General features: G+C 43.5%; 1 pseudogene; it reads right to left on the bottom strand.

The window, feature by feature from the left end:
- Positions 1-15,395: 15,395 nt before the first annotated feature.
- On the bottom strand, positions 15,396-47,104 carry LOC141583581 (metallophosphoesterase 1 pseudogene; annotated as a pseudogene).
- Between the last annotated feature and the right edge of the window lie 24,985 nt (positions 47,105-72,089).

The raw sequence follows: 72,089 nt of genomic DNA, 5'->3' as shown, positions 1-72,089 counted from the left end.
TTTTGAGATGCCTTTTCAGGCTTTTGCATTTCCGATGGACTGAATGACTCCACTCAGACCTGAGACTCAAGACTCAACCTCTCAACCGGCCCTGTGGCTCCACTCAGAAGGGATCTCAGTGCATGAGGACCATTTTCCACCCTACCCTACTATGACTGTGTCCCTAACCAGTCAGCAGCACACATTCCCTAGCCCCATCCCCATGCCCACCAAACGATTCTACTGGAGGTCTGAGAGGATGTCTCAGCCTGGTGCACTGTACAAAGCTGGAGTCAGCTCCAGAACTTCCACAAAAGAACCTTTGAGGATGGACCTGCCATGGGGATTACTAGAGCACCAACCCTGCAAGACACTGTCGCTGTCCCTCAAATCCCATCTCCCTTTCCTAGCTCTGGAGAACCAAGCTAGGGAGAGAGAAGGAGCAGAAGATCAACTGTGAGGAATAATGAGCCAGGCCCTCTTTCCATCCCCACAATATCCTCAAACCACTGGCAAGCCTGAGCTGGGAGAGGAGATTCATGGAGCTGGGTAGAGATTGAGATTTTGGTCTATGCTGGATTGGCCTTTTTACTACTCCTTAAATAAAGCTGTTCTCCTAACTGAAAGTGAGTGAAAATCTGTGGCTCTGCATGAAATGTAGTTAAGCAGTAGGGAAAGGAGAGACCACAGGACATGCTGGAAGGCATTGAGGGGAGAAAGCAAAGTTCTTTCCTCTTGAACCCCATGCAGTTCAATCTGCTGGAGAATCTGGTTCTGCTGCAACCGAACACAGTGAACATCATGACAGATGTATCTTTTTTTTTTTTTTTTTTTTTGTGAGACGGAGTTTCGCTCTTGTTACCCAGGCTGGAGTGCAATGGCGCGATCTCGGCTCACCGCAACCTCTGCCCCCTGGGTTCAGGCAATTCTCCTGCCTCAGCCTCCTGAGTAGCTGGGATTACAGGCACGCGCCACCATGCCCAGCTTATTTTTTGTATTTTTAGTAGAGACGGGGTTTCACCATGTTGACCAGGATGGTCTCGATCTCTTGACCTTGTGATCCGCCCGCCTCGGCCTCCCAAAGTGTTGGGATTACAGGCTTGAGCCACCGCGCCTGGCCCGACAGATGTATCTTGACTTCTGTAGGAGACCGGCTGGGGAGTTACATAGACCTCCCCTCCCCTCCTCCACTTCTTCCCTCCCCTCCCCTCCCCTCCCCTCCCCTCCCCTCCCCTCCCCTCCCTTCCTCTTCTTTAAAAAAATTTTTTTTTAAAGAAAAAAAGCCAGGCATGGTAACTCCCATCTGTAATCCCAGCACTTTGGGAGGCCAAGGTAGGAGGATCATTTGAAGCAAGGATTTCAAGACCAGCCTGGGCAATAAAGTGAAACCCTATCTCTACAAAAAATTTTTTTTAATTAGTTGGGCATGGTGGTGCATACCTGTAAGTCCCAGCTACTCAGGAGGATGAGGCAAAAGGATCACTTGAACCCAGGAGTTTGAGGCTGCAGTGAGCTGTGCACTGCACTCCAGCCTGAGTCCACTGCACTCCAGCCTGGATGACAGAGCAAGACTCCATTGGAAAAAAAAGCCAAAACAATGCCAAGAAAAAGATACAAAAGTTGGGGGATGTTTCAAATATATACATTTAGCAAATTAATGATTATTGGTAAAAAGCACAATCCAATGTGATTGTATCAGTCATCATGGAGTCAGTTTATTACTTTAAAATAACTACAAGTTTATGATGCAGTGTGGCCAGTGTGGGGGAGGAATGAGATATATTCAAAGGCAAGTGACGAATCTTCTTGCTTTTCAGTGCAGTCAGTGTATTATCCTTGTGTGTGTATGTGTACACACACACCATTCTGATAACCTCAGAAGTCCAGATTTGAGAAGATGTGGCCCCAATCAAATGACCCTTCTGTCCCTAACCCCCCACATCTCCGTGACTGGCCATAGGAGGTGTAGGGGAGTTAAGGGAAATGTTCCCAGACGGTGACATTTGAACTAGGCCTTGAGAGATCAGGATGACTCCTCCAGGTAAGAAAGGGCATTCTGAGTCAAAGGGCCCAGACTTCAAAGACACAGATGCTTGAGAGAACCTGGCATGTTGGCAGAGCCGATGGTGTGTTTCAGGGCTACGGAGAACAGAAGGTGATGAGAGAAGCAATGAAGACATAAATGACCCCAGATGCCAAAGGGCCTTGACTGTTAAGCTGGGGCTTCAACTTGATCCTGAGGACCCCAGGGAACCAAGGAGTTTTTGAAGCAGGATGAGATCAGTTTTAGAAGGTGACTCTGAGGGTGGCACAGAGGACAATGGGAGGGAGGCGAGGCCTGACCCAAAAGAATGTGGCCTGGAGAGGAGCAGCCAGAGGGGAGAGAGATTCCTGAGGTGGGATCCGTCAGGGCATGGTGGCCAGATTCTGCTTAGGGACAAAGCAGGGTCAAGTGCGACTGTAAGCCGCTATTTAGGAGCCCAAGAAATGCTATGGACCAAGACCTGGACTAGATCCATATGGGTAGAAGACGAATTTGACTTTAGATGTTTTAGATGTTTACATTCCATGTGAGTTACCTGCCAGAAACATCCACTGAGGAGGACCCCAGACCCCTAGTCCCTTCGTGTGTCTTGAAATTCCACAGCCTCAGGGGCCCATGAAGTCTATTGTTTTCTTCTCTGCTTGGTTCTAGTGAGGGGTGAGCCTGAACTGGAGATGGCTGTGGGGAGCAAAGGGAAACAGGCCAGGGCTGCTTTTCTTCTAAACCATTTGAAGAATAGCCCAATTTCATTTATTCTCAAAGACCACCCTGTCTAATCTATAAGAAAAAAATGATATGTGTGTATATAAATAAATTGTATATGTATGTATGCATGCCTGTAAAATAAGGTATCTATGTATATCTTCTGAAATGATTATACCCCTAGTTCTTTAACAATCAACAATACTCTTGTACCAGGCTCAAGCCACTCTCCTGACTCCCATGGCTCAGAAAGCACAGGGGGTAGATAGTCAAGAGTCCAACTCACCACCGTCATTTATATCATATAAATCTGTATATAACCTGACAGGGAGGTGGGAGTCACCAACATGTTCAGGATGATTACCTGGATGGCAGGATTTCAGGTGGTTTTAATTTTCTCTTTAATATTTTATATACAATTATAATGTTTGTAATAAACATATTTTTCCTTAAAAAAAAAAAGGTGAGCAGCCTGGGCAACATAGTGAGACCCATCGCTACAAAAATTTTAAAAATGAGCTTGGCATATTGGTGCATGCCTGTAGTCCTAGCTCCTCGGGAGGCTTCAGTGGAAGGATCACTTGAGCCCAGGAGTTTGAGGCTGCAGTGATCATGCCACTGTACTCCAGCCTGGGTGACATAGCAAGATTCCAACTCAAAAAAAAAAAAAAAGAAAGAAAGAAAGAAAGAAAGAAAGGGAATCAGCCTTACCTTATGTTACCAGTGGGAATTTCAGCAGGCAACTTAGCTATGCCAGAAGCTGTAGGATAAACCTTTCATTTGAACCGACAAGTTTACTCCCAAGAATGCATCCTCAAGAAATACTCTGCATTCTACTACAACCCAATAATCACATTCCCAAACTTACAAAAATTGCCTAATTAAATGAAGGAGTTGTTTCGATGATTTATATATTTTGAAAAAGGAGGTATGTGGATGCTAAACGTTTCACATACACAGTAAAAAGTGATTTGTTTTCCTTCCAGGAATTTTGATAATAAAGTATATCTTAACTGCATGTGCAATTTTATTGTTGCAAAATAAAGCAATTGCCCTAAATTGACCAAAGAATCTGAAATCACAGATCAAATCTGAAAAGAATACAGGTGATCAGAATAACTCCATTTCTGGGCCAGATGTGCTCCAACATGGCTGCACATTAGAACTGCTGGGAGGCTTTGTAAAAATACTGATGTGGCGCTCCACCCCCAGGGATTCTGATTTAGCTGGTCCGCAGCAGGGCCAGACAGCAGTGTTTTAAAAAAAACACATCTCCAGATGATTCTAATGTGTAGCTGGAGTTGAAAACCACCAGACCATTGAAATAAATTGCTACACAGCACATAATTCATAATGGTTGTAAAAAATACAACACTAACTGAGCAGCCAGTACTCCAAGGCACTGTGTTTCTATGATGCCATTCAATGGGTTCCCTTTCCTTTACTTTTCACTGAAGTATAACATCCATATAGAAGCATGCAAATATTGCCAGACATGGTGGATCACGCCTGTAATCCCAGCACTTTGGGAGGCTGAGGCGGGTGGATCACGACATTAGGAGTTTGAGACCAGCCTGACCAACATGGTGAAACCCCATCTCTACTAAAAATACAAAAATTAGCCAGGTGTGGTGGCACACACCTGTAATTCCACCTACTCAAGAGACTGAGGCAGGAGAATCACTTGAACCTGGGAGACGGAGGTTGCAGTGAGCTGAGACAGCATCATGGCACTCCAGCCTGAGCAACAGAATGAGAATCCATCGCAAAAAAAAGAAAGGAAAAGAAAAGAAACATGCACATATTATAAACAGATAGCTCGACGCATTTTTACCAACTAGACATACCCATATCACCAGCACCCAGATCACAAAGGGGACTCAGCAGCACGCAGTACCCTCTTGGTTCATTCCAAATGTTAAACAGTTCCCCACCACTACCTGTTTGGCATTGATTCTTACTAAGTAATTGAATTGTAACCAATAGCAATCCTTATAATGCAAATAATTCTCCTTAATTCATCGATCACATTACAGCTAATGTGAATTATGAAAACTTACATAGGAGAAATAATTACAAACCTGTATTTAGCCACAAGACGTTTACTAAATATCCAATCGCAGAATCCAGTTAAATAAATTAGCTAACATTCACATAAAACTGTCCGGTTTGTATGCTATGGCATAAATAAGACAGGAAAATCAGAGTCCTTCCACAAAAAAAGACGGTTTGTTCTATCAGAACCCTAGAATAGCACTGTGAATGGGCTAACTTGTGCCTGCTCCTCACCCACCCGCTGCTTGTCAGAGTCATATACTGAAGTCCTAACCCCTAGTACCACAGAGTGTGACTACCTTTGGAGATAGGGTCTTTAAAGAGGTGATTAGGTTAAAATGCAGTCAGTAGTGTGGGCCCTAGTCCAATATGACTGGGATCCTTATAAGAAGAGGACATGAGGCCACGGATACACACAGTGGAAGACCATGTGAAGATACAGAGAGAAGGCGCCATCTGCACGCCAAGGAAAGAAACCACAGAGGAAATTAACTTTTTCAACACTTTGATCTCAGACATCTAATCTTCAGAATTGTGAGAAGCAGATTTCTGTCGTGAAAGCCACCCAGTTGTGAAATACCAAACACCAGCCTGTGGTATTTATTCTGCAGCCCTAGCAAATCAATACAAGCACCAAGACAAGAAGTAGCAAGTGGAGGAGGAACTGGGCCATGGGAGGGTGACCAGACTAGGGCGGGCTTCTGATGAAGGGAGACTCCCAGAGGGGCCTCAATGGTGGGAGGAGCCAGGCAGGGCCCCAGTTGTCTGTGGCCACTAGAGTGGAGAGGAAACCTCATGCTCGCAACGCAAGTCCCTCACATGCACCTTTTCCTAGGCCCACACCAGCAGCACAGCCAGGTTCCTCTACCCAGCACCCACATACCCAGTCAAATGCACGGGGATTCCCACAGGAGCTGAGGAGTCCATTCCAGCCAGAGTAATCTGGACCAGTAGGTGGCCAAGATTCACCAACATTTTTAGAAAAACAAAAAAGGAAAAAGGAAAGCACGAACTTCACCTCCAGAGAAATTTACATCTGGAGAAGCAGAATTCTTACAATGGGGAGGTAGAGGGGGAAACACTTTATAAAACATGTAATTAGTATTGTCAAACACATTTGAAGCAGCAGCATATCCAGAAAGATAGATTATATATATATATATATATATATATATATATATATATATATATATGATAGATAGATAGATATAAATAAATATAGATAGAGCCTCTGCCAAAAGTCATATTCAGAGTTCTTGAAAATTAACATTATGAATAATAAAACTTAAAGCCCTATAGAAGATACAATTTCCATTAATCCAGTTGCCCAAGTGAAGAATACTCCCAAGAATATCTAGAGGTGGTGAAGTTGTGGGAGCCACAGATTTTCAAACACTGTTGGTTTGACATAACAACAGTTTTTGTATGCTCAAATAATATGCACATAATAAATTTATTAGAAAAACATAACGGTTTTTCTAATAAATTTGTTAGTTTTTCTAATAATTTATTAGAAAACTTATGTTTTTCTAATAAATTTATTTGCATATGATTTGAATCAGCAATCCCCCAGCCTTAGAGAAACTCTCACACAAGGTGATAAATTCATTGTACATATCCCTACAAAGGTCTACTATTTACTTAGATTGTGGCATATCTAGAAATGAATTAAGACCATCCATGTTCATTTAAATGTACTAGGTATGCCACAATCTAAGTAAATTTCCCAAAACTCATTGTTGAGTGAAAAAGCTAGCTTAAGAAAAGTAAATTCAATATTTACCTAAAATTTTTTAACCTTAAAATATATTTTTTAAAAAACTATGAAAGATGTAGGGGGCCGGGTGTGGTGGCTCATGCCTGTCTGTAACCCAGTACTTTGGGAGGCCAAGGCAAAAGGGTCATTTGAGGCCAGAAATTTGAGAACAGCCTGGGCAACATAATGAAACATTGTCTCTACTAAAAACTAGCTGAGACTGGGCATGGTGGCTCAAGCTTGTAATCTCAACACTTTGGGAGGCTGAGGCAGGCGGATCACTTGAGGTCGGGAGTTTGAGACCAGCCTGACCAACATGGAGAAACCCTGTCTCTACTGAAAATACAAAATTAGCCAGGTGTGGTGGGGCATGCCTGTAATCCCAGCTACTCGGGAGGCTGAGGCAGGAGGATTACTTAAACATGGGAGGCAGAGGTTCTGGTGAGCCAAGATTGTGCCATTGCACTCCAGCCTGGGCAACAAGAGTGAAACTCCATCTCAAAAAAAAAAAAAATTAGCCTGGCATGGTGGTTCACACCTATAGTCCCAGCTATTCAGGAGGGTGAGGTGGGAGAATCACCTGAGCCTGGCAGACTGAGGCTGTGGTGAGCCATGATAGCACCAGCGTGCATAACAGAGTGAGACACTGTCTCAAAAAAGAAAAGAAAAGAAAAAGACTGGAGGATGGTGGAATATAAATATATATACACACACACACACACACACACATATTTATATGTGCTATAGCCAAAATTAATGGAAAAGTGTGCGTGTTTGTGATAGTAATTCCTTTGGGGACAGTGAGCAAATAGTAGTAGCAAAGTGAACAAAAGGGAAATGTGATTTTTATTGGTAATATTTTATTTATTTTATTAAAAAGGAACCAAAGCAAATGTGACCGAATGTTAATGTTTATTAATTCTGAGTAATGCGTACATGAGTGTTTGCTGTTATTGATATGGTTTGGCTCTGTGTCACCAACCAAATCTCATCTCAAATTGTAATCCTGATGTGTCAGAAGAGGGGCCTGGTGGGAGAGTCCTGGATCATGGGGGTGGATTTCTCTCTCTCTATTCTCATGGAAGTGAGTTCTCACAAGAGCTGACGGTTTTAAAGTGTAGCATTTTCTTCCAGCTTGCTCACTCTCCTGCTGCCATGCGAAGAAGGTCCTTGCTTTCCCTTCTGCCATGATTGTAAGTTTCCTGAGGCCTTCCCAGTCAGGCGGAACTGTGAGTCAATTAAAACCTTCTTCTTCATAAATTACCCAGTCTTAGGTAATTCTTTATAGCAGTGTGAAAATGGACTAATACAGTTATCCTCTGTAATTTTCCATGATTTATAACTTTTTCCAAGTGAAGAAAACCCTATAATAGATGGACTGATTCATAAAATACGTAGAACTGGAGAGTGCTTTAATAAACTGGAATATTGAGGCAAGGGATCCACCTAGAACACAGCGCAAAATTCCAAAAGTTGAAATGTGAAAGATGAGACATGAACACAAAACAAAAGAACACGAAGTTTCAACCTCTATCTCAATGTATATCCAGAAGGTGAATGGATAGAGGAAATAATTATACAAATTATACGAAAAACTTTCAAAGCTAAAAGAAAGTGTGAATTCTTCATATAAAAGGGCCTGTGAAATACTGAAGAGAAATATGGGAGTAGGTGAGGAGGATTTGGGACAAGACGTATTGATGAAATAAAAAATAAAAATAAGGAATAAAGGGGGATTAAAGAAAAAAATTTCAAAAAGGAAAAAAGATCCCTCATTTAACTTCAAAGGAAGAAATAAATGGACATTAAACTTCTCAAATGCCATAAATATAAAATTATATAAAATGACATAAAGTTCTGCAGAAAAAATTAATTTCTAACCTAGAATTTGGTACTCAGACAAAAAGTGATTTAAATACCAAAGACATTATTCCTAGATGGACAAGAACTCAGAAAGTTTCTCTCTATGAAGTCGTTTTGCAAGATTCCCTACAGGATATACTCCAACAGTAGGAAAAATAAGCTGAAGAAAGGGAAATATCAAACAGTGGTGTTCAAAGAAACTAGGAAAATTTGAGCCCAAATGACTACTGAAAATACAGCTCTAAAGCTTAATGGATTGTTAAGAAAGAATTCCATCTGTTAAACTCCAGATTTCAACAAAACCTGGGAGTAGGTAGAGGGAGTTGGTGCGTGGAGAGGGAAGAAAGACATGATAAAGCATCAGGATAGTAGTATGTACTGACTCATTCTCAGCATTGATAGAAACTACATACTTTTAAATGTGTTGAGTAACATGTTTAAAAACATGCTTGAAGAAGGAATAAAAACAGAATGAATATTTTTCACCACTAATGGCTAAAAACGAAAATAGTCAACCAAGCTAAAGAAGAAACAGTAAAGGAAACAAGGAAGTATAATAAAAAACAACAAAACAAGATGGCAAGACTGACCAAATATGTCAGTAACACAGCCATAACAGGGAGAGACATTTTTTGCTTGAACCCAGAAGGCAGAGGTTGCAATGAGCCAAGATCATGCCACTGCACTCCAGCCTGGGTGACACAGTGAGACTAGATCTAAAAAAAACTGGGGAAAGATTTTTTAAAATTTAGTTCTATGGTATTTATAAGAGTCCTACCTAAAATGAAAGGATAAGAACAGCTTGCAAGTAAAGAATAGGAAAATACTTACAAAAAGAAAATAGATGTGGTACTATTATATCAGATACTAATTAAACAGAAAGAGTCACATCAAAAAAAGGTCCAAACACTGAGATGTCACAAAAGTCTCGAGCCTTTTTGCACCTTACTAGCATAGTGTTAATACACAGAAGGGATTAAAACAAACATATAAGGATAAAAGAACTCGTAATATATCCTCTGATTACAGCTAGAATTAATAACAATGACAACCTAAGAAATCTAATCACTTGGATAATTAAAAACACTCTTCTAAATATCTCTCAGGGATTTAAGAAAAAGGACTCAACACTGAATATACCAATTGTGAAATAAATAAAAATCAGACACATAATAAAACCTAAGGCATGTAGTCAAACCAGCATCCAGAGGAAAATTTATAGTTTCAAATTCATTTGCAAATAAATTAGTGTCATTTGATTGCAGAAACGAGCCACAAGGACAATAAAATAAATCTAAAGAAAGTCTAAGGGAGGATTACTAAAAATAAAATTAAAGGTTAAATAACAGAATGTAACAAAAAGTAGACTTGATTAATAAAGGCAAAATCCAGTTCTTCAAATGGAAGCAAACATACGGATATCATGTTCTACCTAGAAAATCCAAGACAATTGACTGGAAAACTCCTAGTTATAGTAGAAATTGATAAGCTAGGATGGGTGCAGTGGCTCATGACTATAATCCCAGCAGTTTGGGAGGCTGAGACGGGTGGATCACCTGAGGTCAGGAGTTTGAGACCAGCCTGTGCAACATGGTGAAATCCTGTCTCTACTAAAAATACAAAAAATTGGCTGGGCATAAGGTGGACACCTGTAATCTCCGCTACTCAAAAGGCTGAGGCAGGAGAATCACTTAAACCTGGGAGAAGGAGGTTGCATTTGAGCTGAGATCCTGCCACCGCACTCTAGCCTATGCAACAAGAGTGAAACTCCATCTCAAAAAAAAAAAAAAAAAAAAAGTCACTAAGTCAGTAAGATACAAGGTAAACATATAAACCTTAAGAGGTAGCTTCCCCTTACTCTAGCAATAACTAATTAGGAAGTATATTGAAAAAAATCCTATTAACAATAATGAAAAATATCATAAAATACCTAGCAATAACTTTAAAAAACCATGCAAAGCCTATATGGGGATAACACTAAAACATTTACTGAGGAAGACTAAATAAATGGAGTGACATCATATTTTTCCATGTTATGGACTCAAAATTATAGAGATATCAGTTCCCTTCATATGAATCAATCAACTTAGCTCAATGTCAATTTTTATGGAATTTAACAAGCTGATTCTAAATTTCATTTAGTGAAGTAAAAGAACAAAACATCCAGATTTGCTAAATGCCCTACTAGACATTAACAAGTATTAAAAGGTGACAGTACTAAATAATGTCGTTACAGAAATGAGAGATATATTAAATAAATCAGAAGCCAGGTGCAGTGGCTCACGCCTGTAATGCCAGCACTTCGAGAGGCTGAGGCAGGCAGATCATCTGAGATCAGGAGTTCAAGACCAGCCTGTCCAACATGGTGAAACTCCATCTCTGCTGAAAAACCAAAAGTTGGCTGGACAAGGTGGCAGGTGCCTGTAATCCCAGCTACTTGGGAGGTTGAGGCAGGAGAATTGCTTGAATCTGGGAGGCAGAGGTCGTAGTGACAATGAGCCAAGATTGTACCACTGCATTCCAGCCTGGGCGACAGAAAGTCTGAGAAAGAAAGAAAGGAAGATAGGAAGAAAGAAAGACAGAAACAAAGAAAGAAAGAAAGAAAGAGAGAAGGGGGGGGAGAGAGAGAGAGACAGAGAGAGAGAAAGGAAAGGAAGGAAGGAATGTAGGAAGGAAGGAACGAGAGAGAAAGAAAGAGAAAGAGAGAGAAAGGAAGGAGAGAGAAAGAGAGAAAGAAATAAAGAGAAATAAATAAATAAATAAGAATTTAGAATTCAGTCTATGACAAAGGTGGTATTGAAACAGGTAGGGAAAATACGGATTGCTTAAAATTTGGGAAATTGGACATCCATTTAGGAAAAAGAAAATCAACTTAGAGCCTAATTTTTTTATCACACATAAAAGTAAATTTCAGCTAGTTTAAGATCTAAGACTTTAAAACTATAAAACAAAAGCAACAACAAATATTACAGGGAAATAGTCATTTGTTTAATGGTTTTCTTATCCAAGATATGAAACTCAGATACCAAAAAGATCAATAGGTTTGACTGCATAAAATTTAACTTTTTTTGTACTGCAAAAATTACTGTAAACAATTTTTTTAAAAGACGCAGATTAGAAAAAAGTATTTTTAATGTTATGTAGTAGTAGGAACTTAAACAAATTTGCAAGAAAAAGCAACTCTATTAAAAAGTGAGCAAAGAACATGAACAGACACTTAACAAAAGAAGCCAACAAACATGAAAAAAAGCTCAACGTCACTGATCATTAGAGAAATGCAAATCAAAATCACAATGGCCATCTCAAGCCAGTCAGAATGGCTACTACTAAAACGTCAAAAACAACAGATGCTGGTGAGGTTGCACAGAAAAAGTAACACTTTTACACTGTTGGTGGGGGTGTAAATTAGTTCAACCATTGTGAAAGACACTGTGGTGCTTCCTCAAAGACCTGGAGGCAGAAATATCATTTGATCCAGCAATCCCATTACTGGGTATATACCCAAAGGAATATAAATCATTCTGTTACAAAGATTCATGCATGCATATGTTCACTGCAGCAGTATTCACAATGGCAAAGACACAGAATTAACCCAAATGCCCATCAATAATAGACTGAATAAAGAAAATGTGTATATATACACCATGGAATACTATGCAGCCATGTCCTTTGCAGGGATATGAATGGAGCTGAAAGCTGTTGTCCTCAGCAAGCTAACGTAGGAACAGAAAATCAAACACCACATGTTCTCACTTACTAGTGGGAGCTAAATTATGAGAACACATGGACACATGGCGGGGGTGGGGGAACAACACACACATACCTGTCTGGGGGGTAGAGGGAGGGAGAGCATCAGGAAGAACAGCCAATGAATGCTGGGCTTAATACCTAGGTGATGGGTTGATCTGTGCAGCAAACCACCATGACACACGTTTACCTAGGAAACAAACCTGCACATCCTGTACATGTACCCCTGAACTTCAAAGTTGAAGAAAATAATTTATTTATGAAAAATATAAATTAGTAAGAAAACCCCATTCTATCAGATAAATGGACAATTCACAGAAAAGGAAGTGATAACGTGGCCAACAAACACTGGGAATGATATTCAGTCTTCCTACAAGTAATCAAGAAAATAGGCCTTAAACAAAAGGATGAAATACTATTTTTCTCTCATCAGGGTGGCAAAACTTGAAAAGATGGGGAAATCCAGTGTTGCTGAGAGTGAGAAGACAGAGAGCAACTCTGTCCCCAGGCAAAGTAGTCCAGCAGCTCAGTCTCCCTGTGCACCAATCCTGAGGATGCCAGGCAAAGAAACGTTCAGGGTCCAGGAAAGACACACACCGGGAATAGGGAGGGAGAAGGAGGTAGGAGGGCTTTTCCCCTCTCTTCCAGAACTGCAATAGAATTTGTACCTTTAGGTGACAGGGGAGGGGGTCCAGGACCCTGAAAAGTGAAGGAACAATAGGGTTTGTTGACTGATTGCCTCACAGGTAAACCCCTACCTCTCTGAAGCTTCCAGAAATCATAGATGGATGAGTGGTCTGGTTCTTGTATAAAAGAAAGCAACCAAAGCCCATTACCAGTTTTGTTCTAAGTTTGACCCCTTCTACCTCTTCTCAAAGTGAGAAAGCACATGTTCAAACCCTGCAAAGTTACCTGGGTAGGTAACAGCAGCTGTGCCTCTAATCACCATGAGAAAGAAGCCCCACCCACTGTGCCAGTGGTTCTCATATTCTGATGAGCGGCAGAATTGGAGGGTTTGTAAAAATCGAGATTGTTGGGACCCACTCTCAGAGTTAGTGACTTGGTGAGATCATTTGCCTTTCCAACAAGTCTCCAGCTGTTGCTGATGCTGTCTAGGGACCACTCGTTGAGAGTCATTGCCCAGAGTGAGTGTGTCTGTCCCATCCACATGTTGATGCCCTGGATTTGCTGGGTTTTCTGTTTGGAGGAAATTATCACAAGCTGCTACCCAGCGCAGGAAGATCTGTTAGAACTTTTCCCAATTATCAAGAAGAATTCATTTTTGATTCAAAAGAACATCTCTCTAGGAAGACTGTTGCTGATGAAGAAACCCCCGAAGTAACTTATTTTCAGTTGAAAAAAAAAAAAATGGAGAGGCGGGAAGGTGTCGAAAGAAGCCAGCCACTTCTGTGGAAATCTGGTTGAACATGCCTGGAAGCAGCATTCTTTTAACCCACTTGGGCATAAAGCAATCATTCTCTGACGTTTGTATGTATACATCACGAAACATTTTTAAGAAATACTCTGGTGTTGCAAACTATATTGGACAGAATCCTTTGTTTTGGTTGAAGAAAAGAAGAAAAAACACCTACATTTAAATAAACTTAAACAAAAGTCAGTTATTGGCACCCATAACTGAAAATCCCTAGGGTAATGGCTTCAGGTATAGCTGGATCCAGGCCACATGGGAAGAAGGGAGACTTGCACGTAGAGAGAGAATGGGGTGGGCAGTGGGTAAGACCAAGCTGCAGAGGTAGGCAGGGGCTGGATCTTAAAGGGCCCGAAGAGCCATTTTAAGGAGTTGAGACTTTTCTTGAGGACAAAAGCTCCATGTAAATAGAGGAGTGACATGAACCGCTTTGCCTTTAAGAAACTCCCTCCTGGCTGTGGTGTGGGAGGCTGGCATGGGCCTGTTTAGAAGCAGGGGTTCAGGCAGGGCAGTGTTTGCCCAGGGAAGAGACGGTGGGTGTGAGCAGCCCCCACAATTCTGTCTGCTGACCTAGAGCTCACAATGCCACCTCCAAGATGATTCATTTGCCGTTAACTAAGTCCGAGGGCCTGCCACAGGACATATTTGCTTAGGGAATCCCACATTTACACTCCACTCCCCTCCTATACTCTTTAATCGAAACCCAGAGTGGAACCCAGGTCTACCTAAATCCGAAGCCCATGATCTTAAGCTTGACACTGCATTGCTCCTAGCTTTTTCAAGTCCTGTTTCCATCTTCTCCCTGAAATGGCAGAGGAGGCAATTGTAGGTGGGGTGGGGTGGGAGGCCCAATGTTCTCTGTTCTTGAATACCTGACGTATTTCATGGGGAAGAACAAACTTCTTCATAAAGCAATTACTCATAAAGCCAAAATTTCTTATGTTCACAGCCTTATTACTTCCATGTACCTTTTTTATCCTTTCATCTACAATTTGATTTTTCTGTCTAGCGACTCTACAGCAAGCTCCCATTACGACCGAAAGCTGTCTACCCACTCGGTTGGGCTTGACTCAGGCACCAGATGTGCTCCAGTTTATCCACGTGGCTCCAGGCACTCACATGTTCCTCCAGGTCCCATCCCCGGGCCTCCGGGACGCCTGCAATGGTATCCTGAATTCCCCTCCTAGAGCACCACCGCTACCACCACCCCCTTCCCAGCTCCAAGCACTCAGCCTGCTATAATTAAACAAACAGGGTTATTTGTGACATCCTGGTTTACACATCAACAAGTTATTTTCTCTGATTTTGCTATGGATGGATTTGCTCTGCTTACATTAAACAAAAACAGCTCACCCAAAAATGCAGAACAAGCAAGGCAGAGGAACACGGCCCGACAGCTGCCTCCTTCCCTGTGAGGCAAGATCAAGTCTTCCCTTCCCAGACTCCTAGCCTCAAAGGAACAGAACCAGGAGGTTTCAAAGCCACGGCCAAAGACCTCAGACCCGTAAGATAGCCGCAGAGGGTCAGAGCTTGGTATGGGAAGGGAGGGGTCCAGAAACACGGAAAGGTCAAATGAGGGTGTGTTTTGGAAGATTCCAGACTAAATAGCATATAGAAGTGTGGGATTCCCTAAGCAAATGTGCCCTGTGCAGGCCTTGTGTTTGGTTAATGACAAACAAATCACCTTGCAGGTGGCGTTGTAAGGTCGAGGTCAGCGGGCAGAATTGTAGGGAGTGTTCACGCCCATCACTTCTTCCCTGATCAAACACTGCCCCTCCTGAGTGCCCATGCTAACCACCCACACCACAGTCAGAAATTGCTTCTTTTTTTTTTTTTTTTTGAGGCGGAGTCTTGCTTCGTTACCCAGGCTGGAGTGTAATGGCACCATCTCGGCTCACTGCAACCTCTGCCTCCCGGGTTTAAGCAATTCTCTGCCTCAGCCTCCCCAGTAGCTGGAATTACAGGCACGTGCCACCACGTTCAGCTAATTTTTTGTATTTTTAGTAGAGGTGGGGTTTCACCATCTTGGTCAAGCTGTCCTTGAACTCCTGACCTTGTGATCTGTCCTCCTCAGCCTCCCAAAGTGCTGGGATTACAGGCGTGTACCACCGTGCCTGGCCAGAAGGGGTTTCTTAAAGGCACAGTGGTTCATGTCACTCCTCTATTTAGGTGGAAACTTTTGTCCTCAAAAGAAATATCAATTCTACAATGGTCAATGGTCAATGGTTCTCTCAACCGTTTTTTCTTTTTTCTTTTCTTTTTTTTTTTTTTGAGACACAGTCTCTCTGTGTCACCCAGGCTGGAGTGCAGTAGTGTGATCTTGGCTCACTGCAGTCTCAAACTCCCAGTTCAAGCCATCCTTCCACCTCAGCTTCCCCAGTAGCTGGGACTACAGGTGCATGCCACCATGCCCTAATTGACAAGTTTTTTGTATTTTTTGAAGAGATGAAGTTTCACCATGTTGCCCAGACTTGTCTTGAACTCCTGAGCTCAAGGGATCTGTCTGCCTCGGCCTTCCAAAGTGCCAGGGTTACAGACGTGAGCCACCACGCCTGGCCGGTTCTCTCAGACTTTCAAGATGCGGCCCCTACCTGTCTCTGCAACTTAGTCTCACCCCACTTCCCACCCCAGTAAGAGGAACATTCAAGTTTTGCAAATGTGTCATCGACATAAGCTGTTTCTTCTACCTTGAACCCACTCTCGGCAGCCACCTTTGCCTGAAGCTTCAACCCTACACTTTGCTGGCTTTCTCTCCACCCTTGGCCAAGCTTGGATCTGCCTGTGTTCTAATCGTCTGTCGCTTCACCATTTCCCTTACAAACGTTCAGCTCCACTGGGGCTGAGACATGTCGACCTTGGTCACTGTTCCCTCTCAGTGTTTGTCTACGTGCCTGGCACATTGTAGGTTTCCCGCAGATGGTGTCTGCTGAATGAACGAGTGACTTTCTTTTGTGTTCAGTATCTCTATTGGGGTAACTGACTCTGCAAACATCTGGTTCAAAAGAAGAAGCCACATGGTAGCTCCAAACTGGAAATATCCCAAATATCCAGCAGCTATAGACTAGGTAAATATAAATTGTGGTGTATTCACGCAAAAAAAAAAAAAAAGAAAGAAAGAAAAAAGAAAGAAAAAACACTATAAAGGGGTGAACTATCTTTAACAACACCCCAAAATGTAGATGTATTTCACAAATAGCATGCTGAATACAAGATGCCAAACACAAAGAATTACAGGCTATGGGATTCCACTTACATAAAATACAAAACCAGGTAAAACAAATCTATGCAGTTAGCAGTCAGGATAGTGCTTCATCTTTTGTGGAAGATAGTGACTAGGGGGTGCTAGCTTGTTCTGCATCTTGGTCTGGATCCTGGTTACACAGTCATATTCAGCTGGGAGAATTCATACTGGGCTGTATACTTATGGCAGGTGCATTTCTCTGTATGTATATTAAGCTTCAATGTAAAGTCAAACAAACAAAAGACCAGTGGCTGATGTGGAGCTGCGGCAGGAGAACTGGGCCTCTGCTCTCTTGAATGTGGTGGGTGCCCAGGCTTACATCTTTTCTCCCAGGACTCCCCATACTGGGATCTGCCTCTCCTGCCTCTGAAGGCCCCAACCCCATGTAATGGAGACACATGGTTGCTGCAAACAGTCAGACTCAAGAAATCTAGAAAGCCCCACACCCCAGTGAGTTAGTTACTGCCGAGGAGACTCTGGAAGCAAGTGCAGAAAGAGAAAAAGGAGAGAGGAATTGCTCCGCAGAAAGGAGGATAAAGAATTTGGATCCTAAGAGATAATCCTGGGGGAAGGAGGTGAAAAAACAACGAAATGCACAAAGGAAATCAGACTGAGGGCTGGCCACGCTGGCTCACGCTTGTAATCCCAGCACTTCGGGAGGCCAATGCGGGCAGATCACTTGAGGTCAGGAGTTCGAGACCAGCTTGGCCAACATGGTGAAACTCCATCTCTATTGAAAATACAAAAATTAGCTGGGCGTGGTGGTGCACACCTGTAGTCTCAGCTACTTGGGAGGTTGAAGCAGAAGAATCACTCGAACCCAGGAGGCAGAGGTTGGAGTGAGCCGAGATTGCACCACTGCACTCCAGCCTGGGTGACAGAGCGAGACTCTGACCAAAAAAAAAAAAAAAAAAAAAGTGAGATGGGATGCAGCTGGGGCACTATGTGTTGCATCAACAAGGTCATTGTCAGGGTGGCCAAGTGACTTTACAATGCAAATATTCAACTTAAAGTCATCGCGTTTTTGCAACGGAAATCCCTTTTAGCCCCCGTTCCCCCCAAACTCCAAGAAAGTAGGCCACCTACACACACGTGCCTTGTCTGAGTGGGAGTTTTGTCGGGAAGCCAGGAAGAGACTGAGCTCCATGTCTGGGTCCCTGAGGTGCAGCTGGGACGATAAGATGAACAATGAAACTGATCTGCCAGCAGAGGCAGCGAGGACACCATCAGAGGGGCTCCGAGCCTCCAAGGAATTCTCACTTCTCCCAGGGATGGTTTTGTACTTGCCCAGAATACAGACCGAGAACCTGAAGCAAATCTTATTTGGATTTTAAGAGGCTAAGAGATCATGGCTGACACCAAGGTCACGCATTAGTACATTTAAGCAGCTATTAAATGTCTTAACTCCCCTCTTAATTATAAATCCCTCCAAGGCAGAAATCGCCTATTTATCTTAGTGTCTCCCAAGAACCCGAGGGCCAGGTCTGGAATGAATACATCTCTCCAGGTCCCTGAGGTGGAGGGGTTGACCACACACTTGCCATACTTGATGCACTGTCTTCAGAACGGACCTGCGCACCAGTACCTTGTCACAATGTCAGCCCGGAGAGAACGAACAGCTGTAGCTCCCTTTTGCACCTTGCCAGCCTCACAGCATTTTCATACGTGTATCGCACTCAGTTCTCATGCCAAGCCAGGAAGGAGGGTATGTGGCAAAGCTCATTAACCAACGAAAAACTGGAATTTTAGGGAGGGGACAGGATGTCTTACAGGTACCCAGTTGGCAAATGAGGCAAATGGGACTTGAATTCAGACCATCAGAGAGCAAACTGGCTGTCCTTTTGAGGCCACTCAGGCATGCAGGTTAAGTTCCCTTCCCCAAGGGTTATTCCTTCTGTTGATAACATCATGCTTCTTCTTTTTTTTTTTTTTTTTTTTGAGGAGGAGTTTTGCTCATTACCCAGGCTGGAGTGCAATGGCGCGATCTCGGCTCACCGCAACCTCCGCCTCCTGCATTCAGGCAATTCTCCTGCCTCAGCCTCCTGAGTAGCTGGGATTACAGGCACGTGCCACCATGCCCAGCTAATTTTTTTGTATTTTTAGTAGAGACGGGGTTTCACCATGTTGACCAGGATGGTCTCGATCTCTTGACCTCGTGATCCACCCGCCTCGGCCTCCCAAAGTGCTGGGATTACAGGCTTGAGCCACCGCGCCCGGCTTTTTTTTTTTTAACTTTATTTTAGGTTCAGGGACACGTTGCAGGTTTGTTATATAGGTAAACTCATGTCACGGGGGGTTGTTGTACAGATTATTTCGCCACCCAGGTACTAAGCCTAGTACCTAACAGTTATTTTTTCTGAGCCTCTCTCTCTTCCCATTCTCCACCCTCAAGTAGGTCCCAGTGTGTGTTGTTCCTCTATGTGTCATATAGTCTCATTATTTAGCTCCCACTAAGAACATGTAATATTTGGTTTTCTATTCTTGCGTTAGTTTGCTAAAGATAATGGCCTCCAGCTCCATCCATGTTCCAGCAAAGGACACGATCTCGTTCTTTCTTATGGCTGCATAGTATTCCATGGTGTATTGCCGAGAAAAGGGAATGCTTATATATGGTTGGTGGGAGTGTAAATTAGTTCAACCATTGTGGAAAGCAGGGTAGTGATTCTTCAAAGAGCTGAAAACAAAACTACCATTCAACCCAGCAATTACATTACTGGGTATATACCCAAAGTCATATAAATCATGCTACCAATAAGCCATAAGCATGCATATGTTCATTGTGGCACCATTTACAATAGCAAAGACATAGAATCAATCTAAATGCCCATCGACTTCACACTCCTAAATTACTTTCCAGTCTCAAAACACCCACGAAATGACTTTCTCCCCACCCCAATCTGTAGGAAGGTTTACGTCGATGACCGAGGCAGCCAAGTGGCACCTTCAGTGGCTGTAAGGGACCCTGGGCCGCGCCTCCTTTAGAGCTCTGCTCTCCTCTCCCTTCCTCTCCCTTCTCTCCTCCCCATTTGCCAGCAGCTCACCCATCTCCTGGCTTGGGGTTAGCAGGGCTGCGAAGGGACTGACCTAGACCTCTTAGAGTAGTGACTGCCTTCAAAGTGCCTCTGTTGGGGAGCGCCTTAGGGACTCATTCATCCTTTCCTGTAGAACTAGAGATATCCTGTGGCAGGCTATCTCTAGCAGTAGGGGGAAAGCAGTGACCCTGACTCTGCCCTTCACCTGAAGGTCTTCCCAGTCTGGCATGGGAGCTGCCTGAAGAGGGAAAGCTCTCGTCCCAGTGAGCCCAGGGGGAAACTGGCCTGGCTTTTGGGGTCTCAGAGAAAGGGTCATCTCAACCCATATTGGAGGTTGGCTGGAGCTGGTAGGAGTAAGGGTGAGAGCCCCACACACTTACTGATCCAAGACTAGTACAGCCTGGCTGCTCTCAAAGTGGGGGTGTGAGGATGGAGAGCATGGCTGGTCTCATACAGCTGGCCTCACCCAGTCCACCTGTGGCCGATAGGGCACACGCACCTTGGCTGGGTGATAACACAGTTACTTCCTTTTGGGTTCTGAGTATCTGTGTCCCAACAAAATTGATATGCTGAAATCTAATCCCCAAACCATAGATATTTGAAAATAGGGCCTTTGGGAGGTGATCAGGTCATGAGGGTGAAGCCCTTTTGACTAGGATCAGTGTCCTTATAAAAGTCCCAAGAGAGTTTGCTTCTGCCATGTTGAGGACACAGTGAGAAGATGGCCATCTAAGAAGAGAGTGCTCACCAGACACCGCAAGTGCCCTGGTCTTAGACTTCACAACTTCCAGAACTGTGACAAATACATTTCTGCTGTTTATAAGCCACCCAGTCTATGGTGTTTTGTTACAACAGCCCGACTGAATAGGGACTAAGACACTTTCCGTAGCACAGCGCTTTGGGACACGTTTCTCTGTCCTCCTCCTGCTCTTTGGACACGTTTCTCTGTCCTCCTCCTGCTCTGGCCATGTAGGATGTGCCTACTTCCCCTTGGCCTTCCACTATGATTGTAAGTTTCCTAAGGCCTCCCTGGCCATGCTTCCTGTACAGCCTGTGGAAACATGAGCCAATTACATCTTTTTCTTTTAAAGTACCCAGTTTCAAGTATTTCTTTGTAACAGTGTGAGAATGGTCAAATACACCTTTAATCTCCATTTGCCTCCCCTCTGAGTTTGGCATCCCAAGGTTTGACTGAAAGTTCAAAATATAAACCTCTTCCCCCTGGAAGGTTTACAGGCCCTGCCAGGCCAGAAACATTCATTTTCTACTTTCTGCTTTTGATTGACAAGGAGCCCACGAAGCTGGCCCAGAGCACTCCGAAAATGGAGTGGTGTCCTGGATCTTGACCGAGTACAGGAAGAAGCACAGAAGGACCTGCCCCTGCTCATAAATAACTGGCTGTAGAGCTTTGGACAGGGCAGGGACCCCCTGGGTTCAGTGTCCTTTTATAAAATGAGGAAAAATGTGTGAATGTCAGGTGGGCCCTGAGCTAGAGAGACAGCAGGCACCGAGGCAGGACCCTGCCTTCATAGACAAGATTGAGATGCAGAGGAAACCCGTGGTCCCTCTGCTTGGTGACCATGTTGTATTAGCTTGCTAGGGTGGTCACAACAAGGCACCACAGCCTGGGCGACTCAAACAGCAGATGCTTATGAACTCACAGTTCTGGAGGCTGGAAGTTCAAGATCAAGGTGTTGGCAGAGTTGTTGCCTTCTAAGGGCTGTGAGGGAGAATCTGTTCCAGGATTTTCTCCCAGCTGCTGGTGGTTTGCCTGCCGTCTTTGGTTTTCCTTGACTTGCAGAAGCATTGCTCTGACCTCTGCCTTCGTCTTCGAACGTGCTCTGTGTGCTATCTATGTCCACATTTCCCCTTTTGAATCAGGACACCAGTCATATTGGCTCAGGGGGCTCACCCTACTCCGGAATGACCTCATCTTAGCTAATTACGGCACAAGAACCTTATTTCCAAATAAGATCACATTCTGACATACCGGTGTGAGGACTTCAACACAGGAATTTGGGGGAATGCAATTCAACCCATAACAAGTGTGACCTGGGTCAAGATCATCTACCTTTCTTACCTTATTTTCTGTGCTTCTAAAACCAGGGATAATCAAGAAGGATAAATGGGACAATATGTGTGAGGGTCCCTAGCACATCATAGATGCCAACACAGAGGAGGAGCTCAAAAAATGCTGATTCCTTTCACCAGCGGCTCTCGGCAGAGATGCCCAAAGCCCCAGTCCTCATTCCTTTAGTCATGGCTTTGGCTCACTCTCTTCCTCCCTCTTGCCCAGGAAAGCTGACAAAGTGATTAAGCTAAAACTTAAGGATTGAATCTATTCTCCAAAAAGGAAGCTTACTGTTGAAGGCTGTTTTGGGGGCATCATTTCTGTACTCCCAAAACTGCAACACGTTTGTGACCTGCAAAGCCTGGCCCCACCGTGAAGACAAAGAATGTGACAGCTGCACCGAGGGTGACCGCTTTTCAAGAACCGCTCAGGACCATCCACACAGCTCAGTGTGAATAGCTGCAAACTCCCTTCTCCCTCTGTCTCCCCCTCTCATCGGCTTCGATTCACAGGCTGTGTAATTCAAGTCATTAATTTTTTCCATTCAGCGCGCTGCCAATTTCTTCTCATTTTGTTCCTGGAAATCTCTTGTGTGTGTCTTCTAAATTTAAAATAAATACACTGTACATAATTGGATGCTAACCAGACAACACTGAGCAATCATACTTTCTCATTGATTCCGCAGATGTATTCGCCTCCAACACGGAATAGGAAAGGTCTCTGCGTGTTCTGGATGAAATGTTAAACGGAACAAGTTGCCCTCACGTTCTTCAATATCAGTATTGGCCTTTAGAATATTTCCCCAGTTATGATCTTACTTGAAATGAACAATGAAAGGTTCTTGCACCAAAAATAGACATCCAAATTATTCTAGCTGCTACCATCGTGTGCTCACGGGGCTGAGTGGAAAGAGTCTAAGTTCAGACCTCAAGAGACAGGACATGTGGCTGCAGATGCACCACGAAGAGGGTGGGTCATGGCAAGGAAGTGCTTACTTACACTGAGGATTTCAGTATTCTCAGCTATGCATTAAGAGCTTGGCCCAGATGCTCTTTTTCCCTCCTAAGCACAGGATGCATTCTTGAGATATACTCAAGATGATTTTAGAAGTACAGGACTATGACATTACATAGCACCAGATTTTGTGGAAGAGACAGAAAAACACCCCGCAGAGAATCCATTTGTTCACCTGCATTTGCTAGCCTACTGTTTGTATTAGGTGAGGCCACATGCCTAGCTCTGACCAATGAAATGTGAGCAGAAGTTATGTGTGCCACTTCTAGTCTCAGATGGTGGGAAGCCTGTGCACTGTTCTCCAAACTCTCTCTTCCTCACACATGCTGGCAGAGGGTGCCTTGTATTACACATTACCCAGCTCTAAGATGGTGGAGTGTTCATCAGCCTAGCCTGCTGAGTGGCTGGGCAGAGGAAAATCCCCACCAACCTGTGCAAAACACATAACATGAGTTAGAAATAAACGTTTACTATGTTAAGACACTGAGATTTTTAAACATAGTGTATAATCCAGCCCGACTGACATTAATCTCATATTGAAAAAATAATGTCTTTTAAAATTCTACCTAATTCTTCAGATTTCATCAAGGAGAAAGTCTCTGTTGGTGATAGTACATCTTTAACATTTCTTTCTTTTATTTGTTTACTTATTTATTTATTTGAGACAGGGTCTCACTCTGTCGCCCAGGCTGGAGCACAGTGGTGTGATCATGGCTTACTGCAGTCTCAACCTTCTGGGCTCAGATGACCCTCCCACCTCAGCCTCTCAAGCAGCTGGGACTACAGGCATGCACCACCATGCCCAGCCAATTTTTTTTTTTTTTGTAGTTTTTGTAAAGATGAGGTTTTGCCATGTTGGCTAGGCTAGCCTTGAACTCCTGGACTCAAGCTATCTGTCTGCCTTGGTTTGGCCTCCAAAAGTGCTGGGATTACGGGCATGAGCCACCATACCTGGCCCTTTTATTCTCATAATCTCACTTTTTAACTAAAAGAGAGCAGACTTTGGGCTCAGCATTTTTCAGAAGGCGACAATACCCAGCGTATTAGTTTGTTAAGTCTACCATAACAAAATACAACAGACTGACTCATTGAACAACAACAATTTATTTTCCCACAGCTCTAGAGGCTGAAAGTCTGAGATCAAGGTGTCAGCAGGTGTTTTCTGAGTCATCTCTCCTTGGCTTGCAGATGGCCGCCTTCCCTCTGTGTCCTCATGTAGTCTTTCCTCTGAGCACGTGCACGTCTAGCCTGTCTCTCCTCTCTCTCTCTTTCTCTCGCTCTGTCCTAATCTCCTTTTCCATATATATATATGGTGGGTGGGCCCTATTGCAGTATGACTGGTATCCTTACATGTATACATTTTGAGACGGAGTTTTGCTCTTGTTGCCCAGGCTGGAGTGCAATGGTGTGAACTTGGCTCATCACAACTTCTGTCTCCCAGGTTCAAGTGATTCTCCTGCCTCAGTCTCCCTAGTAGCTGGGATTACAGGCATGTACCACCATGCCCAACTAATTTTTTTGTATTTTTAGTAGAGATGGGGTTTCTTCATGTTGGTCAGGCTGGTCTCAAACTTCACAACTCGGGAGATCCACCCACCTTGACCTCCCAAAGTGCTGGGATTAGCGGCATGAGCCACTGTGCCTGGCCCCACCTACCATATTTTAACATAATTACCTCTTCAGAGCCCCTACATCCAAATACAGTCACATTCTGAGGTTCTGGGCCTTAAGGCTTCAACATATGAATTTTGAGGGAACATAATTCAGCCCATGACACTCAGCTGGAGTTTTAGGACATTATTTATCTTTCACTTGTTTTCGAAGGGGTAGATGCTGCTTTCTGTTAATGAAAGCCATGCCAGTTTTCAATTTATAATTGTGATGCAAATTGTTCACACATTACACATTTATTTAAATAGTAGGAAGCTGGGTTTAAAGAAAAACGTAAGAATTTATTGATAATATATCAAAAATTGTGAAGGGAGATTCAGATGGCTGAATGTGGGGACCCATTGCCTGTATGATTTCTAAAGCCCTTCCCAATTCTTAATTTCTTTCTTGTATAATTTTAGTGCTTATGCATCCATTTAATTGAGTGCCTGCTAGGCTTTGAATATGTCCCCCAAAGTTTCTGTGTTAAAAAATTGTCATTGTAACAGTATTCAGAGGTGGGACCTTTCAGAGGTGATTAATGGATTAATGCCATTATGGATGAAGAAGGTTAGCTAACTCTGGAGTGAGCTCCTGATAAAAGGATGAGTTTGGCTTGATTTTTTCTATGTCTCCCATACTCACTTTTCCACCACATTATGATGAAGCAAGAAGGTCCTCACAAGACGGTGACACCATCTTTGTGAATTCCCAGCCTCCAAAACTGTAAGAAATATACTTCTTTTCTTTATAAATTACCTGGTCTGTAGTATTCTGTTATGGCAAAGGAAAATGGACAAAGAGGGTGCGTACTTAGTGTCACATTAGTGTTGGACATTAGAGTGATCATAGAGTCAAGTGGATAATACCATCAGACCAGAGAAATAATTCAATTCTGCCTGGAAGAATCAGAAAAGGCTTCCCAGAGGTGGTGACAAGCAGTGTATTTTGGACTTTTCAGCCACACAGAAACACGGTCTCCTCATTCTTGACTCAGTATTTTCTGAATTTTGAATGTGTATAAAACACTGTGACAGATGCACCAAGAAGACACTGTGACTTTAAGAGGAGAGAAGAGGCTAATTAGTAGCAGAGAAGACCAGACAGGAAATTCATGACTTGCATTTAGGGTTGTACTTCTTCCAGAGATGATTTTAAACATGTTTGGTTTTTTTTCCTCTTGATTAGGAACTTTACATTTTCCTAGAGTCTAGTTGTCTGATGTGAAATACATATTGGAAAAATTCAGGCATAATTGTGAAAACATATTTCTTAATCAAATGTAACCACAGGAGGAAAAATCTTTCATTGAATAAACTCCTCTGAGGAAAGAGAGTTTGTTTTTGGAGAAATTCATTAAATGTTTTCACTGTTGGTTCCTGTCTCCATCATTCAGCAAAGTACAAATATTTTTGGAGCTCCTACTAGATGCAGGAACTGTTCTAGATGCTGCAGATACTGTGGGGAGTAAGACCAACAAGATTCTCTCTCCTGGGGCTTACACTCTGGCAGGGAGATTGACGATAAGCAAACAAACAGATGGGAGAGGATCGGAAATAAGTACTCCAACAGAATGAAAATAAGGCGACGAGATAGGGATGATGGGAGAGCATGCCTTGGACCACGGGAGCTGGGAAACCGTCTCTAAGAGGCTGATCTTAACATGAGATCTAAGTGACAAGAAGCAGGCAGTGGGAAGAATTTTACAGATTAGGGAAGAGCTGGGCATGGGCCTCAAGGTAGAGAGGAGTATGTGAGTTTGAGAAACAGAAAGTGGGCCTGATTCTGCAGCCTGGTGGGCAGAGGAGACTGGCAGGAGGCAAGGTCAAAGTCAAGGAGGAAGGTCAGGGTGAGATCACATCTAGAACCTCATAGGCCGGGGTGAGGAACTGGGGTTTGCTCAGGTGCGAGGAGAGCCACTGGAAGTTTCTGAGCAGGAAATAGCAAAATCTTGTTCAGCATAACACCTACCTGTGTGAGCACAGAGGCTAAAGGGTCCAACCACCCAGCTCCAAAGCTCAGCATTCCCCCCTACCAGCAGTGAGACAACCTCTCCAAGTTCGGTTTCTGTACCTTGGGATCAAACTCAGCTCACAAGCTGAGTACAATGTTATACAATTTCTCCACCGCAGGAGTTTGCAAGCTTTTTCCTGTAGAGGATCTGTTGTGGGTTGAATTGTAGCCCTCTAAAATTCATCTGTTGGAGTCCTAACCCTCAGTACCTCAGAATATGACCTGATTTGGGAATAGGGTCGTGGTGCACATAACTTGTTAGAACGAGGTCATTCTGGAGTAAGGTGGGCCCCCAAGCCTGTATGACTGGTGTCCTGATAAAAGGGGAAATTGGGGCAGAGATAGCACACAGGGAAAAATGTCATGTGAAGATGAAGGCAGAGGTCAGGCCCATGTTCTGCAAGCCAAGGAATGCCAAAGATTACCAGGAAACCACCAGCACCTGGGACAGAGGCTTGATGCAGGTTCTCCCTCAGAGCCCTCGGAGGAAGCAACCTTGCTGACACCTTGATCTTGGACTTCTAGCCTCCAGAACTGTGAGAAGATAAATTTCTGTTGTTTAAGCCACTCAGTCTGTGGGACTTTGTTACGGCAGTCCTAGCAAACTAATGCGGTGCTGCATAGAAAGTATTTTAGGCTTTGCAGGCCAGATGATCTCTGTCATACTACTCAACTCTGCCATTTTAGCACAAAAGCAGACATAGATAATACACAAACAAAGGAGTGTGACTGTGTTCTAATAAAGCTATTTACACATATAGGCAGTGGGCAGGCTAGATTCGCCTGTGGGGGACAGTCTGCTAACCCCTGTCCTACAAAAATGCCTACCTCATTTTGCCCTCCAAAGGCCAGGCTATTGGGTAACTTCACTTTTTTCCCCCATGAAGACCTTGCCTTTGTTCACAATTTGGTAATAACAAGAAGAAATAATATTTACAGAGTAATTAATTAGTACCTCGCACTATGGTAAGTGCTTTCTGTGAATTTCCTTACTTAATACTCCCAACAACCTAATGGCATAGGAATTACTGTTTCCAACTCCATTTTACAGATGAGCAAATTGAACACAAGTGAGTTAATTAAGTTGCCTAAAATCCCACAGCAGGATTCAACCCGGCAGCCCAGTCATTACTCTAGCAAAACACACACAGAAGTGACTTTCCACTGCTTCCAAAAAAAACCATTTTCTGGCTTTCTCTTTCCTCTCCTGCTCATCTCCTAGCCTTTGGCATTTTTTTCTTTTTCCAGCATAAAAATGTGTTGAAGTCATTTCCCATCCAACTAAGATATGCAATCCCTTCCTCCCTAGGGAGCAGTCAGCTACTGCAGATGAGTTTGGAAAATTTGTTCATTTGTCTTATTTCTGTATGTTGGAGCAATTATTCCTTTTTTCTTATGATTGCTCTTTTAAAAACAATACCATAACTTTAATAGTCCAGTCAGTATTGTTACTTTTGCAAGGATGATGGGCTGATAGAGCCATATGAATAAACTGGTACATGGAAACTCTGAGGTTTGATAAGAGTAGTTGATGAGCTGTGAACAGTGATCAAATGTTGCTATTTCATTTCTTCAGCCTCGTTTATTCACCTGTTTCTCTTCATTCCTACTGGCACCATCCCAGACCAGGCTTGTTTATTTCATGGCTGAATTGTTGCAACAGTTTGTCCCTATGTCCCTGAGCTATTTTCTGTTTCATTCTTTTCTGTGTGCTGTATCAGATTCATCTTTCTAAAGTACCTCTTCAGTCATATCACTGTCCTTCTAGAGGACTTCCAATGGCTCCCCACTGCCCATTGGTCCAAATCAGGCTCCTCCATGTGATCTTCACCCTCACACACATGGCCTTTTAGATTTATGTGACTATGGTATTTCTTTCAAGCCAAATGTGTTTTGAGTTGCAACAGAGCATCTCTGATTTGTGTAAAATATTTCTTATGGCAAAAATGTCAGCATCACCTGTAAGAACCCATGAACTTAGAGAAACAAACAAAATTAAAGATATGTAAAAGCAATCCATTCCACAAAGTTCACCAATCAGTTCTGATATACAGCATCCCCATAATAAACGTCCTTCTAGGCGATGGGGAGAAATAAGATTGAGCCCAAAATTCAATCCACACAAAGGAAATAGTCCACCCAGTTAGAAGGCTGGCTATGTCCGTGTGTGTGAGCCAAGAAAGCACTGAATTCGTTTTCGAAATGTATGTTCTGTTAATCAGGTTAACACAGCTGCTATAACAAACAGGCCTCCAGATTTTGGCAGCTTGACATTCTAGTTTATTTCTTGCTTCCATAGCAACGAATGGGTGTTCCAAGGCAGGCATTTTTGGTTGGCAGACAGCTTTCCTTCACATGGTCATTCAGGCTTCCAGCCCTCTTCCTTCTCTGGCTCCACAAGAAAAACCCATTGTTGTCAGTTTCATCTGCTGATGGAAGGGAAAAGGACCTGTGTGGGGCAGGGACACCTGCTTCTTTTTTTTTTTTTTTTGAGACGGAGTTTCACTCTTGTTACCCAGGCTGGAGTGCAATGGCGTGATCTCGGCTCACCACAACCTCTGCCTCATGGGTTCAGGCAATTCTCCTGCCTCAGCCTCCTGAGTAGCTGGGATTACAGGCACACGCCACCATGCCCAGCTAATTTTTTGTATTTTTAGTAGAGACAGGGTTTCACCACGTTGACTAGGATGGTCTCAATCTCTTGACCTCGTGATCCACCCGCCTTGGCCTCCCAAAGTGCTGGAATTACAGGCTTGAGCCACCGTGCCCGGCCTGACACCTGCTTCTTAATAAGCCTATCCTGGAAATAATATCCATGGTTGGGGCTTGATCCTATTGGCAAGAACAATGGCACCGGACATAAGGGGGTCTGGGAAATGAGTACCCTGGTTGGGCAACCACTTAACAACGGCCTCATACAATGGGAGGGGGAATGTGGATTGAGGTGGACAGCTAGGTGTTCCAGCTATACAGAGAGGCTGTTAATATCAAGTTCAATCGTAACTTGATCCTCAGGCTAAATAGAACTTGTCCAGGTTATGATGGGCAGGCAAAACATAAAAAATAAAAACAAAGCTATTATTCCTAAAAATTACTTTTTATTACATAATTTACCCAGTTAACTCCTATTCATTCTCCAGATCTCAGCCCAATAATTTCATTCTCAGTGGAGCCTTTCCAGATATTTCTGTCTAAGATGCATTTCTGTTTTCTATATACTTCTAGCCTCACAAACTCCCCATCTGTAAAACATGGGTGCAGTTTTACATTGGTGTGTGTGATAATTACATGAAAGCCTGTCTTCCTCATTAGATGCTACATTTCATGAGGGTAGGTATATCAACTCTTTTTCTTACTACCTTGTTCCCAATATCTAGCACAGGAGCAGGCACACAGTAGGTTCTCACTATGTAATTATTGACTGAATACATTAAATAACATTTGCTCATTGTAGAAAAATGGAAATGCAAATACACACTCAAAAATGAGCATTTAAAATCATCTATAAGCTCCTACATGGGTCAGCTATTGCTGAGTTAATATGCTGTGTAACAAACATCCCCCCATATCTTGATGACTTGCAACAACAATGTTTATTTCTCACTCAAAGGTTCGTGAGTTGGCTGTGGTGGCCTGGCTTTGGGCTTCAGGTCTGCTCCAGACCTGACATAAATCTTTTGCCATGACCTAGGCTAAAAGATTAAGAACTACCTGGGGTGGATTCTTTTCATGGTTCTGGACAGTAGCACAGATGATCAAGCCAATTCACATACACAGTTAAAATCTCTAGTTGGGTTTGGTGTATGTTTTCACTGTCCATATTCAATTGGCCAAAAGCGACATGGCCTTGGAGACAAAAGAAGGACTCTTCTTCAGTGAACCTTGACAAGAATGGAAAGGGGTGGAAGAAGACAGGGTGATCTACTGTGTTCCCATCCTGAAACTTTGTGCTCCATATGTTTAAATATTGTGTGTGTGTTTGTATACATAGCTATATTTTTTATACTAATCATACTGTCTTCTAACATTCTAAAGGCAGAATATTTAAAGTTAGAGCAATCCTGAGGAGGGGACACAACAGTGGGGCATTGTAAATATATGAGCTCTAGTGTATACCGAGTATTTTATTAATTCCTGCAATGAGTTACAAACAACAAACCTGCAAAAAAATTCTTTCAATCTAAACTGTGTTGGAACTATGCCCTGGCTTTATTTATAGCTTCTTTTAAAAACAAATGAATCATGACTCATTAATAAGCATAGCAGGAATAGCAAAACTGGGACTTACTTCTTGTCTTCAAATATTGCCATGCCTAAACTATTCTAGAAAACATACACATATGCAAAAGCATTTCATCACTGCTCAGGCTGGTTCTGGTGCTTAACAATTCTCAGAGAAGAGAAGTCCTTTTATCTCTCAGCACTTTAAGTCTTTTTCAGTAGACATAGAAAACAACAGGCCATCCTTTATGAACATTTCCTTCGAATCACCTTTATGTACTTCATGAGTGACAGGAGCTCATTTCTTCTATAGACCAACAATAACCAAGTACTTAAAAGTCACTCTCTTTCTCGCTCTTTTTTGCTCTCTCTCTCTGCAAGCTTTTGGTGTATCCAAATACAATTGATGCCCTAAATCCTGACTTATTAAGTAGGAAGGGAGCGGTTTACCGTGATCTTATGTGGATGCTGTGCAGATGTCAGGGTGAAATGTGAATAAGAAAATCAAGGAGAAAGGACATTTTAAGTGCCTCTGGGTGCATTCATATTTGAAGGGGGAAAATGTACTTGCTCAAACATTTATGATGCTGTCTTTCTATTTTTACCAAAAGCAATAAATACTACAAATAGACTCCTCCACCCTAAGATGTCTTCATATTATTTTGGACATATTTTTTCCTGTCTTGAACTAAAAAGAATGGAAATTATAGTTAAAAAAATAGAAAGAATTATATATTTCTAATTAAAATGAATATAAAACAAGACTCAAAACTCAAATTGATGACTCAAACTAGAACTTAAGGATTTCAAGCAACCAAGAGCTAGTCTGGGTGATCCAGCCTCTACCCCCATAGACATGAGCAGGACAGCACCTGGCCCCATGCTCGTACTCAGTCTCTGCTCCATAAACTTCAGCCTCCTTCCTTCAGAGGAGGAACTGGGATTAGGGTCACACGATTCTGCCCTGAGACATCAGCCAGCAAAATGATGTAAAGTCACAGTAAAACAACCACCTGTCTTCCCAGACTCTCCTTGGGTCTATTTGCTTCGAATCTGGCATTTTAATTTCTCCTGCTCAACAAAGTTCCTCTCTCACCTTCTTTCCCAGGACTCATCTGTTTCTGCTCTGCCTGCCCACCCCCTCCATTTGACCACCCACCTGTGCAGGTGGCCTGCGTTGTTTTGGGGATGTACCACCCAGTGAATCCAAAGAGCCAGCAGTTTTGAAAAAGAGGCCCCTCCTCCTGGGCCTCGACTCCTCTCTCACCACTGCTAGTTCCATTAACTGAGAAAAGGCAACACTTGGAAAACCAAGGCAGGGTGTGGTCAATATCAGAGCATGCAGTGGGCTTGACAGGGGCTGGAAACCAGCTCTTAGAAAGTGGTATGGTTTGGATCTGTGTCCCTGCCCAAATCTCATGCTGAATTGTAATCCCCAATGCTGGAGGTGGGGCCTGGTGGGAAGTGACTGGATCATGGGTGTGGTTTCTCATGGATTAACACTACCTCGCTCGGTGGTGTTGTAGTGATCGTGCGTTCTCATAAGATCTGGTTGTTTAAAAGTGTGTGGCACCAACCCTCCCTCTCTCCCTTCCTCCTGCCTGGCCATGTGCCAGCTCCCTCTGCACCTTCTGCCATGATTGTAAGTTTCCTGAGGCCTCCCCAGAAGCCAAGCAGATGCTGGCACCATGTTTCCTATACAGCCTGCAGAACCATGAGCCAAAAAAACCTCTTTTCTTTATAAATTACTGAGTCTCAGCAATTCCTTTATATTAGGTTGGTGCAAAAGTAGTTGCAGTTTTTCCCATTACTTTTAATAGAAACATGAGGAGGAAGTAATACAGAAATTGTGCCCTGATTTTGCTTGAGCAGTGTTCTGTTTGTTTCTTACTGTGTAACAGACCACCCCAACATTCAGCAGCTTAAAATAGTAACACTAATGTTTAGCTCTCTCAATTCTCGGGGTTGACCAGGCAGCTATTTTTCTGGTTGTGTTTATAATCTCTTTATTTTTTTAGCCAGATGGCAGCTGGGTGTGGAATCATCTGGGGGCTCAGCACTGAAACGCCGGGACCCCCTCCTTCTCTATAGTCTTGGGTCCTCTCCTTCCTACTGGGCCTTTCCAGCAGGATAGCTGGACTTTCTGCCTGGCATTCAGGTCTCCCAATAAGCAGAAAGGAGAACTGCCTGTATGTTCTGAATGTTTGTGTCTCCCCAAAATTCATGTTTTGAAAGCTAATCCCCAGTGTGACAGTACTAGGAGACATGATCATTGACAGATGATTAGGTGTGAGGGGGAACGCTCATGAATGGGATTAGTATCTTTATAAAAGAGGCCAAGGGAGCTTGTCTGTAGTTTCTACCATGTGAGGCCACAGCAACAAGGTACCATCTAGAAACCAGAAAGCTCCCACCAGACACCAAATCTGCTGGCGCCTTGATCTTGAACACGGAGTCCCCATAACTATGAGCAATAAATTTCTGTTGTTGAAAAGCCACCCAGTTCATGGCATTTTGTTATAGCCTCCAGAACTAAGACACTGCCAGACCCACTGAAGTCTCAGGCTCAGGGTCAGCAATGGAGTATTGTCACTTTTACCTGGCTAACGTCGTGTCGGGGCCAGTCGGGAGAGGGCCAATAAACTCCATCTCATTTTTTGTGAGGTGGAGTCTTACTCTGTCACCTAGGCTGGAGTGCAGCTGCACGATCTCGGCTCACTGCAGCCTCCACCTCCCAGGTTCAAACAATTCTCATGACTCAGCCTCCCAAGTAGCTGGGATTAGGAACACGTGCCATATGCCTGGCTAACTTTCATATTTTTAGTAGAGATGGGGTTTCACCATGTTGGCCAGGCTGGTCTCAAACTCCTGGCCTCAGGTGATCCGCCAGCGTTGGCCTCCCAAAGTGCTTGGATTACAGGCATGAGCCACCACACCCAACCTAAACTCCATCTCTAGATGGAGGGGTGGGAAGACAGAGACAGACAAATAATTTCTGGCCCTCTTTCATTTGGAAGGACTTGTTTTCCATGCTGTTGTGCAGTGGTTCTCACCTAGTTCTGGTCCTTTGTACTTGAGCATATTTCTCTTGGGTTGGATTCTCATTCTTGGCTTTGGTATTCTTCAGTATGTGACATCACTGAGTCACTGGCCTTGTAACTGGCTTCACTACTCCTTGCTTTCAGTTCATTTGCTGCCATTTCTTTTCCTTGGAAGATGGCACATGTACCTGGTGTGCATGTGTGTGCTTGTATGTGTATATGTGCAACACAAGTATATGCATGTGTGTGTATATGTATGTAGGTAGTCACTGGGGAACAAAACAAATGATACAATAAATCATTCTGTAAGTCCAGGGGGCTGATTCTGAAATGAGATCTGATGTAGACAAGAATGATAAGCTTGTATTTAAACCACCTGACAGTCAGATGACAATCAGACTGGAGCTGTGTGATTTCGGCTGGGGAGAATATTCTCAGAAGGCAGACACACACTTCTGGGGAGGAGGGGGCACTAAGGTCCAATCGTGCACCTAGGCATGGGCTGAGTCTGCCCAGAAGAAAAGCTCACACTTCCAGCTGGAAGAAAGACAACCTTCTGGACCAGCAGCTGCCCTGACAGACACCCTGTTTTGTGGGTGGGAGCAAGGCAGAGTGGAAAGTTCAAATTCTGTAAGAAATAAGTTCTAGAAATGTATCTGTATGTTTTCTTCCTGATTGTAAGTCCAGTGGGCTGAGAGAAGACAGATCGGGCTCCTTCCTAAGGGGAATTTCTCTCTCACGTTTTGCTGAGATGGGGTTCATTGGGGTAATTGGAATGATGGTTACTGTTTCCTGAGTGGCTGCGAGGTAGGCTGTCCTAGGGTAGGGGAGCAGAGGGGGACCATCCTTCCCTCCCACCTAGGTTGCCCCCTTTTGAATTTTCACCCTGTATGTCTGCCCCTGGAGCTCTTTAAACTGCCAATCACCTGTCATGGCCTTGAACCCCAGCTGCAAATCCAAATGAAAGCAGGAATCACAAGCTAAGCCTTAGGGTGGAAGAGGAATGGGGTCAGGGCTGTAATGGAATGAGCCAGGGAGCATTTGAGAGCTGTGCAACCTCTTACTAAAAGGAAAGGCTTGGAAAATGAGGGTGGGGCAGGTGGGGAGTTGGAGGGCAACAAGTGGGGTACTGGGAGAGACGGTCCAGAGGAAAAATGATCTCCCAAAGGGAGATGATTTCATCAATAAATAAGCTCGGCCACTTTGAAAATTTGCTTGGGGGAATAGGCCTTCACCTGGCTCGGGTGAAACCTTTGCGCTCAGAAACCTGGCACATGTGTATTTGTGGCCACAAGCAGAGCTGGCAAGCGTGTGGCGGCAAATAACCCATCGGTTGCCAGGAAAAAAGCAGCAGGGCCTTCTGTCAGCACTCGGGACTCAGCCCACGTTGGTGCAGTTCCCCGAGGGTCCCACCCTGGGTTAGGGGGCAGGAAAGACAAGGCCCCTGCCCCATTGAAGGGCAGCTCCCTGTTGGCATCCAGTTCTCAGATATCAAAGTCCTGGGCAGAAACTTCCAGAGGCACCTGAAGGAAGTCAAGACTCAGATTGGTGGGAGCAGAAGATTCTGGAATCTATGGAGCTGATATTAGCCAGCTCACTGCCCTGGAGACTATACAAGAGAACTTAAAAATAGAATTTTCTGTAATTGCTTGAGTCTCTGGGTGTTTAGCAACCATATCTGGCAGTCTATACTCAAGGCAGACTGGCTGTGGGGAAAGGCATTGTTAAAATAAAATCATTAGCTTAATAGGCTTGATGAAAAGGGTGGTGAGATGGGAATTTCCTTTTGCAATATGTCCTCCGCTCAAAGCAATCCCCGAAACCAGTAGGACGTAGTAATTACTGACTAAAAATGCTCCAATATCTCCCACTTTGTTTATGTTTTCTTATGGATCTAATAAACATTAACTGTGAAAACTGCTTGAAGTCCCAGAATTTTCAGTGTAAGATGAGACTAAATGTCACCTAGGGCTCGAATTGTTTCTTTCCTGATTTATTGTATCATTTGTTTTGTCCCCCAGCGACTACCTACATACATCTGTACACACACGCATGCACATGCACATGTGTGCACATATACACATACCAGCACACACATGCACACCAGGTACATGTGCCATCTTCCAAGGAAATGAAATGGCAGCAAATGAACTGAAAGCATGTAGTAGTGAAGCCAGTTACAAGGCCAGTGACTCAGTGATGTCGCGTACTGAAGAATACCAGCCAAGAATAAGAATGCAATCCAGGAGAAATGTGCTCAAGCACAAAGGACCAGGACTAGGTGATACCCAGCTGAAACCCCACAGCTCCAGTCTGATTGTCATGTGGTTTAAATACAAGTTTATCATTTTTGTCTACATCAGACCTCATTTCAGAGAGGACTTGAAACAATTTACAAAAATATACAACCTCAAATTGAAAAATTACACATAACTAAAAATCAGATTCAAGGAAAATGTAAATAAAGTGTTTTGTTTGTTTGTTTGTTTTTTCCAAACAAAGGAAAGTCAGAATTCAGATAAACAGTCTGGAGAAATGATTCTCAGCCGCGACTGCGTATTGGAATCACTTGGGTTCTTTATTATTATTACTGTTTTTACTTTTAGATGGAGTTTTGCTCTGTTGCCCAGGCTAGAGTGAAGTGGTGCAACCTTGCCTCGCTGCAACCTATGCCTCCAGGTTCAAGTGATTCTTCAGCCTCAGCCTCCCCAGTAGCTGGGATTACAGGCACACGCTACTACGGCCGGCTAATTTTTTGTATTTTTAGTAGAGACTGGGTTTCACCACATTGGTCAGGATGGTCTTGATCTCCTGACCTTGTAATCCACCTGCCTCGGCCTCACAAAGTGCTGGGATTACAGGCATGGGCCACCGTGCCGGCTGGGGATCTTTTAAAATGGATGTCTGGGTCCCAGCCCTCAGAGATTCTAACTTAGTATGGGGTACGCCCTAGGTATTGGGATTTTAAAAAGCTAAGTGGTTCTAATTTGCAGCCACGGTTGAGGACCACTGGCCTAAGTGGAGCCTGCTGTTATTAAAAAGAAAATATGGATTTAATTGTGAACTAACCAGCAGGGAAAGCAACAAGGGAAACTTGATCAGTTTCATAATATACATTGTCTCAAAGACTGGAAAGCTTTCTGTGCCTCTGAAGTCTGCAAGAAATCACTGAAACATTTTCTGGACAGTTGTGTGTGCATGCACATATTTCATGGGTCATTTGTATGCATTTGTATATCCCTTTTTGTACAAATGGACTCATACTATATTTGCTCTTCTGCAACTTGCTTTCCTCTTTTTAAAATTATTATGTTTTTAAGTTCTGGGGTACCTGTGCAGAACATGCAGGTTTGTTACACAGGTATATATGCGCCATACTGGTTTGCTACACCCTCAACCCATCATCTACCTTAGGTATTTCTCCTAATGCTATCCCTCCCCTAGCCCCCCAATCCCCGACAGGCTCCCATGTGTGATGATCCCTTCCCTGTGTCCATGTGTTTTCATTGTTCAACTCCCACTTATGAGTGAGAACATGCAGTGTTTGGTTTTCTGTTCTTGTATTAGTTTGCTGAGAATGATGGTTTCCAGCTTCATCAATGTCCTTGCAAAGGACATGAACTCATCCTTTTTTATGGCTGCGCAGTATTCCATGGTGTATATGTGCCACAGTTTCTTTATCCAGTCTATCATCGATGGGTATTTGGGTTGGTTCCAAGTCTTTGCTATTGTGAACAGTGCTGCAATAAACATACGTGTGCATGTGTCTTTATAGTAGAATTATTTATAATCCTTTGAGTATATACGCAATAATGGGATTGCTGGGTCAAATGGTATTTCTGGTTCTAGGTCTCTGAGGAATTGCCACACTGTCTTCCACAATGGTTGAACCAATTTACACTCCCACCAGCAGTGTAAAAGTGTTCCTATTTTTCCATATCCTCTACAGCATCTGCTGTTTCCTGACTTTTTAATGAATGCCATTTTAACTGGTGTGTAATAGTATCTCATTGTGGTTTTCACTTGCATTTCTCTAATGTCCAAAGATGATGAGCTTTTTTTCATGTTTGTTGACTGCATAAATGTCTTCTTTTGAGAAGTATCTGTTCATATCCTTCACCCACTTTTTGATGAGGTTGTTTTTTCTTGTAAATTTGTTTCAGTTCTTTATAGAGTCTGGATATAGCTCTTTGTCAGATAGATAGATTGTAAAAATTTTCTCCCATTCTGTAGGTTGCCTGTTCACTCTGATGATAGTTTCTTTTGCTGTGCAGAAGCACTTTAGTTTAATTAGATTCCATTTATCACTTTTGGCTTTTGTTGTCATTGCTTTTGGTATTTCAGTCATGAAGTCTTTGCCCCTGCCTGTGCCCTGAATGGTATTGCCTAGATTTTCCTTAAGGGTTTTTACGGTTTTAGGTCTGACATTTAAGTCTTTAATCCATCTTGAGTTAATTTTTGTATAAGGTGTAAGGAAGGGGTCCATTCTCAGTTTTCTGCATATGGCTAGTCAGTTTCCCCAACACTATTTATTAAATAGGGCATCCTTTCCCCATTGCTTGTTTTTGTCAGATTTGTCAAAGATCAGATGGTTGTAGATGTGTGGCATTATTTCTGAGGCCTCTGTTCTGTTCCATTGATCTACATATCTGTTTTGGTACCAGTACCATTCTGTTTTGCTTACTGTAGCTTTGTAGTATATTTTGAAGTCAGGGAGCATGATGCCCCCAGCTTTGTTCTTTTTGCTTAGAATTGTCTTAACTATACAGGCTTTTTGGTTCCATATGAAATTTAAAGTAGTTTTTTTCTAATTCTGTTAAGAAAGTTAATGGTAGCTTGATAAGGATAGCATTGAACCTATGAATTACTTTGGGCAGTATGGCCATTTTCACAATATTGATTCTTCCTATCTATGAGCATGGGATGTTTTTCCATTTGTTTGTGTCCTCTCTTATGTCCTTGAGCAGTGGTTTGTAGTTCTCCTTGAAGAGGTCCTTCACATCCCTTGTAAGTTTATTCCTAGGTATTTTATTCTCTTTGTAGCAATTGTGAATAGGAGTTCAGTCGTGATCTAGTTCTCTGTTGTTGGTGTATAGGAATGCTTGTGGATTTTGCACATTGATTTTGTATCCTGAGACTTTGCTGAAGTTGCTTATTAGCTTAAGGAGATTTTGACTGAGACAGTGGCGTTTTCTAAATATACAATAATGTCATCTGCAAACAGAGACAATTTGACTTCCTCTCTTGCTATCTGAATACGCTTTATTTCTTTCTCTTGCTGGAATGCCCTGGCCAGAACTTCCAATACTATGTTGAATAGGAGTGGTGAGAGAGGGCGTCCTTGTCTTGTGCTGGTTTTCAAAGGAAATGCATCCAGCTTTTGCCCATTCAGTATGATATTAGCTGTGTGTTTGTCATAAATAGCTCTTATGATTTTGAGATACATTCCATCAATATCTAGTATATTGAGAGTTTTTAGCTTGAACCGGTGTTGAATTTTATCAAAGGCCTTTTCTGCATTTATTAAGCATGTGGTTTTTGTCATTGGTTCTGTTTATGTGGTGGATTACGTTTGGTATGCATATGTTAAACCAGCCTTGCATCCCAGGGATGAAGCTGACTTGATCGTGGTGGATAAGCTTTTTGATGTGCTGCTGGATTCAGTTGCAGTATTTTACTGAGGATTTTCACATCGATTTTCATCAGGGATATTGACCTGAAATTTTCTTTTGTTTTGTTATGTGTTCTTCTCCAGGTGCTCCTGGATTTTGCTCTCCAGCTTCTGGTTCTTAGTCTTCAGGTTCCTCACTCTAACTAGGTAGGAGGCCAGGCAGTTGTTCAGGCTTTGCATGGTCTCCTTCTCATTTGGAATGCCTCCCATTCCTGCCAGACCCCTCACCATCCCTGTGGCCAGGCCCCCAGAACCCCTGCTGCACCAGAAGCTGGTGGAGCGGGACACGGAGATCCAGGAACCAGAGCCCTCAGAACCTGCATGGATGCAGGCTGGCTGCTGAGCGGCTGGGCACCATATTGGATGGAGCCCAGGGACTGGTAGTTGGTAGAGAAGGTGGAGCATTGGTGAAGCTCATGCTGCTCAGGGAGGAGAGTGAGAGGACAGGACTCAGGTTTTGCCAATGACCAAAAATTCTTTTCTTTAAGAATGTTGAATATTTGCCTCCACTCTCTTCTGGCTTGTAGGGTTTCTGCAGCTCAGTGTCTGCCCAATCAGCTGTACAGTTTTGTGCTTGAAACCCAGAGCTCTGGTGGTGTAGGCACCCAAGGGGATCTCTTGGTCTGTGGGTTGTGACAACTATGGGGAAAGCGTAGTGTTTGGACCAGAGTGCAGCATTCCTCATGGCGCAGTCCCTCATGACTTCCCTTGGCTAGCAGAGACACTGCCCCAAACCCTTGCACTTCCTGAGTGAGGTGATGCCCCACCCTGCCGCTGCTCACCCTCCATGGGCTGCACCCACTTTCTAAGCAGTCCCAGTGAGATGAGCTAAGTACCTCAACTGGAAATGCAGAAATCATCCACCTTCTACACTGATCTCGCTGGGAGCTGCAGACCAGAGCTGTTCCTATTTGACCATCTTGCCTGCAACTCTCTCACTTTCTTCTTTACTAGCATGTTGCCACATACAGATTTTAAGAACACTTTTGGCAGATTTGATCCAAGATAACTCGGAAGAGCACCGATGGCATCCATTCTCCTCTTTGGTAATTTTTAAGAAAAATAATGCGGCTCCCTCTCTCTTTGTAAATGGTGACTGCTTTCTCCCCTCCATCCTGTATTTTCTCTGCGTATTTCCTTCTTGGTGGCATTAGCAATTCTCAGAACAGAGAATAACCTAGAAATCCAGGTTTGATTAGCAAGTAATATCTCTAAAAAGTGCTTGCAAACTTCCTTTTATGAACCAGTGATGTTAACAGAAACTGTGTTACAGTCGGTCCTTTCCAGGGATAAAGCTGGTCTCATAATCTGTGACCATTATTCCAAAGCGAGAAGCCATCAGGCTCTGCATGTGGCTGTGAGAATGAACTTCCTATCCAGAGAGATATCTGCTAGGGAAAGCCAGGCCCTTCATGTGGCAGATGATGTCAGGAAGTGGCGGCTGGGTATCATCATAGCCATCATTTTGCCTCGCTAAAAAAGGCATCAAAAGGGGACAGAACACATCTTCCTTTGGGGGCAGTTGTCCTGGGTTCCTTATATGTGAGCAAACCCCTCTTCACTCATTCCTCTGGGACCGGGAGTGAGTGTGCTTGTGACAGCCATCTAAACGAACCTCTTAGCCAAAAGGGTGCAGACATTCTTAAATGTCACACAGCCTTATCTTAAATGAAGACCAAAAGGTTGCCCCAGAATAATCTCTGTGCCCTGATAGCCTGAAACTTGGGTCTCATTATTTTTTAAAGAGTCTACATAACCTAGCACAGAAAATGGAGCTGTTCCTATTTTTCAGTAAGACTTTAAAGCATCCCTACAATAGGGATGGAAAAGAAAAAGCTGACTGCTTCTCTGTGCTTGTAAGAAGGTAAACTCCATGGGGGAGAGTTGGCATGTTTTGTTCAGCTGGCACATGTCAGTATGACTACAACAATTGGTAAAATGCTAAAATACTTCCAGACCAGTTAACACTTACTGTGCTGAGCAAGGCCCCAGAAACGGCCAACCACTAACAAAGAGAGTTAGTGACTGGCCCACTAGGGACCGACGGGATCTGTTTCAGTGCCTCAACTTACATCTGTTCTGGTTGGCCATTGCCAGAGCCCTTGTAGCTATTGATATTCTGCAGATCACCCCTATAGCAGCCCCAGCATCTGAAGCTGTCCCTGGCATAGGCCCTGATATGGTTTGGCTGTGTCCCCACCCAAATCTCATCTTGAATTGTAGCTCCCATAATTCCCACATGTTGTGAGAGGGACCCAGTTGGAGGTAAATGAATTATGGGAGCAGTTACCCCCATGCTGCTGTTCTCGTGATAGTGAGTTCTCACAAGATCTGATAGTTTTATAAGGGTTTCCCCCCTTTTCTCAGCACTTTTCTCTTGCCTGTCACCATGTAAGATGTGCCTTTGCCCCTCCTTGGCCTCCCCAGCCATGTAGAACTGTGAGCCCATTAAATCTCTTTTTCCTTTATAAATTACCTAGTCTCGGGTATGTCTTCATTAGCAGTGTGAATGGACTAATACAGAACCCCCAAATATGTATTTGCTGAGTGAGTGGATGAGGACATGCATATATTCCAGCCACCTTCTGGTAAGTGGTCTACCGGGGGTGGGCGCAAGTCCTGACTAAAGAACTGCCTGTTTTGCTGAGGAAGGCACCTGAGCTGAGAAGACTCATTTACTCTTAAAGACTTGAGAAAACATAACATCTCTCTTGGACCAGAGAACATTGCTGAGCAGCCCAGGCACAAATCGCCCCAATGGGAGCCAGGCTCTGCCTATACTTGGTCTTGAGGCAGCTGGGCAGACTTCATGGGCCTCCAAGTCACCCCCACCTACATCCGCAGGCTCAGAGGCAGGACTGACAGTGCATTCATAACTGCCAACACACCGATAATAAAATCCCATCCGATTAGTTAAAGCTCACCCTGTGAGCACTGATATTTTTCAGGAAATAGGAAGGATGTCTGCCCCCCTCCTCAGCCACCTCCTGCCCTTTTCTCTTGGTTTTCTTTTTTAATAACGCATTCAGAAGTGTTTTAATGGCTGTTGGAGGAAATTATTGCCACAGCAATCAGGGCTCTCTGTGTGAAACACCTTCAATAGTCCGTGGCCTCCCTCATGAGGCAGGGGGACATTTGGATATTAAAATGCCACTGAGCTACATCTGCCGACAAGCAGCCACTAATCATCTCTTAAGGCAGCAGGGGATGTACCCCAGGTCCCCAACTCACTAATACCTTCCTTAGGCGGATTGCAGCCAGATGGTGGTTTCCTGGGCAAGGACAGCAGAGAATGAGAAATAAAGAAGTGGAAAAGGATCTGGCAAGAGGCCAGCACAGAGAGAACCATTTGCTCATCCTCTCTGCTCCAGGTGAGAACAGACCTGCATGCCTTGCGTTTGGGAGGTCCAATTTTCAGTTAAGTGGTACCTCAGAGGACGCATGTGACCTTATTTGCAGTTAAACCCAAAGACTATAATTTTTTTTTTAAGTACTCCTGTAGGTTGAGCAGCTTCTACATGTTGGGATGGGGGGATACAGTCATTGGCCTTCCTGGATTCTCCTTCCTGCTTTTCCATCTTCTTCTGAGCCTGGGACGCTGATCTGCCTAGAAATCTTCCTTTTCCTCTGTCTTCCACTGGAGTTTGGCCAGCGGGAAGAAGCAGCCAGAGTTAGGAGGGTAGGAAGAGAGTAAAGTCATGATGTTTATTCTCCAGTTCACACCCTGTAGAGATACCACCAGGGGCTGGCAGTATATGTCCTGGCATCAACCTCCGCTCCTATTGGACGACTCTCTCCATCATGCTAGCTGGATGTAGCAAGGGTTCCGAATTCTGACAACCGTTCTCTCCTCTGCCCTTCAGGCTAACAGCTATAACAGCTGCCCCCACTCCCCCGCTCATACACACCATTGTCAGATGGGTACTGTGCTGTCTCTTGTGAGTCTCCCTATCCCTGCTGCACCTTTGTAAGTGGTCTCCTAATTTCTCTCTTCTCCAATCACCCAGTTTGAATGTGCCATCTGTTCCTTGCTGGGCCCTGGCTGCCAACCAGCTGCATGCGGGTCTTTCTGTACCTTTTTGGAGACCTTCAGATCACTCTTGCAATGTCATCACGACAGTCTTCCTTACAGAGAAGACACCATGTGACTCACCCAAAGGCACTCAGCTGGAATTTGTGACTCTATTCATCAGAAGCATGTCAGTCTCACTTCCAAGTGTAGGCCCTATTCACTGCCCTGCTAGGGTCTCAGACCTCACAGGGGTCCCGAAATCTTTACCACAATCTTCTGTCAGCACCAGCTGTTTTATGAACTAAACTTTGCTTACCAGCCTTTGGATCAAAGCACTTCAACACCTTTGATTTCATTTGAGCCTCAGAACATGAATTTACTTGGATCCAAATCATTTCTAGACATATCAAGAACCTACAGATGAAAAGGAATCCAGCAAAGGATCTGTTGGCAGGGGATTGGTGACCTTGTCTCACCCTTCAGTGTAAGGTACACCTTGGGCACCCAGGCATGTCCTGGGGAGGTGAGGCATTGTCCCAGCAAGTGAAGGCAATGTGTGTACAGCTTGGGCTATAGCAGGGGTCATTCTGCCTGGTTCAAAAGTCCACTCTTCCTTTTAATACATGGCATGACCCATCTATATTAGGGTAATGCATACTTCCTGGAGAAAGCAATCTTAAGATACAGTAAAGAATACGGTTTTTCATTTCTTCTTCTCATATGTTAGCATCTGATTTGGACATTCCAGGCTGGCAGGCCACTCTGCCCCATGCAGACATCAGAAACCCTGGTACCTTTCAGCTTATCACTGCATGTCCGGGGCAGTGCTGCTCAAAGTGTGGAGCATATGCAAATACCAGTTCACAAACCTCTTGGTAAAAGTCCACCATGAATTGAGTCATGACATGGATAATACGCTTTCAGAAACTTTTACCACGATTTGACATTGCCATGACATCCAGGCACATGACCAGTGGACTCATCTCATTGAACAGGTTGTAGACCAAAAGTTGGTCTGTGATAGATGGCAACTGGAGTTGGGTGGAAATCATGTTCTTCAACACAGGTAGTTTGAGGAGTCCTGCTTTAGAGTCTGCTAATTATCTGCTCATTTCTGTAGCCATGAAGAAAGGGGGAAGAGCGTGGAAGAACCACACTCTGTGTCTTTGTTGTTGTTGCTGCAGAGCATCTGTTCCATTTTTATAGCTGGAGAACAGTATAATCAACTATTTATTTTGCAGTAACTTATTTCGGTGATTGAGAATTTCTGTGATGTGCAGAGAGACGGCCTGTATTTGGTCTCATCATTCACTTGATTCTAACATGGTCTCTGCCCAAAGTTCCATTTCTTGGGCTTTGATATTTATTCCTAGGTGCAAACACTGCCTGCTCTTCACCTTGGCTTATGCTTTCTAAGCAGGTTCAAGCCAGAAAGAAAAGGTAAAGTTAAAAACCCAAAGTGAGTAAGTGTGAGAACTACAAGGAAGCCCACGGGTCCATAGTTGATGATCAAAACTATGTCCTCGTGTGGGAGGTGGCACTTGGACAGGGTGTAGTCTGTGGGTGTTGTGCTACCCGTGATGAAACTGGGGTTGTTTCTGTTCCTCCAACTGAAAGACAGGATGCTGAGCTTGGGGATTCATCCCCAGTGGTGCACTCTGTGTGCGGCCACTGAGGACCAGGTGCAGCTGGAGCCACCACTTCAGCTTTTGTGATGCCTCCCGAGAAAGCACATCATAGTTCTCCTTAAATGGGATGTTCCTTTCCTCCAGAGGAGCAGCATCTTCCCCAGAACAGTTAGCGTCACTTCTCTGATACAGAGGATAATGTTCTTGGGAGCAATTCAGTCTGTGAGAAACTTCAATGAGCTCTGCTTCTGCTTCAGAACAGATGCCACAGCCATCCCCCTTCAGCGCCATGCTGTTGACCATCATGAATTTAATGCCCTTCTAAGACAACAGGCTTTCAGAGATGAATGCTTTCTCAGACCGTTCTACTTTGTATGTGTTCATCGCACAGTGGAAGCCAGTGTCATGGTTTCCAGCAACTACCTTCAGCTGCACATGCCTTGGGTGTCTCAGCATTTTCTGTAACTGCTCCACATCATCCGCCCAGGCCTCAGGGGTGCTCCTCTTCCCCTCATCAAACACATCTCCCAGGATGAAGACAACTTCTGGCTGCAACAACCACAGAGCTGTCTGGAAGGCTCCCTCCATCTGCCATTCCCTTCATAATTTGTCCAGCCAGTGACCTGGGAATTTCCCAAGCAAGTGGGTGTCAGACAAAAACATGGTTTTGAGCACAGGCTCACATGTGGCTTGTTTGCGATCATAGGCTGTGGTTTTCACTTCAGGCCAATTATACCAAAAGATTGCTAAGTAATAGATTACAGATTCACAAAAATAAAAGCACTACAAAGACAACAGCTATGAGTTTCAACAGCTATCAAGTCATCCACTTTAACGGATGAAAATTCTGTCTTCCCAACACCAATCTGATCATAGCCATTTCTCAAGCAACTAACAAATCCATCAAGGGTTCACCATGAGAAAACTGCAGAGCCCTGGGTAGGGTGATGGCATTCAGATCTTAGCTGGGTAACTGCAGTTTTCCAAGAAAATCACTGAGTCACCTCACCTTTTAAATAGAGAGAGATTGGTACGAAGGTAGTTGGCATCTGCTCCTCCAAATCAGAATGCATTTGTAATAGCCACGCTTTCCCACTCTGTGGACAACACTAGGCAGATGGGGAGCGCCAGGCATGGTGTGAGAGCCCTTTCACCTGCAAGAAGTCAGAGGGGCCCCGAGCACTGCAGCCCAAGCCTGGCCATGCACCCACCATACTCTGTGTCTTAAGATGTCATCTTGGTGGATTAAAGACTTAAACATCAGACCTAACACCATAAAAACCCTAGAAGAAAATCTAGGCAAAACCATTCAGGACATAGGTGTAGGCAAGGACTTCATGACCAAAACGCCAAAAGCAATGGCAACAAAAGCCAAAATAGACAAATGGGACCTAATCAAACTCCACAGCTTCTGCATGGCAAAAGAAACAGTCAGTAGAGTGAATCGGCAACCAACAGAATGGGAAAAAATTTTTGCAGTCTACCCATCTGACAAGGGCTGATATCCAGAATTTACAAAGAACTAAAGCAGATCTACAAGAAAAAAACAAACAAGCCCATTCAAAAATGGGCGAAGGATATGAAAAGATACTTTACAAAAGAAGACATACAGGAGGCCAACAAACATATGAAAAAATGCTCATCATCACTGGTCATCAGAGAAATGCACATCAAAACCACATTGAGATACCATCTCACACCAGTTAGAATGGCGATCATTAAAAAATCGGGAAACAACAGAAGCTGGAGAGGATGTGGAGAAATAGGAATGCTTTTACACTGTTGGTGGGAATGTAAATTAATTCAACCATTGTGGAAGACAGTGTGGCGATTCCTCAAGGACCTAAAAATAGAAATCCCATTTGACCCAGCAATCCCATTACTGGGTATATATCCAAAGGATTATAAATCATTCTACTACAAGGACACATACACACGAATGTTCATTGCAGCACTGTTTACAATAGCAAAGACCTGGAACCAACCCAAATGCCCAACGATGATAGACTGGATAGGGAAAATGTGGTACATATACACCATGGAATATTACGCAGCCATCAAAAACAATGAGTTCACGTCCTTTGTAGGGACATGGATGAACCTGGAAACCATCATTCTCAGCAAACTGACACAAGAGCAGAAAATCAAACACCGTATATTCTCACTCATAGGCGGGTGTTGAACAATGAGAACACATGGACACAGGGAGGGGAGCACTACACACTGGGGTCCGTTGGGGGGAAATGGGGGAGGGGCGGGGGGGTGGGGAGGTGGGAAGAGATAGCATGGGGAGAAATGACAGAAACAGGTGAGGGGACGGAAGGCAGCAAACCACACTGCCATGTGTGTACCTATGCAACAATCTTGCATGTTCTTCACATGTACCCCAAAACCTAAAATGCAATTAAAAAAAAAAGAAAATGAAGTTACATGGAAAAAGCAGTTTCTCATTAAATTAAATGTAAATTGAAAAAAAAAAAGATGTCATCTTGGAATGGTTCATCCTATCCTCACAACATGTAGATGAGAACTTTTCAATATGGCCACTGCCTTTAACACAAGGAACATTGGAAAACCTGGCCCCCCACTGTTGAGTGTGCATCCACTGGATGAGGAGAGAATTGGCAAATGACGACTTGGTTTTTTTAAAAATCACATCACCCTTCCTTATCACCCATTCCTGAATATGGCCCACTCAAAATCAAAGCCACCATTTCTACCAAAAAACTTGATCAGCAGTCTTTTCTGTACACTCTCAACTCTCATTTGGGACACACAAGAGTAGGAAAACGCTGGACCAGCCTCCAAGACCTGCTTACTCTTCCTACTTCTGCAGCAAAATGACTCTGTGACCTGGAAGATATTGTTTCATTTCTGTGCTTCAGTTCCCTCATTTGATGATCAGGGATCATAATATTTATCAAGTAAAATCATTGTTGGCCATGTATACCATATATTAATAACAACAGCTAACACTTATTGAATGTTTGCTATGTGCCAGGTGCTTTTCTAAGTATGTTGCATATATTAATCCATTTAACCTTCACACCAAACCTGTAAGAAAGGTTCTATTATTGTCTTCATTCTACAGCTGAAAAAAGTGAGGTACAGAGCAAGTATGGAACTCACCCAGGGTCACCAGAGTCAACGTTTGTAATCACTACCTTGCTCCTTCCTTAATAGAGAGGCAAATGGTTTTCGGAGTATTTTATCCTGTCTTTCTTGAATTTCGTGAACTTCCACTTTATGCGCCATCTGGTCTGTCTCCCTGTGAGATGAAGAATTCTTTCTGGGAAGGGACTATCGATTTTCCATCCTCATACCCCCAACCACAACTTGTCCAGCCTATGCTTTCATGTAAGAGGAGTTTAGTGAATGTGTGTGGATGAATCAGTAAATACAGCAATGCAATTTTTATTGAATTCATGATGCCGTCATGGAAACGGCATAAATTTGCCATCACCACACCCTGGATTCAATCCCTCTTCTCCTGGATCCTAGCTGTGCTATACTGGACAAATTACCTATCCACCTAACCTCGTGAAGCATTCTTTTTCTCTCCTTTAAAATGGATGTAATACAGAGAAAATGCTTAGTTCTCAAAGCCAAGGTTGCCTGTGGCAACTTCTGCCACTTATGGAATCATTTATAACACTGAGGAATATATCACTAACGCACACCTTCTCCAGCAGAGATTGGTGTGGCTGGAAGAATGGAAGTCCCAAAGTGCAAAGACATGCTGGCTCCTCTGTGCTGTTCAAAAGGACTGGGAGAGAATGTCCCCCTGATGACCAGATGCTAATGAGCTTCCAGGCAAGCCTCGAGCTGAGTAGGGCTGGATAACTCACATTTTTATTTTGCAAAAGTGACTTGGAATCCAATGGGAAAGAGGAGAAGAAAAGGTGGGAAAGGAAGGGGACCCAGAAAAGTGCAGGGTGAAGGCTTAGCCACCATGGCTGGAAGGAGAAAAACCACAAGGGAGAGAGTCTTCTTGTTGGAAATGGCCAACTGAATACCAACAGAGGGATGCGTGATGTTTGATTCTTTTCTTGTTTTACAGTGAAGCATCTCCGTTCACCATTCTAAATCTTCAGTATAGTCGCCTACATACAAATGCCTTGAGTTAATAATATGTGTGTTACGTGGTGGTGGGGTTGGGGAGGCGGGAGTTCCATACCTGGGTGATGTGATCAGAAATGGGCTGCAACATGAGAGGAAAAGCAGTAGCATTTGCAAGAAGTCAGAGGAACCTGAAGCCAGAGGAGAATGGGAAAACGTAAGCTCCCATCCTCCACATATCTCCTGAGAGACTGGAGGAAATATGGCTGGCTGCGATTGCACACAGAGCAGCATTGGAATAAATTTAATCTGTGTATTTGTTTGTTTGTTTTTGAGACAGGGTCTTTCACTGTTGCCACGGCTGGAGTGCAGTGAAATGATCTCAGCTCACTGTAACCTTCGCCTCCCAGATTTGAGTGATTCTTGTGTCTCAGCCACCCAAGTAGCTGGGATTACAGGCATGGGCCTCCATGCCTGGCTGATTTTTGTATTTTTAGTAGAGATGTGGTTTCACCGTGTTGGCCAGGCTGGCCTTGAACTTCTGATCTCAAGTGATCTGCCCACCTCAGCCTCCCAAAGTGCTGGGATTACAGGCCTGAATTGATTTAATTTAAATCTCAAAGGGCAGGGGACCTCTGCTGGCATCTAGGGTACATGGATATCCCAGCGTCATTTCTCAAAATGTCAGCAGCCTATATGGCGTAGCCACCAACATAAGAATGAGATGCCAGCCTAGATATCATGGCAATATAATAAACATCAGAGCTGCCAATATCTACCTCCTAGAGCTGCAAAAACTGCAAAAATACAATAACATACATTACAACTCAACATATGTAAAATCCAGCACATATAGGTCCTAAATAAACACGAGTACTCTCTCTTCTTCAGGTAGGAAAGGGCCAACAGGATCCAGCCATCTGGGGGAGAAGAAGTGGGAGAAGGAAAAACAGAATTTGGGAAGGAATTCAGAGTTCTGCCATCCTCCATCCCTGCCAACCCAGGTGCATTTTAGAGGCAGAGGTAAAGGGAGGACCCCCTGACTCCTAAGTGGAGAGGAGAGCCAGACTGGGCCTCCAGCATGACACAGAGGGACAACGGATGCTGGGGTTGTATGCTCTACCTGTGAAATTAGTGTCAACAGGTGGGACTTTTGAGGTCTGAAGATTTATTTAGAAAAAAATCCAAAACGGTTTAGGCAAAAAGGAGGATTTACCAGCTCCCAGAAATGGAAAGTGACAAGTGATGTAAAGTTTTCAGGGTCAGGAGGATTCAGGAACTCAAACCGCAACACCCACTCCCGGGCTCGCCTGTCCTCCATTCTGACTTTATCCTCAGGTTCCATGTGGCGACAAGACGGCTGCCCATCATCCGACCCATAACCATCATGGTTCATGTCACTGGCCCATCCCTGAACCATCACTGTGGCCAAGGCAACTAAATACACTGGTTAACTTTGGCCACTGTCTGGTGCTTACACGCTCTCTGACTTCACGTCATCCTATTTTCCCTCTCACCTCCTGTCTCAGACACATGGGCCTCCTTCCCGTTCCTCAAACGATCCAGGCTTGCTTCACCTCAGGGCCTTGGCCCTTGCTCTTCCCTCGGCCTAGAACATCTTCCCTCAGAGGTCTGTGTGGCTCCTTCTCACTCCTCCTTCGGATCTCTGCACAAATGTCACCTTCGCAATGAGGACCCTGGATTTGAACTCACACGGATACCACCTGCTGCACACACTCACATATTCCCTATTCCTATCTAATTTTTCTCTAGAGCAGATTTTATCATTGGACTGTAGCTAAACAAATAAGTAAAATAGGCAGTGTGTTAGTGTTCCTTCACCCCGTACCGGTAGAAAATAAATTCCATGAGGCCAAGGACTCTTGCCTGTCTTGTTCACCACTCTGTCCCCAGATCCTAGAATAATACCTGGCACAGACTGCGAGTGGTGCTGCATGCATGCAATCCCAGCACATTTAGGAGGCCAACGTGGGAGGATTCCCCGGGTTCAGGAGTTTAAGATCAGCTTGGGCAACATAGCAAGACTGTGTGTCTACAATAATAATAATAATAATAAATTAACCAGGCATGAGGGCTTGTGCCTGTAATCCCAGTTACTCAGGAGGCTGAAGTGGGAGGATCGCTTGAGCCCAGGAGGTTAAGTTTGCAGTGAGCTATGTTCACAGCACTGCCCTCCAGCCTGGGAGACAGAGTGAGACCCTGTCTCGAAACAACAATAATAATGTCTGGCACATAGAAAGTTCTCAATAAATTGTTTAATAAATAAATAACAAGGTCACAGGCTCCAGATGTGGGATGTCAGTAGGGGTTCCAGTCAAAAGCCAGGGATTGAGGTCAAGGAGATGCTATTGCCTCAGTAAATGTGGGGAGAGGTAGCTACCAGCAAGGCAGTGAGTGGCAGCTTGGCCTCTGAAACAGATGTCCAATCTCCCTCCCTGTCCACAATCCACACACAAGCCATCACCTGGCTTCCACCTCAGAGTCACAGCTGGAGCTTCCTAAAGCAATTCCGCCTCTTAATGTAGCACCTCAGAGTACAGACCCAGCCTCCTCTCAATCCCATTTCCCAAACTAGCACAGGGCACACGGCCCCACATGGACAGGGACACTTCAGTCTTGCTCTATCCACCCCACTCCCCTCTGTGCCTTTTTACATGACAATCAATAGCAGCCGGGCTTTGGGGATATTATCAGAGCCCTGATTGCAACCTCTAACATTATAATTCACAGGGTTACGGAGAGCATTAGTACATCCAGGATAAATTAATTCAGTGTAAGTAAGCGCTTTGAAGCTGGGCACATCGCTCGGCTTTTGAAGCTTAAGCCCTGTTTAGATTACTTGATTAAAGTGGGTTCAAAGCTTTGGCGATCAATATATTTTGCTTAAGAGCAGTGTTGCTACAGAAGCAAATTTAATTGCATCCTGGTGCCCTGCCTTGCAGATAGCTCTTTAGAATATAATGAGATATCACAGAGCCAAAAATTGAGGGTGGGAGGGAGGGAGGAGGGACAGTCATTCAAGTCACCACCCTGGAAATGCAGGGGACACATATTTTCATGATGTGAGCATAAATAATCCCCAAAATGAGAAGTTGGGGAGAACTAAAGATGGCAATCTCTGCTTATAAAATCTTGACGCACAAGGCACCAGAGGACAATCTTGGTTATCTGGCTGTTTTGAGGATGGATTCCTGGGTTGCGACTGGGGGGAAACAATTAGTCCTCAATAATGTGACATTTTTAGGATTATAGGCTGGCACTTAATCAAAGTCATTGTGGTTAATGAGGGGGCTGACCGGACGGCCCCCATGAGGCAGGACACGGGTGGCATCACTAATATCAGGACAGTCGTCTGAGTCCACAGCTGGAGCCTGGACTAGGAGTCCAGGATGGATGGGAAGAGAGGAAGCAACGTGTGTCACATGCCTACAGTGTGCTGGCTAGTGCTCTGGGAGTTTAACCCTTTTATTAGGTTGGTGTAAAAGTGATGGTATTTTTAAAAATTTAATTGTTAAAGCAATGCTATTAAATGGATACAACTGTGCCCATTTTCCAGGGGTGGGCTGGTCGGGAAGGCAGTAAAATCAGGATTTGAACCCCTGTTCCCCTGATTCTCAAAGCAACGCTCTGCATCAGTTCTGTCACCATTCAGCCACTATGTACCTGTGGTAACATCTGCACCTCATTTAACCAACCCGGGCTATAGTTACATCTACCGTAAAATGAAAGGGAGCCTAAACCTCCTCTGATTCAAAATCTTTGGTCTAGAATAACTCTGGCCTGAGAATCAAGACAGCCTGGTTTCCGTCTTTGCAACATCAACCAACCACATGATGGGATCATCGCTTCACCTCTCTCTGCTGCATTTACCTATTTACGATGCGGAGTCATGATGCTTACCTGGCTGTGCGGTAGCAGCCAATGAGACCTCAGATAAGGGAGTCCTCTGACAAGTTGTAAATATCTCACAAGTGAACTTATTTAAAATCTTTAAATCAGGTGGGCTACAAACTTTAAAGGAGCAGAAAACTCTATGCCGTCATGCCCTGACAGAGTCCGAAGACGAGCTGACCATGTGTATTAGTCTGTTCTCACCCTGCTAATAAAGACATACCCAAGACTGGGTCATTTACAAAGGAAAGAGGTTTAATTTACTCACAGTTCCACATGGCTGGGAGGCCTCAGGAAACTTAGACTCAAAGCACCGCTTCACAGGGCAGCAGGAAAGAGACTACGTGCCCAGCGAAGGGAGAAGCCCCTTATGAAAGCATCAGATCTCGTGAGAACTAAGTCACTACCCCGAGAACAGATGACGGGGAAGCCACGCCCATTGATTCAATGATCTCCACCTGGTCCCTCCCACAACATGTGGGGATTATGAGAACTAAATTCAAATAAGATTTAGGTGAGGACACAGCTAAATCATATCACCATGGGAGAGGAGCCCTCCACCTACCAACGGCCATGCTTTCCTCTGTCCTCACAGCTCTCTCTCCTCGTGGGTTCCAAAAGGTTCACCCCTCAATGCTGACAGGGAGCCTCGTGACTTTTCCTTTCCAAGCCAAGGCTTGGAGGACAAGGCTGGTGCAGGAAGAGGGTGTGAGGAGATGTGGCCTCCTCAGTAAGCGTTCCACAGAAGCGGTCTGCATCTCAAACACATTCTTCCCTTTACAGGCTGAGGCAGCTGATAGAGCGTGGGGGCTCTGGAAGCCTCCCTCCCTTAAGTTTCCATGTAAAATATTTTTATTTATGTTGAATAACAACATGATACAGCACCATATGCCCGTGAATCAGACCCAGTATAAAATCTGTAGATTCGCCTTTCATTGGAGCTGAGCTGAGAACAACAGACTTCAATAAACTCAGAGGAGGACACATGCCCCAAATGGGGAAAGCAGGAAAGGAACTGACTGCATTTGTTTGTTGGCTCCTTGGGTAGGGGTGAAGGAGAGTGTATTTCCTGACAGTCTCATTCAGAGTTTCAAGAACATTCGTATTGGTCATCAAATCCCCTTTCAGGCTTTGGAAAACTCACTGCCTTTTTGAGTATTGGTGGCTGGTATCATTGCTTCTCACTTCAAAAGCAGAAATTGCCATACACTTGCTTTCCCAGCCTCCTTTGCAGCTAGGACATGGGCACATGACAGAGGCTCCACTTGTCACATGTACTGAACCAGAGTTTGCATCCAGGGTTAGCAACATAAAGAAGCAGGAATGGTAAAAGATGCAGCAAGATGGAGTGTTGGAGTGGAGGTTGGGGGGCAGTGACAGTGGCCTGAAGCTAGGGGTGGCATTGGTGCTGGTGGCAGTATTGCAGTGAGCCGAGATTGTACCACTGCACTTTAACCAGGGTGCCAGAGTGAGACTCCGTCTCAAAACAAAACAAAACAAAACAACCCCCCCCAAAACCCCCCCAAAAACCAAGGCGTCTTTATACTGAATGTAGTTCCTGACTGTCCCTAAAGAGGTGTGTGCCCCCAAATAAGAAAATTATTTTTTGGCTCCAGTGGTTTGTGCCCTTGTAGTTTCCCAGAGTCCCAGGAATCTAGCCATGGCTGAGAGCAGTTCCGCCCCTGGACTTCCCCGCCATGTTAACTGGAAGCTCCCCGTGTTCACTAAGTTACTTGTATTTGGCTCTTCTCGCTTGTCACCCAGAGCTCCAGCTGGTTCAGAAGCATCACCCCTCATGTTGTCTGCTTTTATCCATTCCATTTGACAGCCATTCACTGAATTACTGTGATGTGCCAGGGACCATGTCAGGCCCTGGGGATGCAGTGAGGAATGGGATACAGTCCCTGCCTTCAGAACGCAACCACCCCATGAGCTAGGGGTTGCCAGATGCTCCCGCTTCTGTTTTCTAGGCTAGGAAACCTAGGCTCAGGGAGATTGAAGGACTTCCCTCAGGATCATAGCTTTCTAGCGGCAGAGCCAAGAAAAGAACCCCAGCAGAGAATTTTCTACAGAGAGCATTACTTCACCATTGGAGTCCTCAGCTGATGGATGAGGGCACAACTCAACCACAAGTCTCAGGGGTTGCCTCTATCCTTTGGAATTCAATAAAGACTGAAAGAATAAATAAGTTCCAGAAGGGCTTAGAGGAGCTCACATGAATGATGGAGCCAGAATGAGTTATTACGGGGCAAGTCAAAGAGGCTCACATCCCTAACCTTTAGAAATTGACTTCACCGAAGGCAACTACTGTGTTCTTCCCATAAAGCATCTCTTGCTACTACTGTCAGAGACAGAACAAAGGGACAGACCAAACTTTATTCTGTGCTCGTTTAGTGGGTCTCATATTTCAAAGGTTTTGGTCTCTGCCTCCCTCAAGAAACAGGATCCGAGTGCCTCAGAACTTATAATCAGGAAACCGAATCCCTTGCAGTGTAGAAGCAATGGTAGGGGAGAAAGAGATTTGCTCCTGAGGTGAGTCAAATAAGCACAGAAATTCCCTACTTGGGCCCTTTCTTATAGCTCCAGAGGTAGTGCCTATAGTTCGAATGAGAACAAAGAAGGAGGTGGTCACAGCACAAAGCCACACATCACACTGCCTAGCCATCACCATGGCAACAGCAATGTCCCTGGGAAGCCGGGAAGAGGAAGCTGCTCCTGCCGCCATTTTCTGCCTAACAATCTGAGTGGCAGCCTCTAGGTGATGAGGGAAACTAGGGACAGAGGCACCCAAGTGTCCAGGCTCACTTCTGCCCAGAGTGTCCTGGTGTCCCCAAGTGCCACCTGATCTCCCCTGTTCCTTCTCCAAACGCTCCAGAACACTACTCCCTCAATAGTGGTCTCCTTTCTTCTCCCTCTGGGCAGCCAGTTAGTGACCTACTTTTCAAACTTAACATGTCCCAGAATATCTGAACTAAATGAAGCCTCAGGTGTCATCTATTTCTATGGCTCCCCCATTTCCTCCCCCATTTTTCAGAGGAGGACAGGAACGCCAGGTACATCAGGTGATTTGTCCCGCATCTTTTCTAAGGAGCACTGTGACCAGGACACATTGCTGTGACCCGGATAATCTGTAACCTACAGCATCCCATTTTTCACTCCTCTAATAAAGTCTCACGTGCAAGGTTGATCTTCCTTCCTTCTTTCCCAACCAGGTCTCCTCAATGGCCAGAGGGGAGGAGCCGCAGCCAGAGACCTGCCTCCACCCCCGCAACATGCTTCCTGTGTTCCTCCCCAGAAGTTTGCCATGGGAGTGGTTTTAGAAGAGAAGTCAGCTGGTGGAGAGCCAGCTTGGCCGACAGCACAGATTACATGTTCAGAGTCCGTAAAAGAACTCTCTTAAAAGAAAGGTGATGATGGATATTTACATTGTAATGTGTTAGAATCTGCTTTAAAGCATTTCAAAATGTGCAAACTCTCCCTATATTCTCAGGCTTTTGAGGGAACAACTGTTTCCATTCCTTCCATCCTTTCTTCATTATTCATAGAAGGCTCTGCGAGCAGAGTGATGTGGCAGCCATGTGCCCAACCAATCTCAGTCATGTGACAAGGCCCTCTCTGTAGAGGGACTCTAGGAATCCATACAACACAGATAGATGGGCCACACAGACCGCTTTTAAAAGAGGGGCTTCCTCCTCACTTTGTCTATGATCACAAGCATCTGCCTGAGCCTGAGAGTGGCCGGGGTGCCTGGGACCAGTGGTTCACAGCCTAAACTGCACATTCGACTCACCTGGACATTAGTATTTTTTTAAAACTCCCCAGGTGCTTCCCATGTGTGCTAAGGTTGAGCCTACTGCTCTAGGGGTTAGAAATGGTTCTACCACTTTTAGTTAGCAGGTGACGAGGAGGGGCTTGGGGGCCAACTCTTACTTGTTAGAAACCCCTTCTACTCCCTACAACCCTTGCAGTGACTCAACCTACAGTGAGAATGATGCTGATGAATACAAACTGTTCAGTGGGAAGATTACAGTGTGACAGAAGTTTTTATTTGCATTTTAGCCTTTTTTATTTCTTATACAATATAATACATGTATTTGTATTATATAAAGTAGAAGAAATTATAAATAAATATTTGTATTTTGTTTTAAATTATATTTTTATTTTATCTTTTTACAGGTGCACCTATAAGTTAGTCCCTATTTGTAAACTAATGAGGAAGTGAAACATTCTGTTAAGTTAGGGCTGAGCCAAAGGCCATGACAACACAACGCTATGACACCAAAACCTCTTGAGACCAGGGATCTGAAGTACTGGGATAGGGTCTAGGAAATCCCATAAAGCAAAGAGACTGTAGCATCTACACCCCAGATAGGTCCACCACCTGGCCTGGGACATTGGTACCTTTCTTCCGCTCTAGCCTTGAGGCTCCACCCTCTGTACCCTGGGGTCTGGCAGATTAAATCCTTAGTCACCTTAGTTCAGAGGAGGAGCCTGGGCAGAAAGATCCAAGTTCATCATCCACATGGGAGAGACTGTCTAGTGGTGAAAGGAAAATCATTTCTGAAATTCAACATCCCTCCAATTGTACATAACCTATTTTCTCCCTACCATATAATTTACTTTTTAAAATGTTTATTTGTTGTTGAAGTGAAATTCACATAGCACAAAATGAATAATTTTAATCTGAACAATCTAGTGGCCCATAGTACGTTCACAATGTTGTGAGACCACCACCCCTATTGAGTTCCAAAACACTTCTATCACTCAAGAGAAAACTCTATCCCAGTAAGCAGTTACTCCCCATCCCTTTCTCCTCCAGCCCGTGGCAACCACCAACACACTTTCTGTCTCTGTGAACTTATCTATCCTGGACGTTTCATATCATTGGAATCATGTACCATGTGACCTACGCTTCTTTCATTTGGCATAATGTTTTTGAGTTCCATCCAGGTGCATCAGTACTTCATTGCTTTCAACAGCTGAATAATATTCAATTGCAAGCAAATACCACAATTTGCTTATCCATTTGTCCACTGAGGGATGTTCGGATTGTTTCTACCTTTTGGCTATTGGGAATAGTGCTGCTATGAACATGCACGTATATCAGTTTTCAATTCTTTTGTATATATACACCTAGGAGTGGACTTGCTAGGTCATATGGTCGTTTTATATTTACTTTTTGAAGAACAACTATACTTTTTCCCCAAACTACTTTTATAGAGGAAAAAACAGAAGCACAAAGAGGTCCTTCAGTTCATGGGGAGCTAAGGTGACTTCTCATCTCTTCTTCCTGACCCCTACAAGCCCTGCTATTGAAAATGTCAACATGATGCTTGGTCCTGAAGTTTGTGTTGTTGGCTGAGGTTCCTGCATGTCCCCTAAATTATGATGCTGTCCACAGAACTGTTGAGAAGAGACAAGGTTAGGTGAAGTTCTACTGACTTTGGCAGTCCATAGGAAGTTTCCTTTCATTTCCAAATCCCACACAGCTGCACATTTTATAACTCATGTCTTTCTCCCAAAAGAGGAAGGCTGAGGAACATGCTTGTAGCTGAAAGTTCTGGCACAATCTATGTTTGGCCGCTAAGAGTCACAAAGGTGAATCATGGTATGCACACTTTGTCTAGAGGGAGACATAGATCTATTCATGGAACATTCAAGAAGTAAGTGTTGAATATGTATTAGCTCATTTACTACTCATACAAACTCTAGGAGGTTAAGTAATCATATTATTCCTACTTAACAGATGAGGAAACGGAGGCAAAGAGACTTCTTAATTTGCCCAGGATCACATGGATGGTAAGTGGAGATGCCGGGACTGGAGCTGGGCAGCATTTTGAGAGCTCACATCCCTGAGCCAACGCTCTATGTCCTGGGATGGGGTCGGTCTAACCCAACACCACTCACTGAGCAGTGAAAGGATCCCGTGACCACACCAACCTACCCAGTTACCCCCTCCCAACCGCCTGACTTCCGCATTTGTCTAACACAAGCGAAGACCCAGCAAGGCAGCAAACACTCATCCTGAAGCACAACCAGCTCCCGCATGGCCAGCCCTGAGAGGTCACACGGAAGTGACTGGAGACAGGTGAGGCAGAAGAGGGCTGCCTGCAAGGATTGGTTCAGAGCCAGTCAGACCCCCCCCCTCCCTCTTCTGCACAGTGGCCTTTCTTTCCAAGGCACCTGGTCCCTGCATCCCTGTACATTTCCTTCAGATGAGCCCCTTCGCCATCACTAGGCTGGGCCTCCTTTACAGTCCAGGGAAATCTTCTGGTGAAATGCAGTTCTGGATTCCCTACTTCCGCACCTCCAATTTTGGGGGTTCCTCAGGAGTAAGGACCAAATCCTATTTACCTTTGCATTTCCTAGAGCAAATATTTATTGAACCAAATTACATTTCTGGCCAGGTGCAGTGGCTCATGCCTGTAATCACAACATTCTGGGAGGCCAAGGCAGGAGGATTGCTTGAATCCAGGAGTTTGAGACCAGCCCGGACAACAGGGTGAGACCCCATCTCTACGAAAAATGAAAAAGTTAGCTGGGCATGGTGGCACACACCTGTAGTCCCAGCTCCTTGGGAGGCTGAGGCGGGAGGATCAGTTGATCCCAGGAGGTCATGCCACTGCACTCCAGTTTGAACAGCAGAGGGAAAAAAAATTCTGATAATCCTTAAGAAGTGAAGCATTTAGAAACAGAAAAATGTAATATGAAAAGGCAAGATAAATGAGGAAGCACAAAAAAGTAGAATTTAAGATTGGAAAGGGATTTTAGACATGGCTGAGGAAGGCACTGTGACTGTGTTGCACAGGACTGGAAGATTTCTCTCCTATTCCTATGACAGACATTAGTAGTCAATCACAGATGTCTTTCCAACTTTCCGTCTTCAGTTTTGGACTAAGCTTTCAAAATGTTCTCAACACAGCACGCCACTACAGCAGGGCTGAACCTTGAGCTGAAACCTAATGCCATCCCTAATTTTTTATTTCAAAACTGAGGAAACTGCAGCCCAGAGATTTGCTTCGGATGGCTAATGGTAGGCTGGTCCCAGTATCTGGATCCTCTAATGACTGAGCCCCTCAAATTCCTCACACTTATTTCCAAACCTGAGGGCCACGTGGGGTAGGAAAGGGGACAGAAGAAATGAACAATAGCAGTGGCTAAGCTGTTACCTAGAACACAAGTATGAATTTTGTTTAGAAAACAAAAATCTCATTTATTGTTTGAGCACATGTATTTTCAAAAGTAATACATGGTCACTGTAGAAAATTTGAAAACATCAAAAATTAAAAGGAAAGCAATTAAAAAATATCTGTAATGCCAACTTCCAAAGATAGCTAATGTTAATATTTTGGTTATGATATTTATATATTTTGGGGGCAAGTGAGTATAAGTGTGTGTACATAAAAATACATAGTTTAACAAAATCTAAATATATATGTATGCACCCACATATTTGTTACCTATTATTCTTTTTGCTGTTTTTACTAGCATTGTTGCTGTACAGACAGTGATACAGTGAGATATAGGGTGAAGAACAGCTACAAGCATCAGGGAGTGAGATAGGTGAAGAGTGCCTCATATTTTGATAGTATTATGATTTCATGTCTAGGCCTGTGAAGTCAGAAGCACATCTGAACATATTAATGTTTTAGCCCATTAACCAAAGATATTTTTAAACATTAGCATACTCAATATTGTGGTGTATGTGTAGGGAAAGCAGTGCTCTTGCATTTGGCTTCAGGAAGTGTACATCAGTACAAATTTTCTGGAGGAATACATGTCAATATGTATAAAAAACTTTGGAAAAATACATGTCCTTTGTTTAAGCAATTCTACTTCAGCAAATTATTTTAAGGAACTGGAGAATATATGATCCAAAAAATGCACACTGAAGCTTTCATTATGATAGCAAGGAATTGGAAATAATGTAAATATCCAACTATATGATGGAACACGGTGCAGCCATTAAAAATATATAAAATAAGAATATCTAAAGATACATGTTTATAACATATTGCTAAGTAACAACATGCAGATTACAAAGTCACGTGTCCAGCACAGACCCATTTATTGTGTATATGTAATATGTCTGGGTACATGCATTTGCACGTCTGTATGTGTGTATGTGTATATGTGTAGGAGTGTGTTTGTGTGTGTGTATTAGGCTGGAGGTACATATCTCAAATGAGCAGCTTTCTCATGAACAGCAGGGTAAGATTATAGATGAGCATTTTTCTTTGGGCGCTTCATATTTATCATATTTTCGTCAATGAATATGTATTACTTTGGTAATTTGAAATTTTAAAAAATGTTTTAAAAAAGCACCAGCCCATTTGCCACCTGACAGATGGGAAACTGCTCAAGCACAGAGAAAAACAATTGCTTTAAAGTTTTAAAATTAATATTTTTTAAAAATGAGATTTGAGTCCAAAGAGTGAACTATAGACAAGTTTATCGAGGTGCCCCTGGGGGGCTCAGACTCTAGTGTAGTTTTAAATAAATATCACTAATTTCCAGTCACTATTTGCTAAAATCAATCTGAAGAGTTTAAAACAAACCCTTCAGATTCCAAATCGCATCGTTCTAAATGAACACCTTGGCTCTTCAACCCTGTTCTTTTAATCGGCTCTTCTCTGTGATTAGGCAGGCCCCATCTGCCATTTTGCATCAGGCCAGCTTATGAACAATTGTCTAGAAAACGTGTAAAATACATAATAAAGCATGATTAACTGAAAACCTTAATTAATCAGACATTTTTGGCTTTGTATTTTAGGAGAAAGATCAAGGGAAGAGAAAATGTAACAGGCTTAAAAACAACACAAAGCACTAAAGCTCAACTTCATGTGCGTGCTTTTGCGTGCTCCACTTTCAAACTAATCCTAAAATGCAAGCAGAAAGAAGCTCCGAAAAGCAAATAGAAGAAAATTAACATTTCCCATGATCTCATCCCTGTGATTTAGCTCCCATGTGTGTTTCTGTGCACATGCTACCCGTCTTTAATGCATCCAAAACACATGCATATATATGCACACAAACACACACACACAACAATTGCACATCTGGTAGGGTGACTGCAAGGGTTGATCCTTTCCATACAGAAGTTTGTAACTGGAGTAATAATATTTGAAACGTGTTGACAATATTTAGTTTCTGGAGGTACAGACATCATTTCTCTTTTCGGGCAGACTTGTATTTCTTTTCAGAAAATGTCTCAGTCTGGGCCCTTTTAATTCCACAAATGTAAATGACATACCTACAATACCAAGAGAAAATGGCAAAGCCACCTTCAATAGGACCACAGCTGTTTCGTCTGACACAGTTGCTAACAGAAACAGGGCTGTTCTTTAGTCTGACTGTGCTCTTCATGCGTTGGAGAAACAGTTTTTACCTAAACAAAAATTTGGGGTGGACCTTTGGTATTCCTTACATACCAAGGTGTAATTGGGGTGTAATTTACAACTGGCTTTGGGAATTGGGCTGACGACTGCTGTATTTTCTCTTTCTTTTTTTTTTATTGCATTTTAGGTTTTGGGGTACATGTGAAGAACATGCAAGATTATTGCATAGGTACACACATGGCAGTGTGGTTTTCTGCCTTCCGTCCCCTTGTGAGAACACATGGACACAGGGAGGGGAGCACTACACACTGTATTTTCTCTTTCTAGGTTAGAGATGTCAGACTAAACCCTGAGTGCCTGAAGGCACGTGGTGGGTGGGCAGGTGGGAGGGGTTTCCCCTAAAGGAAATAGATCTTTCGTCTTTCAGTTATCCTGAGTAGGGTGCGAGGGTCACCTCTTGGACCAGGGAAGGGCAATCATCTCATGGGGTCTGGAGGAGGGCTGGCCTGGTCTCCAGGCTCCAAGCACAGAGCCCGAGTGAGGGTAGTTTTGGGCAGGTGAGTTACAAAGGGATGTAGAGTTCTTAGATACAAAGTTATTCGCTATACTTGAGTCTGTGTTATTCCCCCAAGCATTCAGCAAAAATGTGCTAAACATTTGAGCTAGAATTTAGGCGTGTTTAGGGCAGCTAAATAGCAAGTGGCCTAGAAAAGAAAGCTACTCTTCAAGACAGCTGGAGGTGACCTGCAGGGCTTCAGAACTGTACTGCAGCCAAGCAAGGACTGCTAGAGGAAGTGACAGCAAGCAGGTGGGATTTGTGAAATGGCCAGTGTTCCCTAGCACTTCCCAGAATGACCTTGGGTGGCAACTGGAAGAATAATGGGTTTTCTGTAATCTTTGAGGTGGAGAGTTTGAAAGCATTATAATTTGGGTATTTTAAAAATGCAAACTTATTTTGTGCTCCAGCTGGGAAGTGGGTAGTATGTACTAATTACATATATACATATAATTTGTAACCTGTTTCACTTAAGAACATATTATAAATTTTCCATAACATAATACTCTTAAACAACATTGCTTCATATGACTGTTACATATTCTAATGCTTGAATGTACCATAATTTATGTGTTTGACCCATTTACTTCCACTTGTCATTATGATAAGTAATACTATGATGAATATCTTGCTAAATCTTTGAATATACCCATGACCATCTATTCAGACTAAAATCCTTGAAGTTAAAATTCCTAAGTTAAAGGACATGCATTTTCAACATTCTGCCACATTGTCCTACTCAAAGATTGTATTTCTACCAGCAACCTTAAATTCTTAGCAATTCAAGCTAGTATTACCATTAAAAATCATGTGTGACTTTCAATGGCAAAATAAAAAGAGTATCTACTGTCAGTGGTATAGATCTGCCTGCCTGCCGGCAATCAGAGAGTTCATTCTCTGTGAAGAACTTAACAACAGGAACAAAACCTACTGAATTTTGTTCATCTGCTTTTTATTAGCACCATATGTGAGCAATACTAAACATCATTGGTGATAAACACTCCTCAAAAACATATTTTTTTGGTTTTAAGTTCTAAACGGTTTCTGTGGTTATTGTTGAACTTTAATAAGATAGATGCAACCTTAACATAAGTGCATTTTTATGACATCCTTTAATATAAATCACATTCTGCATGGGAGTTAATTTGAAAACTCCCAGTGAATGTGATTGCCCCCAGTACAGGACACTGGTGGAGCAGCTACTCAGGTTATTTTAAAGTCACGATGGCTTGAAAAAATTTTAGTTAACTTGGGGGCACATTCATATCCCCACTCTCTGTGGTACCACAGATGGTTGTGTTTAAACAGAAATTTAAAATAAACAATGATTTGAAATAAATAATGGCAGCATGGTGATCGCAACAACAAAGAAAGAGAACTTGAATGACTTCATTCCATGTGACCACCTGGAGTTTTAATTTATGTCCAAATTTAAAAGGAAACAACATACAAACCGGGAGTTGTCATTAAGTTTTGTTTTGAAAATACAAATTTTAGTTTGTGCTCAAAGTATTCTGCCCAATTTATACATAATCTCTAAGGCCAGGTGTGATGGCTCACGCCTGTAATTCCAGCACTTTGGGAGGCTGAGGCGAGTGGATGACTTGAGGCCAGAAGTTTGAGACCAGCCTGACCAACATAGTGAAACCATATCTCTACTAAAAACACAAAAATTAGCTGGGCATGGTGGCACATGCCTATAGTCCCAGCTACTGAGGAGGCTAAGGAAGGAGAATCACTTGAACCAGGGAGGTGGAGGTTGCAGTGAGCCAAGATCGTGCCACTGTACTCCAGCCTGGGCAACACAGTGAAACTCTGTCTCAAAAAATATATATGATTTCTAAGATTGAAGCTGTTCTTCTTTTAAAATGACTGATAGTTTAAAGACTAAAGAACTAGTCAAGAAAATGAAACATCACTTAATAGTTATTAATTAATGAATAATTATTTTCATGAAATACTATTATATCACTGCCATGATCTGAATATTTGTGTCTCCCTAAAATTCATATGTTGAGATTCTTACTCCCAAGGTGATGGTATTAGGAGGTGGAGCCTTTGGAGGTGGTTAGGTCAGGAGAATGCAGCCCTTATGATCAGGACTGATGCCCTATTAGAGAAGCCCCAGAGAGCTGCCTTGCCCTCTTCCATTGGTGAGGACACAGCGAGAAGACAACCTCTTTGAATGACAAAGAGAGCTCTCACCAGACACCAAATCTGCCAGCACTTTGATCTTGGACTTCCCAGCCTCCAGACCTTGAGAAATAAATATCTGTTGTTCATAACTAATCTAGTCTCTGTGTGTGTGTGTGTGTGTGTGTGTGTGTGTGAGTGTGTTTTGAGATGGAGTCCTGCTCTGTCACCCAGGCTGGAGTGCAGTGGCTCGATCTCGGCTCACTGCAACCTCTGCCTCCTGGTTTCAAACAATTCTCTTGCCTCAGCCTCCAGAGTAACTGGGATTATAGGCACACATCACCATGCCCAGCTAATTTTTTTTTTGGTATTTTTAGTAGAGACAGAGTTTCGCCATGTTGGTCAGGCTGGTCTGAAACTCCTGACCTTAGGTAATCTGCCTACCTGAGACTCCCAAAGTGCTAGAATTTCAGGCATGAGCCACCGCACTCAGCCCCAGTCTATGGTATTTCGTCATGGTAGTCCAACCAGACTAAGACAATCAGACTATAAACAACTGTTGAAAAAAGTTGAGCTTTTTGTGTGCCATAACCATTATTTTATTTTTAAAATAGTTAAGCCTATATATTCTATATACAAAGTTTAATAAAGAACGTTTTCAATGACTACATTTCTCTTCTGTCCATTGTTCTTATTTGTTTCATTTCATGATTATTACAGAAAATACAATACATTGTTGCCCTGTAGAGAGGAGGGCAGAGCTAATGATTGATCTGTTCCAGGCAGGACTGGCTATATAATTTCAAGGACCTAGTCCAGAGCATCTTGTTCAAAAATGACGAAGAATTTCAAGATGACAACAGTCGAGCATTAAACAAAGTAGGGGCCCCTCTGATCATGGGCCCTCTGCAACTCAACAGATCACACACCCAGGCAGCTGGCCCTGACTGAGTGCCCAATATTCAAAGAATGCCACTGTCCCCTGGTTGGTTTCCTTTCTTGACTCCAGGTGAGGCTGTCATATCAGCAGCCCCTCCACCTTAACTATCAGCAAAGAGCTGCAGCTCAGCACAACAGCTCCAAAGCCCCACAGATTCTCCATCATCCCCCACGGGTAAAATCAGATGCAGCTCCCCAAGCCACACCAAAGCACCAAGGCAACCATGAACCTCAGAAAAGTTTGTTTCCCAGAACCACTCCCTCCTAGATCTTTTTTTAAAAATCATCATTTTACCAAATGAATAATTTTAATTGTACCCTGGAAAAACAAACTCTTATTCGTTTGTTGTGGGCCTTTCTGAGCCTGAGTTTTATGCTGAATCAGTACTGAATACTGGGAGGTAAAGTTGGCCTACTTACCTCCTCCCATACCACTGCAGGAACATCCTCAAGATGGCTTGGGAATCACAAAACTGCAACTATTTGAAGATAAAGGGATGGTGATCAAGGTTGCTTATCTTTACTCAAGTGCCTGTTGGGTTCTATGTCCCAGACAAAGGAGAAAAGCAAGGACCAAGAAGCTCTTTCCAGCCCTTCAGGGTTGAGAGGGCTCCTTACACAGTGGGCAGAGCAGCCCAGCCCAGGAGCAAGCCCTAAATTGATGGGAGAGGCTGTGAGAGAGTGAGCATCCCATGACCTTGATATTCCCATCTATAAAACGAGCATCTATAAAATGCTCCATGCTTGATAGGTTGCTAGTAAGAAATAACTAATAAAAACTCACTTGGGATGCTTAAAGTGCATTCAACACAAACTCAAACCATACAAAGGAATGTGTTTCTAGGGTTTTCTGGTGGAGGCTGGGAGTAAATGACCCACGGCTTTTGCAAAGAGGCTGCCAGAATATTTCTGAGACAAGAGTCTTGTTTTTATTCACCAACAAAAAGGGATCCACTCCTTGAAGCGAAGAATCCCTGATGTGCTGGATCAATCACTGCTAACGTCCCTGTTTGGAGCTGGTAGGAAGTTTAAAAGGGATTTCAAAGATTTGTAATTGCAATTTAAGATAAGCCAGTGATGCAAATGAAGCTGACATTTAACTCCAAGTGGCTGACTGTGAATTGTGGTCTCTGGGTCTCACTGTTACTACATGCACACAGACCCCTAGCACAGATCCGTGCATGACACTGTGAGGGTGGAGCTCCTCTCTGGATCTGTGCAGCAGGCCTGGCCTAGCTGTGTCCTGCCTCACAGGTATAGAGAGACTGCCACTCAGATATGGGCCTGGCCCCAAGTATGATATTCCTCTGGTATCTGGATGAATTTGCTCCGGCAGCCATAGATTGGGGTGCTGATTTCTGGAATGTCTACTCCAGATCAAGAAGTAGCTTTCCAGTGGAAGTCCTTACAGATAAGTAAAGGCCATGTGATTTCAGGATGCTTTCTGAATGAAGTTAATAGCATGGCTCAGTAGGACAAAATTCTGACCATATCAGTGACACTAAGACCTTGGGTAAATTCCATTCTAAGCTTCAAGTTCCTTGTCTGTAAAATGAGTGTAATCATACTATCTACTTCAACACTTGGCACTAAGTGCTTAATAATGGTTAGAAGAAAAATGACACATTTTTTCACTTAAAACTAAGGCAGAGGGAAATGTAACAAATGCCACTTAACTGTACATTTAAAAATGATCAAAATGGTAAATTTTATGTATGTTACCACAATAAAACATTTTTTAATTAAAAAACTATAGGGACTTACATTTGAGCCATGATGAAGTAATAGGGATTAGATTTACTCCTGCCTTAAACAACTAGACAAAACATGCAAAACAATACTTTTCAGATATTAGGAAACAGGCAGTACCAAAAGTAATTCCTCAGAGGAGGGAAATAAGAGGAAATAATTTCCAGACTACAGAACAGGGAGTGAGAACCCAATGAGAGCCTGATGGTCTTCCGAAGTTGAAGAGATGGAGTTGAGAATTTGAAAAGGCCAAGGAAGCTAGGATTTACAAGGCAAGATGCCTTAGAGAAGAGCACTGCACAGAGAGGACAGAGCTAAGAAAATTCTGAAGATCTGCAGAGGGCTTCCCTTGACTGGCTACTGACGAGTGCATGCATGTGAGAAAACTACCTGAGCAGGAAAAAGAGCCAACAAAAAGGAACAGGCTGATTAATCCCTGGGACTCACTCAGGGCTGGGAATAGTTCATGTTCCCACCAGCCAGAATAGAAAAACATCATAATATATAGAATATAGTTAGACTTCTCACTGGGGTATTGTTTCAATAGTAAGAAAAATGTATCCCTAAAGTCTGCTCTGGTCCCACCTAACAAAGCTCAAAAGTAAGCCTCAAAAGGATTGAAGAAATGTAACTGCTTGCCAGAACAAAGGTCAAGAATAGTCAAAAAGAAACAAAAATATCCAGCATCCAAGAGTACAGCATCTAGTATTCAGTAAAAAAGTCACCAGGCATGCAAAGAAGCAGGAAAATATAGCCCAAATGAAGAGAAAAACTGATCAATAGAAACAGAACCAGACATGACACAGATGATATAATGAATAGAAAAGGACAGTTATTGTAACTATTTTCCATATGCTGAAGAAGGTGGGTAAAAGCATGAGCATACTAAAGAGAGATACAGAAGACATTAAAACAAGAACCAAATAAAACAACTAGAGATGAAAAATATAATGTCTGCAATAAAAATATACTGCACAGGGTTATCAACAAATTAAATATTGCAGAAAAATACTAATAAACTTCAGGCAATTCAAACAATCCAAAGTGAAACAAAGAGAAAAATGATCCCCAGAATGAGCAAAGCATCAGTGAGCTATGGAACAACTTTAAGCTGCCTAACATATATGTAACTGGAGTCCCTGAAGAAGAGTGAGTAGGAACAGAAAAAAATATTTGCAGAAGTAATGGCCAAAACTTTTCCAAATTTGAAGAAAACTGTAAATTCAGGCTTAAGAAGTCTAGGGAATTCCAGGCACGAAAAACAGGAAGAAAATGATACTAAGGCACGTGAAAAACTGAGTTGCCCAAAATCAGTAACAAAGAGAAAATCTTAAAAGCAGTCAGGGTTGGGGGAAGAAGTACACTTTACATATAGAGGGCCAAAGAAAAGGATGACAGCAGGTTTCTCACCAGAAATAGTGTTAAGTTAGAAGACAAGAGAGACACGTCTTTAAAATCTGGAAAGAATAAAAAAACTGTCAACCTAGAATTCTATACTCAGCAGAAGTATCTTTCAAAAATGAAGGCTGACAAACTAAAGCTCAATGAATTCATCTCCAGCAAATCTGCACTACAAGAAATATTAAGGTCCTTTGCACTGAAGAAAAATAATACTAGATGGAAACACCAACGAATGAAGAGTATTAGAAATGGTATCTGTCCAAGAGATGATCCAAGATGGCTGAATAGGAACAGCTCTGGAGTGCAGTTCCCAGCGAGAATGCAGAGGGTGAGTGATCACTGCATTTCCAAATGAGTTTTTACTGCCCACAGACCAGGAGATTCCTAGGTGGAAAAGTGACACGAGTCTCCAGCATGGCTGTTTGAGCCAGCACAGTGGGTCTCCACACAAAAACTCACAAAAATCGAGGCAGCTGTTTCAACAGGTGCCTATAACACCTGGGAGACAGAGTCGCCCATTCAACTGAAGAAAAGGGGGCTGAAACAGGGAGGCAGGTGATCTGACTCAGCAGGTCTCCCCCCACAAAGACCAGCAATCTGAAACACTCTGAATTGAGAGTTTCACAGCAAGCACAGCTGGACCTGGGAAGGTCCAGCTCTGTGGGGGGAATGGCATCCACCATTACTGAGGCAGTCCACCACTACCGAGGGAGTCCACCATTGCTGAGGCAGTCCACCATTACCAAGGCAGTCCACCATTACCAAGGCAATCTGCCATTACCAAGGCAAGCCACCATTACCAAGGCAGTCCACCATTACAGAGACAGTCCGCTATTAGTGAGGCAGACTGCCATTACCGAGGCAGTTCTAACTATACCTCTATAAACAAAACCACAAGGAAGTTCACACAGCAGCTGGGCAGAGCCCACAGTGGCTCAGCAGTGCCTCTGCTGGCAGATTGTGACTAGGCTACTTCTTTGCTGGGCAGGACATCTCTGAAAAAAAGGCAGCAACACATCAGAAACTTATAAATAAAGCCCCACCTTCCCAGGACAGAGCACCTGGGGAAAAAAGGCAGTTATGAGTTCCGCTGCAGCAGACTTAAACGTACGTGCCTAGCAGCCCTGAATGGAACAATGGAGCTCACAGCTCAGCACTTGAGCTCCTGTAAGGGACAGACTGTCTCCTCAAGCAGCTCCCCGACCCCCATATATCCAAAGAGACACTTCATAAAGGAGAGCTCAAGCTGACACCTGGCGGGCATCCTTCTGGGACAAAGATAACAGAAGAAGAAACTGGCAGCAATCCTTACTGTTCTGCAGCTGCTGCAGGTGATCCCCAGGCAAGCAGGGTCTGGAGTGGACCTCAGCAGTCCTATAGCAGAGGGGCTTGATAATTAGAAGGAAAAAAAAAAAAACAAAAACAAAAAAAAAACAGAAAGAAATAACTTCATCATCAACAAAAAGGATGTTCACTCAGAGACCCCATCCAAAAGTCACCAACTACAAAGACCACAGGTAGATAAATCCACAAAGATGGGAAGAAACCAGTGCAAAATGGATGAAAACACCCAAAACCAGAACGCCTCTCCTCCCACAAGGGATCACAACTCCTCATCAGCAAGGGAACAAGGATGGACGAAGAATGAGTCTGATGAGTTGACAGAAACAGGCTTCAGAAAGTGGGTAATAACAAACTTCTCTGAGCTAAAAGAACATGTTCTAACCCAATGTAAAGAAACTAAGAACCTGAAAAAAGGTTTGACAAAATGCTAATGGGAATAAACAGCTTAGAGAAGAATATAAATGAATTTATGGAGCTAAAAAACACAACACGAGAACTTTGCGAAGTATACACAAGTTTCAATAGCCGACTCAACCAAGCAGAAGAAAGGATATCAGAGGTTGAAGATCAACTCAATGAAATAAAATGAGAAGGCAAGATTAGAGAAAAAAAGAGTAAAAAGAAGTGAACAAAGGCTCCAAGAAACATGGGATTATGTGAAAAGACCTAATCTGTGTTTGATAGGTGTACCTGAATGTGATGGAGAGAATGAATCCAAGTTAGAAAACACTCTTCAGGATATTATCCAGGAGAACTTCCCCAACCTTGCAAGGCAGGCCAATATTCAAGTCCAGGAAATACAGAGAACACCACAAAGATATTCCTCAAGAAGAGCAACCCCAGGGCACATAATTGTCAGATTCACAGGGTTGAAATGAAGGAAAAAAATGCTAAGGGCAGCCAGAGAGAAAGGTTGGGTTACCCACAAAGGGAAGCCCATCAAACTCACAGCAGATCTCTTGGCAGAAATCCTACAAGTCCAAAGAGAGTGGGGGCCAGTATTCAACATTCTTAAAGAATTTTCAACCTAGAATTTCATAACCAGCCAAACTAAGCTTCATAAGCGAAGGAGAAATATAATCCTTTACAAACAAGCAATTGCTCAGAGATTTCATCACCATCAGGCCTGCCTTACAAGAGCTCCTGAAAGAAGAACTAAACATAGAGAGGAACAACCAGTACCAGCCACTCCAAAAACATACCAAATGGTAAAGAGCATCAACACAATGAAGAAACTGCATTAACTAATGGGCAAAACAGCCAGCTAGCATCAAAATGGCAGGATCAAATTCACACATAACAATATTATTCGCCATAAATTTGATATTTGCTTCAGTGTTAGCAGAATTCATGTTGCTGTGATATGGGCTCTTTTCAAACTGTCTTATTCTTCTAAGTGACTCAAACTAGATCCCATTCAGACTTGTTATCACAAGTTTGTAAGAGTTTATTTTGGTGCAATAAATTTGGAAATCCCTGCATAGTTTTT

Source organism: Saimiri boliviensis, chromosome 2 (assembly GCF_048565385.1).
Source record: "Saimiri boliviensis isolate mSaiBol1 chromosome 2, mSaiBol1.pri, whole genome shotgun sequence".
NCBI lineage: Eukaryota > Metazoa > Chordata > Mammalia > Primates > Cebidae > Saimiri > Saimiri boliviensis.
This window is presented reverse-complemented; position numbering and strand designations above follow the sequence as displayed.